The 72,089-nt window shown below is 40.2% G+C and overlaps 2 protein-coding genes across 4 annotated transcripts in view; one reads left to right on the top strand and one right to left on the bottom strand.

Moving 5' to 3' along the window:
• The first annotated feature begins 12,634 nt into the window (after positions 1-12,634).
• Positions 12,635-66,146, top strand: TASOR2 (transcription activation suppressor family member 2). Its single transcript, XM_007465841.1, is given in 24 exon segments — positions 12,635-12,654; positions 14,634-14,767; positions 18,864-19,009; positions 19,306-19,401; positions 20,471-20,543; positions 23,565-23,656; positions 24,882-25,019; positions 25,153-25,283; positions 25,367-25,386; positions 25,487-25,586; positions 27,431-27,531; positions 31,126-31,229; positions 34,360-34,432; positions 34,530-34,592; positions 38,383-39,087; positions 42,628-42,870; positions 46,870-47,743; positions 49,333-49,762; positions 52,942-56,760; positions 59,879-60,004; positions 60,810-60,963; positions 61,921-62,026; positions 65,430-65,611; positions 66,028-66,146. Coding segments are annotated over 24 exon segments (8,049 nt in total).
• A 2,910-nt stretch (positions 66,147-69,056) lies between these two features.
• GDI2 (GDP dissociation inhibitor 2) overlaps positions 69,057-72,089 on the bottom strand; it is a 50,729-nt gene continuing 47,696 nt past the window's right edge. For 2 of the 3 annotated variants that reach the window (XM_007465822.1, XM_007465823.1), the window contains 4 exons: positions 71,993-72,089; positions 70,339-70,483; positions 70,100-70,154; positions 69,060-70,011 (listed from right to left, as the gene is read on the bottom strand). The exon at positions 71,993-72,089 is cut by the window's right edge and continues 75 nt beyond it. In XM_007465822.1, coding sequence (XP_007465884.1) covers positions 69,865-70,011; positions 70,100-70,154; positions 70,339-70,483; positions 71,993-72,089 — 444 coding nt within the window. In that variant the 3' untranslated portion in view covers positions 69,060-69,864. Of the gene's footprint in view, positions 70,012-70,099; positions 70,155-70,338; positions 70,484-71,992 lie in introns of all 3 variants that reach the window. The other variant, XM_007465821.1, reaches the window with a different exon arrangement.

Raw genomic sequence — 72,089 nt, 5'->3', positions numbered from 1 at the left:
TACCCTTCCCCCTCCCCATATCCTCAAGTCTGTTCTCCAGTAGGTCTGTGTCTTTATTCCTGTCTTACCCCTAGGTTCTTCATGACATATTTTTTCTTAAATTCCATATATATGTGTCAGCATACAGTATTTGTCTTTGTCTTTCTGACTTACTTCACTCTGTATGTCAGACTCTTGGTCTATCCACCTCATTACAAATAGTTCGATTTCGTTTCTTTTTATGGCTGAGTAATATTCCATTGTATATATGTGCCACATCTTCTTTATCCATTCATCCGATGGTGGACACTTAGGTTGTTTCCATCTCCTGGCTATTGTAAATAGAGCTGCAATGAACATTTTGGTACATGATTCTTTTTGAATTATGGTTTGCTCATGGTGTACACCTAGTAGTGGGATTGCTGGGTCATATGGTAGTTCTATTTGTAGTTTTTTAAGGAACCTCCATACTGTTCTCCATAGTGGCTGAACCAATTCACATTCCCACCAGCAGTGCAAGAGTGTTCCCTTTTCTCCACACCCTCTCCAGCATTTATTGTTTCTAGATTTTTTGATGATGGCCATTCTGACTGGTGTGAGATGATATCTCATTGTAGTTTTGATTTGCATTTCTCTAATGATTAATGATGTTGAGCATTCTTTCATGTGTTTGTTGGCAGTCTGTATATCTTCTTTGGAGAAATGTCTATTTAGGTCTTCTGCCCATTTTTGGATTGGGTTGTTTATTTTTTTGTTATTGAGCTGCATGAGCTGCCTGTAAATTTTAGAGATTAATCCTTTGTCAGTTGATTCATTTGCAAATATTTTCTCCCATTCTGAGGGCTGTCTTTTGGTCTTGTTTATGGTTTCCTTTGCTGTGCAAAAGCTTTGAAGTTTCATTAGGTCCCATTTGTTTATTTTTGTTTTTATCTCCATTACTCTAGGAGATGGGTCAAGAAGGATCTTGCTGTGATTTATGTCATAGAGTGTTCTGCCTATGTTTTCCTCTAAGAGTTTGATAGTTTCTGGCCTTACATTTAGGTCTTTAATCCATTTTGAGCTTATTTTTGTGTATGGTGTTAGGGAGTGATCTAATCTCATACTTTTACATGTACCTATCCAATTTTCCCAGCACCACTTATTGAAGAGGCTGTCCTTTCTCCACTGTATATTCCTGCCACCTTTATCAAAGATAAGGTGACCATATGTGCATGGGTTTATCTCTGGGCTTTCTATCCTATTCCATTGATCTATCTTTCTGTTTTTGTGCCAGTACCATACTGTCTTGATTACTGTAGCTTTCTAGTATAGTCTGAAGTCAGGAAGCCTGATTCCTCCAGCTCTGTTTTTCGTTCTCAAGATTGCCTTGGCTATTCAGGGTCTTTTGTGTTTCCATACAAATTGTGAAATTTTTTGTTCTAGTTCTGTGGAAAATGCCAGTGGTAGTTTGATAGGGATTGTGTTGAATCTGTAGATTGCTTTGGGTAGTAGAGTCATTTTCACAATGTTGATTCTTCCAATCCAAGAACATGGTATATCTCTCCATCTATTTGTATCATCTTTAATTTATTTCATCAGTGTCTTATCATTTTCTGCATACAGGTCTTTTGTCTCCCTAGGTAGGTTTATTCCTAGATATTTTATTCTTTTGGTTGCAATGGTAAATGGGAGTGTTTTCTTGATTTCACTTTCAGATTTTTCATCCTTAGTGTATAGGAATTCCAGAGATTTCTGTGCATTAATTTTGTATCCTGCTACTTAACTAAATTCATTGATTAGCTCTAGTAGTTTTCTGGTAGAGTATTTAGTATTCTCTATGTATAGAGAATCATGTCTCTATGTATATCATGTCATCTGCAAACAGTGACAGCTTAACTTTTTCTTTTCCAGTTTGGAATCCTTTTATTTCCTTTTCTTCTCTGATTGCTGTGGCTAAAACTTCCAAAACTATTTGGAATAAGAGTGGTGAGAGTGGGCAGCCTTGTCTTGTTCCTGATCTTAGTGGAAATGCTTTCAGTTTCTCACCATTGAGGACGATGTTGGCTGTGGGTTTGTCATATATGGCCCTTATTATGTTGAGGAAAGTTCCCTCTATGCCTACTTTCTTCAGGGTTTTTATCATAAATGGGTGTTGAATTTTGTCAAAAGCTTTCTCTGCATCTGTTGAGATGATCATATGGTTTTTCTCCTTCAATTTGTTAATATGGTGTATCACGTTGATTGATTTGCGTATATTGAAGAATCCTTGCATTCCTGGAATAAACCCCACTTGATCATGGTGTATGATCCGTTTAATGTGCTCTTCGATTCTGTTTGCTAGTATTTTGTTGAGGATTTTTGCATCTATGTTCATCAGTGATATTGGCCTGTAGTTTTCTTTCTTTGTGACATCCTTGTCTGGTTTTGGAATCAGGGTGATGGTGGCCTCGCAGAATGAGTTTGGGAGTGTTCCTCCCTCTGCTATATTTTGGAAGAGTTTGAGAAGGATAAGTGTTAGCTCTTCTCTAAATGTTTGATAGAATTCGCCTGTGAAGCCATCTGGTCCTGGCCTTTTGTTTGTTGGAAGATTTTAAATCACAGTTTCAATTTCAGTGTTTGTGATTGGTCTGTTCATATTTTCTGTTTCTTCCTGATTCAGTCTTGGTAGTTTGTGCATTTCTAAGAATTTGTCCATTTCTTCCAGATTGTCCATTTTATTGGCATAGAGTTGCTTGTAGTAATCTCTCATGATCTTTTGTATTTCTGCAGTGTCAGTTGTTACTTCTCCTTTTTCATTTCTAATTCTATTGATTTGAGTCTTCTCCCTTTTTTTCTTAATGAGTCTGGCTAATGGTTTTTCTATTTTGTTTATCTTCTCAAAGAACCAGCTTTTAGTTTGATTGATCTTTGCTATTGTTTCCTTCATTTCTTTTTCATTTATTTCTGATCTGATTTTTATGATTTCTTTCCTTCTGCTAACTTTGGGTTTTTTTTGTTCTTTTTTCTCTAATTGCTTTAGGTGCAAGTTTAGGTTGTTTATTGGAGATGTTTCCTGTTTCTTAAGGTATGATTGTATTGCTATAAACTTCCCTCTTAGAACTGCTTTTGCTGCATGCCACAGATTTTGAGTCGTCATGTCTCCATTGTCATTTGTTTCTAGGTATTTTTTTATTTCCTCCTTGATTTCTTCACTGATCACTTCGTTATTAAGTAGTGTAATTTTTAGCCTCCATGTGTTTGTACTATTTACAGATCTTTTCCTGTAATTGATATCTAGTCTCATGGCGTTGTGGTCGGAAAAGATACTTGATACAATTTCAATTTTCGTAAATTTGCCAAGGCTTGATTTGTGACCCAAGATATGATCTATCCTAGAGAATGTTCCATCAGCACTAGAGACAAATGTGTATTCTGTTGTTTTTGGATGGAATGTCCTATAAATATCAATTAAGTCCATCTTGTTTAACGTATCATTTAAAGCTTGGGTTTCCTTATTTATCTTCATTTTGGATGATCTGTCCATTCGTGAAAGTGGGGTGTTAGAGTCCCCTACTATGAATGTGTTACTGTCGATTTCCCCTTTTATGGCTGTTAGTATTTGCCTTATGTATTGAGGTGCTCCTATGTTGGGTGCATAAATATTTACAATTGTTATATCTTCCTCTTGGATTGATCCCTTGATCGTTATGTAGTGTCCTTCTTTCTCTCTTGTAACAGTCTTTGTTTTAAAGTCTGTTTTGTCTGATATGAGTATTGCTACTCCAGCTTTCTTTTGGTTTCCATTTGCATGAAATACCTTTTTCCATCACCTTACTTTCAGTCTGTATGTGTCTCTAGGTCTGAAGTGGGTCTCTTGTAGACAGCATATATATGGGTCTTGTTTTTGTATCCATTCAGCCAATCTGTGTCTTTTGGTGGGAGCATTTAGTCCATTTACATTTAAGGTAATTATCGATATGTATGTTCCTATTCCCATTTTCTAAATTGTTTTGGGTTCGTTATTATAGGACTTTTCCTTCTCTTGTGTTTTTGTCTAGAGAAGTTCCTTTAGCATTTGTTGTAAAGCTGGTTTGGTGGTGCTGAACTCTCTCAGCTTTTGCTTGTCTGTAAAGGTTTTAATTTCTCCATCAAATCTGAATGAGATCCTTGCTGGGTAGAGTAATCTTGGTTGCAGGTTTTTCTCCTTCATCACTTTCAGTATGTCCTGCCACTCCCTTCTGGCTTGCAGAGTTTCTGCTGAAAGATCAGCTGTTAACCTTATGGGGATTCCCTTGTGTGTTATTTGTTGTTTTTCCCTTGCTGCTTTTAATATGTTTTCTTTGTATTTAATTTTTGACAGTTTGATTAATATGTGTCTTGGCGTATTTCTCCTTGGATTTATCCTGTATGGGACTCTCTGTGCTTCCTGGACTTCATTAACTATTTCCTTTCCCATATTAGGGAAGTTTTCCACTATAATCTCTTCAAATATTTTCTCAGTCCCTTTCTTTTTCTCTTCTTCTTCTGGAACCCCTATAATTCGAATGTTGGTGCCGTTAATGTTGTCCCAGAGGTCTCTAAGACTGTACTCAGTTCTCTTCATTCTTTTCTCTTTATTCTGCTCTGCAGTAGTTATTTCCACTATTTTATCTTCCAGGTCACTTATCCGTTCTTCTGCCTCAGTTATTCTGCTATTGATCCCATCTAGAGTCTTTTTCATTTCATTTATTGTGTTGTTCATCATTGTCTGTTTCATCTTTATTTCTTCTAGGTCCTTGTTAACTGTTTCTTGCATTTTGTCCATTCTATTTCCAAGATTTTGGATCATCTTTACTATCATTATTCTGAATTCTTTTTCAGGTAGACTGCCTATTTCCTCTTCATTTGTTAAGTCTGGTGGGTTTTTATCTTGCTACTTCATCTGCTCTGTGGTTTTCTGTCTTTTCATTTTGCTTATCTTACTGTGTTTGGAGTCTCCTTTTTGCAGGCTGCAGGTTCGTAGTTCCTGTTGTTTTTGGTGTCTGTCCCCAGTGGCTAAGGTTGGTTCAGTGGGTTGTGTAGGCTTCCTGGTGGAGGGGACTAGTGCCTGTGTTCTGGTGGATGATGCTGGATCTTGTCTTTCTGGTGGGCAGATCCACATCTGGTGGTGTGTTTTGGGGTGTCTGTCGACTTATTATGATTTTGGGCAGCCTCTCTGTTAATGGGTGGGGTTGTGTTCCTGTCTTGCTAGTTGTTTGGCATAGGATGTCCAGCACTGTAGCTTGCTGGTCGTTGAGTGAAGCTGAGTGCTGGTGTTGAGATGGAGATCTCTGGGAGATTTTCGCCATTTGATATTATGTGCAGCTGGGAGTTCTCTTGTGGACCAGTGTCCTGAAGTTGGCTCTCCCACCTCAGAGGCACAGCACTAAATCCTGGCTGCACCACCAAGAGCCTTTCATCCACATGGCTCAGAAGAAAAGGGAGAAAAAGTAGAAAGAAAGAATTAGTAGAAGTGGAAAGAAAGAAAGAAAGGAGGGAGGGAGGGAGCAAGGAAGGAAGGAGGGAAGGAAGAAAAATAAAGAAAGAAGATAAAGTAAAATAAAATAAAGTAAGATAAAATATAATAAAGTTATTTAAAAAAAATTATTAAGAGGAAAAAAACCCCAAGAAACAAAAAAACAGATGGATAGAACCCTGGAACAAATGGTGGAAGCAAAGCTATACATACAAAATCTCACACAGAAGCATACACATACACATTCACAAAAAGAGGAAATGAGGAAAAAAATCATACATCTTGCTCTCAAAGTCCATCTCCTCAATTTGGGATGATTCCTTGTCTAAAGGAGGAAAGGAAGGAAAGAAAGAACGAAGATAAAGTAAAATAAAGTAAGGTTATTAAAATAAAGAGTAATTATTAAGGAAAAAATTAAAAAAAAAAAAAAGACGGACAGATAGAACCCTCGGACAATTGGTGGAAGCAAATCTATACAGACAGAATCTCACACAGAAGCATACCCATACACACAAAAAAAGGAAAAGGAAAGAATAATAAACCTTGCTCTCAAAGTCCACCTCCTTAATTTGGGATGATTCGTTGTCTATTCATGTATTCCACAGATGCAGGGTACATCAAGTTGATTGTGGAGCTTTAATCCGCTGCTTCTGCGGCTGCTGGGAGAGATTTCCCTTTCTCTTCTTTGTTCACACAGCTCCCAGGGGCTCAGCTTTGGATTTGACCCAGCCTCTGCATGTAGGTCGCTGGAGGGCGTCTGTTCTTTGCTCAGACAGGACGGGGTTAAAGGAGCCGCTGATTCGGAGGCTCTGGCTCACTCAGGCCGGGGGTAGGGAGGGTCACGGAGTGCAGGGTGAGCCTGCGGCGGCAGAGGCCAGCGTGACGTTGCACCAGTCTGAGGCGCGTCGTGCTTTGTCCCGGGGGAGTTGTCCCTGGATCCCGGGACCCTGGCAGTGGCGGGTTGCACAGACTCCCCGGAAGGGGGGTGTGGATAGTGACCTGTGTTTGCACACAGGCTTCTTGGTGGCGGCAGCAGCAGCCTTAGCGTCTCATGTCTGTCTCTGGGGTCCGCGCTTTTAGCCGCGGCTCGCCTCTGGAGCTCCTTTAAGCAGCGTTCTCAATCCCCTCTCCTCGCGCACCAGGAAATAAAGAGGGAAGAAAAAGTCTTTTGCCTCTTCGGCAGGTTCAGACTTTTCCCTCCGGCAGTTATTTTCTTGTAGCAATTTGAAGATCTCATTCCTCTGTCTTTTGGTTTCCATTATTGCTATTGAAAAGTCACCTGTCAGTCTTTCAGTTCCCTGTCTCTGGATGCTTTAATATTTTTCCCTTTGTTTTTAGCTTTCTGCTGTTTCACTGTATCTGTATTTATCTTGCTTGGGTTTATTTGGCTTTTTTAAGTCTGTAAATTGGAGGTGTTTTGAAATGTGTTTATTGACTCTTCATAATTCCTAAACTGTGAATTTCCATTTTGATGTTCTGTTGATCTATTTGTCTTAATGTATAAATAAATCTTTTATAACCTTCATAGTAAATATTTTCTCCTGGTCTTTTGCTTTTCTTTTCCTTTGTTTCCCACAGTCTCCCCAACAGATGGCATTGCCAAACTCGTGGATTTTTGATAATCTGATAAGTGAAAAGTGAACCTTGACAATAAAACTCTGGAACTGGTCTTTTGAGAGGAGTAGGACTGCAACTACTCTTTCAGTTTTTTCATCGTAATTGGTTTATTCAGATGTTTCTTCCACTTAGACCAATGTTAGTAAATTATATTTTTATAATTTTCAAATTTTTTGGTACAGTGTGTGATAATATATAATTTTAGAAAATTTTCCGTGTATTTGTGGTTAGCCTCCTTTTGTTGATATTTAATTTTTTCTCTTTATTGATTATATTTGCTAAAGGTTACTTATTCCAAAAGAACCAGTTTGGGGACTTCCCTGGTGGTCCAGTGGTTAGGGCTTCACCTTCCAATGCAGGGGGTGTGGGTTCAATAGCTGGTGGGGGAGCTAAGATCCCACATGCCTCATGGCTGGCGGGGAGGAACAAAAACCATAAAACAGAAGCAATATTGTAACAAATTCAGTAAAGATTTTTTAAAGAAATGGCCCACATTAAAAAAAATATATTTTTTTTTAAAAAAGAGCTAGGTTTTGGTTTTTATTGTTTAACTCAGTTGGCCTTGTGTTTTTAAATTTGGCCTCTCTTTCTTTATTTATGAATTTTCTAACAAGTGTCTGGGGCGTACTTTCTGTTTTTTCTTAAGAATTTAGTAACACTTAATTGGATAACTAAATCCCTTGGTAATATTCTGTGTTAAAGACTCTGCCCTCCTTGGTTCTAGACCCTGTTTAGAACCTTTGGGTACACCTGCTCCCTCATTAAATATTCAAGACCCCAACTCCTGAGGCCTGTTTTGACCAGTTGAAGCACCTGCTTCACGCTGTGGTTATCCTGCACTTCTCTATGAGCCACCTTTAGTAAATAGGCCTATTCTCTGCCCAGGGCATTTGTGATGGGATATATCTAGGGGTGGTGGTGATTAAAAAAAAATCATTGTTATGGTATGGATTAGATGTCACTTTCCCTTTTGTTATATGTGATAATCAAAATAATCTAAAGCAGGTCTTAAAATGTAATTGGCCCTGAGAGAAATTCAGTCTTAGGATTTTCTTGTAAGAAGGACAAAACTACTTAACAATATCTTTGTAGTGTATAAACACAGTAATGAGTTTAATGCAGCCATTTCATTGCAGGCTGATAGTTTAATGCTGAAGCACAAATTAGTACATGTGGTTTGATGAGCCAGAACAAAGGCTGGTTCCTTTATACAGATGTCTGAAAATGGCACCATATAAACTTTGAAGTGATTCTAATAAAGAGTGCATAATCTTGAATATGGAAAGTATGTTCTCCAAAGAATCTGTTGACTTTTTACACAGCATAGCAAGAAAGAAAACAAAATATGATATAAAATTATAAGCATCTGTCTGATATACAGAAATCTTTTTTATAGTAAAAATGGATTTTGAAAATGTTAAAACAGTCTTCAGAAATTGAATATTAAGTCTAAAAGTAAGCCACAGTTAAATGAAAAAATCATAGTACAAAGGGATTTTTACCAATGGAAATATTTTTTTTTACTTTTGAATTTTCTTTGTATTTTTATACAGCAGGTTCTTATTAGTTATCCATTTTCTACATATTAGTGTATACATGTCAATCCCAATCTCCCAATTCATCACACCACTACCACCCGCAGCCAATTTTCCCCCAGCAATGGAAATAATTTTTTAAAGTTTTTAAAAAGACGGCAGTTGCTCTCCCATTGCATATATTAAATATGCAAAGTGATTTTGCTATTTTAAATAGTAATTAATCTACATGATTCTTTATGAATTTAAGTAATTTCCTTTGTGAGTTAAGGTTTTCCTGTATGTTTTCTATTTGTACAATACCATAGCGGCAGTGATTCTCTAGGAGCTCTCTGATTAGTTTTCCGCTAGCAAGTGCAGATATGGTCCAGGAAACGCATATGGATGTTTTAGATTACTTGATTAAAACATAAGTGAAAAGGAAAGACGTCCTTAGATCAGGCCAAACACCACAACACACACACACACACACACACACACACACACACACACACACACACACACACACACCGCACACACGCACACACAGACTCCAACTTTATTTTTCATGAGTTTTGTTAGGGCTGTGTGGCTTAGTGGGAGGGACAAGCACCCCATCTCAACCCTGGGTGCTGGTATCAGCATCTCCTGGGCATATATGGAGTATCCAAAACCATATTCAGCAGACCTTTTACTTTTGTAAATTACACAGCAAAGCCCCATGAAACTATAATCAGCGAGTTTACTAGACAATAATGGGAAACCTTTATAGCAGCGGTGAGTTAGAATAACTTGGGGTCACTGTGGTGAAAAGACATGGATTTCGGTTTAGGTCTAGGATTTGCAATCCAGAATGGTTACTGAATAACCTGCAGGCAAGACCTTCGAGGGAATTGAAGCTTGGAGCGATCGTTGTAAAATAACAATAAAACTGTCCACCTAGGAGTACTGGGAGACGTCAGAAACAGGGAACTGAGGACACTCTGCTTGTCCAGGCCTCGGACCAGCCTGCGGCTCCCCGACCCGGCGCACAGCCAGGTAGCCTGGCTGTGCGCGTGTGCGCGGCTCGCGGTTCGCCACCCACCGTCGTTGACGTTTAAAGGCACAGCCCGCGCCGCCGCCGCCACACTGGCTTTCGCTGGCAGGAGGGGGCCGGAGGGGCCAGCTGGGCAGAGGGACAGCCCCCTCCCCGATACAACATGAGGTGAGGAGGAGGGGCCGGCCCTCACCCCCACCCAGCCAGGGGCTCCTGGAGACACCTGCGTTTGGGGCCTCCCACCTGGCCGGTGAGCTGCCTGCCAGAGAACTGGGTGACGAGGAGACTGGGAGAAGGGACGGACTGACTGTCCCACCTTCAGGGGGCTTTAGGAAGTGAAACTTTGGTGGGGCCACCGAGGTAGGTGGTGAACAAACGGTTCTATGTACTTAAGGGTTTACAGAGCGCCTTTGCCTCCTGACTCATGGGATTCTCCGAGCGTGCAGTGAGGAAACCCTTGCCGAACTGCCAGAGAGATGGCATCACTCTTTACAAACAACTCTTCTGTGTGTGTAGACTTACAGTATTTTAGGAAACCTTTTGAATTGTAAAGCAGTGATTCCAAATGGACTTTTGCACTTCAAATAATAGCAAGGGTATCTTGGTTTTTATTCTTCCTGTGGGTGATTATCTTGACATTAGAAAACATTTAAACTTTTGTACATGGTAGACTTTTTTTAATTTAAGAAATTTTAAAAATTTAAAGTGTAAAAATTTTTAAGAACTTAAAAATTGTTATAAAAATCATACATTCCTCATTCTGTAGTATTTTCTATTTTTTAATAGAGAAGCTTTATCTTATGGGTCTCTTACTGTTTTGGCTTATGGGAAATGCTATTTCCATTCATTTACTTTGTGTTCATTTTAAAAACTAACTTGCTACTACTTAGGGCCATGGAAGATCTTTTTTCCAAAATGAAAATAGCTTTACTTCCCCAGATTATATTTATGCTTACGTAAAATTTCAGATAATACGTAAAGCTGTGAAAAGAATGAAACAGAAATTACCTGTACTTGACCTACCCAAAGACAACTTGGCAGAGCGTTGAGTACTGTGGTGCTAGGAGCTCTGCTGGGTACTGAAGGGCTTTGTGAGCAAGACAAAGAGTATCTGCCTCTGTGGACCTTACATTCTGCTGGGGAAGATGGACACACACACCCCCAAAAGTCAATTGACAAAATAGCTGTATGTTGTAATGAGTGATTTAAAGAAAATGCCTACTTTAGGTGGGGTGATCAGAGGAGGTTTATCTGAGGGAATAACTTGAGATTTCACTAAAAGAAGAGAGGGAGCTAAGCCAAGGGCAAAACAGGAGAGCAAGCGTTTCAGTCAGAAATAACAGCAAGTGCAAAGGCCTGAAAAGAGCAAAGAGCTTGAATGGAAAGACCAGGGTAGCTGGACCGTAGCAGTAAGCCAGAGGAGGGAGGATCAGGTGAGGTGGAGGAAGCAAGCAGGGGTCAGATTTTACAGGGCCATGGCAGGGAGCGTGTGTTGCATTCTGGGGGCAACGAGAAGCCACTAAGAGTTTAAGTAGAGAAGTGAAGTGATTTGGAATATGGCTTGATTCATTCAATACATGAATGTTTCTTGAAACCTTACTGTGTACCAGGCACTGTTCTGGGCACTGGGGTACAGCATGGAAAAGGATAAATTCCTGTATTCATGAAGCTAATAATCTAGTGGTGGGAGCATAATCCAAGAAACAAGAAAAACATCAGATATTGATAAGCATTATACAGATGATGACCATTGTTTAAATCATAGTATATGTTCTTAAGGCTTTGTGTGTATATATACATACTTCTCCTTTGCTATCAGCTTTTCTTTCCCCTAAACAACTTATGGTAGGATTTTTTCTGTGTTACATTAAGTGAACAGCTTTCTTTTATTTGGGAGCATCAATTTGTTTTGTAGATGAAGTATGGCCAAAATAATACTACATAAATGAAAAAACTACTGTGCAGCAACAAAAACTTAGATATCTAAGTCATCTGTTTGGAAAGAAGTATATAGTAACTTCCTTTGGACAGTCTGACATGTGGCTCTCCTACCTCATCCCATGTTCCAGCAGCCCCTCATGATAACTTTGACCTGTTAATGTGGTTAGTTAAATTTATGGATTTCCTATTTATTGAACCAATTCATACATTCCGAAAATGTACCTTAATTGACTTCTGTTATGATATTAGTGTCCTGATGGATTCTCTTTGCCAATACATATATTTTAGGATTTTAGTATCAATATTCATGAGATAGATCTATAGTTTCCTTTCTTATGTATTTGTTTTGTCAGATTTTGGTGTTAGCATTTGACTGCTTTATAAAAAAAATTGGGAAGCTCTTCCTTTTCCTGAGTTTTGGAACGGATTAACTTGCATAAGTATTATTCTTTCATTTCATTATCAAATACATATTTACTGAACATTCACTGCGTGCCAGGCATTGGGCTGATGCTGGGTAATCACAAGTAGACAAAACAGGCATGATTCCTATCCTCATAAGGCTTTGTTTATTAGGCCAATAGACATGAGTGAAATAATTATGATTATGTAATTATAAACCATGATAAATACTCTGAAAGAAATCATTGAAGATCTACTTTGACTGTTCTTTTCATGTATTTGAGTAAATGATTATCGTGTTAATACACACTAAAAATTAATTCTTTTAAAATTAATATTTGTTGAAGATTTGATCTGTAATTAGTTCTGTGATAAATAAATAAGTAAATAGAATGAGGTCTTCATAATTATAAAAGTTAAAAATAATGGTGATAGTAGCTACCATGGTAGCTGTTATATTGCACACTTTTTGATTGAAGAAATTAAGACTTACATTAAGTAGACACTTCAGTTATGTCTGTGACACCTCCAGTTGTACACTCCTCTGGAAATTCCACTAAGATTATAGTAAAAGAGTAAAGATATAAATCCACAAAGACCAAGAGACTGAGAAATGAGAAGATAAACGGAATCCGTATTTGGGAAACTACAAAAGAAGGTGGTCAATTACTAAATGATTCAGTGGATTAGAGAATGCTGAAGGCTGAAGAGAGGTAAGCCAACAAGAGAAGCAAGCTGCTTCCCTCCACAGAATCTGGAAAAGGCTCAGGATTTAGAGGTACCAAGTACTTCTCAGGGCAGGAATATGGGTGGAATAGAAATAGAAGAATCTGTAAACTGTAGTATCTTTAAAGAGAAAAGAGAAAATTCAACTTACGTAAAAGAAGAGATTCTATTTTTTAAGAAGGGAGAGAAATTATTCAGGAAGCAGGAAAGGATTAGATAATAAAGCTGAAGAACTCTCCTAAGAAATAGAATAGCCACAACAATTAGACAAAAAGAGTGAGAAAGTATGTAGAAAATAAAGGTCCAGTCAAGAAAGGTTTTCATCTAATCCAGTGGTAGGAAGAAAAATCTATAACGAAACCAGTACTATAAATATGTGGGAGAGTCTGGCACATGATACAGTGGGTACCCAATGATACCAACAGCCAGTGTCATTGGGATGGGATATGTCATGGAAGGTTTCAGAGAGGCACTGATACTTGAAATCTAAGTAAGTTCAAATGATAAGGAAGCCAAAAAAGGGCACTAGTGTATACATTTTCAGGGCAATAGAAATAGCAAATGCAGAGGTGGAAATATGATACACACGAGGAACTGCAAGCAGTTCATTATTTGAGAAATTCAGTATACTTTACAAAAAATAGCAGGTATAGTTGAATAATAGTACACCTTTTTTCAAAAAGGATTTGAGGTAGAACTGTGTGGATATATTTAAGATTCTTTAGAAAAAGTAGCATTATTGATTATATCATTCATTATGTCAAGAGGGGAGAATTAAATTGGGAGTCAGGAGCCCAGGATTCTATTGCAGACCTACCACTAACTTGTTGAGACCTTAGTGTGATAATGTTGTTGACTGCCTTCCCAGCAATCACCTCCCTTTTTCTTCCCTTCCCCCAAACCACAATTTTGTCTAGGTTTTGGGGTGATCCCATGCTTCAGGAGCAGCTTGGGCGGGTGAGAGTGGGGGGCTGTGTGACTGTTAGTTGCTCTAAGCTCATTGTGGTAATTCCACTCTCTTTGGTTAGTGATTGTTTTAGGAATAAACATGTGACTCAGTTCTGGCCAATGAGGTGAGAATGGGGTGCCTGCAGAGAGAATTCTGGGAAAGCTTTCTCACCAAGGACAAAGGAAAAGATGCAGTCTCCCTGCCTTCATCTTATTCTAGCTCTGAAGATGTGTTTGAGCCCAGTGTAGGGATGCGACAGAGCAGTTTTCAGGCTTAAGGGTTCCCTCCTCTGCTCCTGAAGCTGAGGATTGTTTTTAAAAATATGGTGCCTTTGTTGCTACTCCTTTTCTAAGTTGCAAGTGTAATCTGGTTTGGGAGGGTCTTTACTTCCAGCTCTGCTTTCCTCTTTGAGAGGGCTGTCACCAGGAGATACAGCCCTTGCTTTCCAAAGGTCACACACTCACTCTAGGAGTGAGTATTTTGTGAGCACATTCTAAGATCTCCAGGCCACCCAGACACTTTTATCATAGAGACTTTTTCTCCTTTGTCTTGATAAAATCCAGGGTATAGCATAGTACTAGATACATAATAGTCGTCACTAATAGTTTTGTTTAATGAAGGGTGAATCAAATATTACTTATTTAGGGGTGGGGAGAGGTTTTATTTGTGTTCTATTTGATTTTATTATTTCCAACCAGTAGAACATGGGTGTGGTTCTATAATGTATGCATTTTGAAAGTTTTTTTTCAATGAGGCAAAATTGATCCTGTTTATCTCTGTGAAGAAAATTTTCTTTAGAAATTAAAGAATTGGGGGAAAACCACTTCAGTTTATGTGTGTTACTACTTCTTATACAGCAAATTTAGTCTTTAGCTCTGGAGACTTGACCAAGAAGGGAAACATTACAAAATTGTACCTAATGCAAACTAGATGCTCAATAAATATTATTTATATAGTAGACATGCCCGAAATAGAACTATTCACTTTATTATTTAATTTTTTCTTTTTTCATTTTAGCATTTATGACATTAGCAGAGAACAGGACTATGTCAAGAATTCTGGGGGTATACTTGGTGAAAATGAATTAAGACCACCCTCCCAGCTACATTCCCTGTTAGAGAAGACCGAGACAAGGTTCATATCAGAGAAGAGTGGGTATTAAACTAAATGCTATAAGCTCTTACTAATGAATCCAAAGTTGCACAGTACAGTTTTTTAGATTTTAATATAGATCATGTAAAATTAAAGGACTTTTTACAAAATTATAACTTCCAGTAGCTACAGATTTCTTATTAGTCCAAAATTGATAGGTGATTAAGTTTGCAAATTGCATCAGAAAAGGTGTATGTTCAAGAGAAATTGTCACACTCCTCTATTTGTATTTCTTTGAAGTTATGATTTATTTTACTTGATTTTAAATTGAGATATTTTAAATAGTAGAAGTAATACATGCTTATGTAAGAAAAATCTAAATTGTAGTGATATATATAAGGTAAAAGTGTAAGTTCTCCTTTTTGTCCACTCCCCAATCACCATTGGTGTAAATACTGTTAACGGTTGGATTTCCCATCTTTCTACATCTTTTTCTGTATACTTCCAAACACATAATTTTTTATGTTTTTTTTTACCAAAATGACATATAATACATATTATTCACTCAGTAGTATACAACAGATATCTTTGTACGTCAGTATATACAGATTTACTTTGTTTTTATTTAGTAATTGCAAGGTGTTTCCCTGTTGATGGCAATTTAGGTTGTCTCCCGTGGTTTCGCTGTTATAGGTGTTGGTGCATGGAACACCCTTGTACATACAAGCCCTGCACTTATGCTAATATTTCTGAGGAATAGATTCCCAGAAATGGAATGGTTATTTGGTATGCCCATTTAAGTTTTTGTTACTTTCTGCCAAATTGTGTTCTAAAAAAGTTGTGTATATCTAACTGGCAGTCCTTTGATATCTTAAAAGTAAGGGTAATACATTTTAGGATTAGGTGATTAAAGTACGGGCTGTTCCTTCAACAACTATCAAATGACCTACTTAGAGGAGATAAAGTATATAGGCATGGAGAGTATTAAAAGGTGTAGGTTGCATTCTACTAATAAGGGCCTTTAATGGCACATATTGTTGGGTTCTGAGTGTTTCTGTCTTTGATAAATGCTATTGCTTCATTCACAAACAGGAGTTGTGGTCATGTAAGTCTGGGGGAAATGCAGAAGTGGCTAGATTCTGTTAGATTACTGTGACATCTAAGTTGTTGACGTTTGTTCGTCTCATTATTTGCTTTCAGACCAGATGCTTATAGAATGGAAAATAGATACCTGTGGTATAGCATCAGAAACTGGTTTATGATTTTCTTATCTGTCTTATTAGAAGTTATAAAAAGAGAAAGAAGTGTCCCGAAATCAGACACTCAGTATCCCTGTCATGGATTTTGAGATGGGGGAGAGATGCAGGGCACTTTGAGCAGAATCCAACTTGCTGTGTCCACCTTGACCTAAATTTTTTTTTTTTTTTCGGTACGCAGGCCTCTCACTGCTGTGGCCTCTCCCATTGCGGAGCACAGGCTCCGGACGCGCAGGCTCAGCGGCCATGGCTCATGGGCCCAGCCGCTCCTTGGCACGTGGGATCTTCCCAAACTGGGGCAGGAACCCGTGTCCCCTGCATCGGCAGGCGGACTCTCAACCACTGTGCCATCAGGGAAGCCCAATCTTGACCTAACTTTTAAGATCAAATCCATAAATGGCAGAGAAACATGCCCAAAGCCAGGTGCTACAGGAAAGAATATTAACTCAGTTTTCAGAGCCCTTTTGATTGAACTTCAATTTTTTCCGTGCGCTCTCTGTTGGTCACTTAAACCGTAAGGGATACTCTTTATGCTTTACAGACAGGTACTTTTCAAGTTACCTTCTTAGATGTTGCTTTAGATTTCTTTGTGGAATAGCTCCCTCTTCTTTCTCTTAATATTCTGATCATCTTGAATGTTTAACTAGAGCATGAGCATTGCTCAGCAAAAAATGAAACTATCCATTTATTTAGTGCTCCTCGTTTTGTACACTTGTTTTAGGTGGTTAAATGAAAGCGCATTGTGTGGGAAGAGACAATGTCAAATGATTGCTCAATAAAATTCTCATTATCTCCTTAATTATAGAGCAGGAAACTTGTGCTTTCTTGAGAGTATAACTGAGGTCATTTATTATGAAGTCATGAAAGATTCAGGATTTACTGTGGTTTTCCATTAACTTCTCTTTGGATATGCTTTTCCTTCTGCCAACTGTAAAATTATTACTTTTCTAACTTATGGCTCTTTGGAGAGTGCTGACATTAAAAGGAAGCCTCTTTAACCATAAATAAATAGTTTTAGAAATTGCAATATAAAAGTACAAAATAAGTCATTTCTTACTTGTTCCTCCTTGTTTATTTTAAATCATTACCATTAGTCCTAGCTTTATTGGGAGCAGTACTCCCCACATTGTATTAGATAGGGTTTTATAAATTGCATGATTTCTCACAGTTTTCAGTTTATTATTGTGCGTTGACACTTAAAATTGGGGATATATGTAGTATTCAGTACTTCTGAAACTTAAAATCTATGAACATCTTGCAGAATTTAGGGAAGTTGATTATTATAGATTGGTCATTTCCAAAGCTATGACAACTTTTGTTTCTTTCACTTGTAAGCAACATCTTTCACAAATATTGAGCCTCATAGTATAATTAGATTCTTTAAATATTATATTGCCTTTGAAAAAAATTAATACTAGTTTTCCAAAATTATAATTTTTAAAGGAATCCTGATTTGCATTTGAGCTAGCTGTACAGATTATTTGTAAAAGGAATTGGCAAGTGCATAGGCTTCCCAGTTTGTTTTGAGTAAGTAGCTAAAGAAAGCCATAATTTTTGAATTGTTATCACTGGTGTTTTGCTATTTGAATCTCTTTAGAATATCCATATTTTTCACAGCACTGGTATACTGATATTGAAAGAGAGAAGGTGAAACTGAGGAAAAATAAAAGTAAGATACAATCGATATAGATCAGATGTGCCAACTTCAGAATATTCTTCTTAAGTGTTTCATCCTCTTTTCTTTCTTTCCTTGCTATTTATAATCTTTTATTTTTGATACTAGGAAGTATTGTTATCAAAATCATTTTTAAATTACCTTGGGAACGGAAGCATTAGGACAGTTTAGTCCAAGTCAATGTTACTGAAATGTTTGTTTTGATTTCTGTAATGGTCTAGGGTTTTTTAATCTGTTGTTCATAAATTAATTTTAATTAAAAAGCTTATGTTTTCTTTAACTTTTGAACTTTAGTGTAATTGGCAGAGTCCTGGTATAAGTAGGAAGCCATATTAATGTACTTATTTATACTGTAAGGCCCAAACTTGCAGTGTTACATAAATTATTCTCTCTATTATTTACAAATAATCAGTGTGTATCCTCCCCCGAACCTTGTTAAAGAGAATAGAGAGGATGTCAATAGAAAGGATTAAACAAATCGAATAGTTAAATGTTATGAGAACTCATTAGGCTCAGTTCTTGCTAAGTGAGGACTGGTAAAATCAAAAGACACAAGGGCTCAATCAAGAGAATGACTGGATTGATATGGTTTGAAAAAAGCACTTTCCAAAAAAGTAATAAAGTTTTCTTTTTGTAAAATAATGATTTTATAATACAGCCCATAAGAAGTAAATTTTAATAGACATGTACAGGCTGGCGAGGAAGCCCCAAAGAAACATGATTTCTAATGTGTTTGCTGAGTGTGCAGTAGTAGGCTCCTTCCAAGGAACCTAACAGACTTCCTTGGGGATTTGGTGAGAAGACAGGAAGGGTAAGTTTCTCAAAATGTGGCTTAGGTTTAAAAAAATTTAAGAATGAGAAGCATTGGTCTAAGCAGTTGCTGACCACCAGCTTGACACTACATTTGCATCTGCTTTTACCCAGTATGGTTACAGTACCCAACTTTAAACCAAAAGGGATTTATTCTTGCATTAAAAGTAATTCACCCTCAGTTATAATCCATTTCGGTTATTTTCACATGTGAGATCTTTTAAGATAGTCCAGATATGGTAGCCAAAACACATTGTAAATGTCTTAATTATACAGGAAGGAAGTAGATAATTATTTCCTATTATCATAGATGATATATTTCCTGTATCAGTATTCAGTGATATTTAGTGTGCCACTTTTCCCCATCCTTTGGTTATCTTAAACAGTTGCATTATTTTTGTTTGTGTTTTACAGTTTTTGAGACAGTGTCCTTGAGTTCAGACTCTCTCTTCCAGAGGGCAGTTTCAATTCTCCATACTTCTTACTTGGACTCTGCATCTGAGCATGGTTTTCAGTACAGTCAAGTGACTTTGGTGAAAAATGACATTTTCTTAAATGAGGTGAGGTGCTTGGTACACACTGTGTCTGTGTGTTCGTTTTATTTTAGTGTTAAAGAAATAGACCCATTATTTTTGATATATAAGCCTAGTTCTTTTCAACTATCACATTTCAGCTGAAATAAAAGATCCTTGGAAATAGTCACTTGAAAGGTAATTATAATATATTCTAGGGAATAGAAAAATAATAAATTTCATTAGTCTTTTAGCAGGAGGAATTCAGATGATGCATTTTTAAAAATTAATTTTCAAGGCAAAACAACATGTTTATAACATTTGATTATTCTCTCCTTATACAGTACAAAACTTTTTACCAAGAAAAAAAAGCAAGTAACTATACTCACGAAGAACTTCAAGAAACTTACGGGTTTCTTCTGTTTGAAACTGAAAATCAGGTAAGGGAATTCGGTCGTAGAAAAGTAATTTTGTGATGTAAATGTACAAAATTAATTATATCATTAAAATTAAATATTGGTATTTTAGGTCTACCAAAATTACCAGTTCATCAGTCTTTTTTGTTAGTTTGGTGGCAATGTAAATGACAGTGAAAGCTTGTCATGAAAGAGATTGGATTTCTACAAATTTCCATAGGTTTTCTTTAGTTTTATCTTGAACACATTTGTAAGCTCGTGGTGAGATTTTGATTAATACAGATTTCTTAAGTATTAATAATGACTTTTAATGGAGTGAATGGATATGTTCTATTCTCGATCATTGTTTAGATAGATATTTTCTATTTCTTGGGGAGGTTTTTCAAGTTTAAATTACATGATTTTGGGGACAAGATGAACACGTTCAGCATTCTAGTTACTTGGAATTGTTTCATGCCTTATTTTGAAAATTGAACATCCATATTGTTGGTTGTACCTAAATTGTGGAGAATGAAACTACTGTGTGCAGGTATGTCTCCAGAGATGTGTGTGGCTTCTAGATGCAGTTCAACAATGCTAGAGATCTATAATCCAACTTAAAGTAATTCAAAGGTAGTATTTCGGTTCGGGTCATGATTTTTAAAGAACAGGGATAGATTTGCTAAAGAATAATTAACATTACCATATAACTTATGGATTATATAGTAATACTAGAGAGTTTATTTAACTTCCAAATAAGATATGTTATGGATTCATACTAAAAAAATAAGGCATTTGCAGATAAGACATTTTCAAATTTAGTGATTCCCAAGCTGTAATTGAAAAAGAAATCTTCAAGAGAGGAATTATCTGTGAGCTTGTTTAATTTGGTTTTGCTGCTGACATTTTTGTTAACAGAAATAATAAAATTTCACGAAAACGTTTGAACTGTTAATATTAACTAAAACACAGTTGCCTTACATAAGCTTACTTTGTGCCATGAATGCATACAATGTACAGATTCTGTATTGAAAGTTTGTATATAGATTATCGAGCTATTTCATTGACCCTCCCAAGAATGATATGATAAGCAAAGTACAATCTTTTGTTTAAGGCAAAGTTGGTATGTCAGCGTGGACTCTGTGTTGGCAGCAGTGCTATCACCACTCTGGGTGACCCAGGGAAAGGTACGTCTGTAAGGAAAAGGAATCTCTTTTACAAGGTGAAGTGGGGTTTAGTTAGTTACATAAGATACCTATGTTAAATGCTAGTCTCATGGATGATAAATAGTAATCTTTGGAAGCAGACCTTTAAACATATAAATGAGCTTTGAGTCTAAGACTTAAGATTTTCTAATAGGAGTTATCTTTTTTCAAAGGATGGTTGGACTAGAAAAGGTACTGAAGGTATCTTTCAGTGCCAAGGGTTTAGCGCAGTCATCTGGGGCTAATGAGGATTTCTTCTGAATTATCATAATGGCAGTAGGAACACAGAATAGATGGAAGTGACGCACCTTGGCAGCTGTGGAATGTGAGGAGTAACAGAAAGCAAAGAATCAAATGTAAGGTAACTTACACTGCATTGATATTGTCAGTAAAAGAGAGACAAGGAGGAGAGGAAATTGTAGGGAAGCTGTTGAGTTAAAAGAGAAAGGTAATCTTATTGTCAAGAATGTGGATTAGCACTAATTTCTTTAAGCTTCACTTTCCTCATCTGTAAAGTAGATAAAACTGTCATCTAGATTTGCTGTGAGGATTACATGAGACTGTGTCAGGTGCTTAGCTTGGAGCTTACACCTAAATGAACACTACTGCTTCCGTGAGCTAAATTTGAGAAATAATGAGGTGGTCATAAGTGTTTCTAAAAGCTGTCCTGATGGTGGTAAAAATAGTTGGAAAAGGGATTAGAACTGGAGGTTGGGGTTCAAGGTGGCAGCGGGTGGGTGTTAGTTGAAGCCAAAAACATTGTTTAATGGGGCAGCAAAGATGGCAAGAACAGAACTTTCAGGTGGTTATGGGAGTAAGGGATGGGGCCGTGGGGCAAGGCTAGGAAGAGGGAGTTGAGAGCAGTCCAGGGGATGAAGAATCAGGAGGTGGAGTTACACAGAGAACAGAAGGCTGTAAGGAGGGGTGTTAGCAGTGTCAGATGCTACAGAAGTTGGAGGTCAGCACTGAGAAGGATTACTGGGCTTCATGGCCTGCTGACCATTTCTTTTAAATAACAGCTTTATTGAGATAACATTCATGTACCATTCATTTCACCTGTTTAAAGTATACAGTTTTTTTAGCATATTCACTAAAATGAATATGCAGCCATCAGCACAATCAATTTTAGACCATTTTCATCAGTCACTCCCCACTCCCGCCAGCCTAAGCAACCAGTACTCTACTTTTTGCCCCTATGGATTGGCCTATTCCAGACATTCCATGTAGATGGAATCATATATGACCTTTTGTGACTAACTTTTTTACTTAGCTTAGTGTTTTTGAGATTCATCCATGTTGTAGCATGTACTTCATTCCCTTTCTGACTGAATAATATTCCACTGTACCACATTTTCTTTATCCGTTCAGCCCTTGATGGACATTTGGCTGTGTCTACTTTTTGGCTATTTTAAAAAATGCTACTATGTACAGTCTGGTACAGGTCTTTATGTGGACATGTTTTTTCATTTCTGTTGGGTTTATACCTAGGAGTGGAATTGCTGGCTCATATGGTAACTCTGTGTAAAACAAATGTTTTTTTAAACATATATTCAGCTCTTCTAAAGGACATGAAAGGGGATAAGTTCATAACCCCAATAACAGTTTACCTAAAACCTTTTTTTCCATCTCCCCTACTCTTTTTAACCCCCGCTTCTTTTCATTATGAAAAATGCTAACGTAGAAAAAGTAGAGAGCATAGTATAATACACCTATCACCTACGTTTAACAGATAATGTTTTGCATTATTCTCTTCATTTGCTTAAAAAAATTTTTTTTTCTGAAAATTGTGAAAGTGAATTACAAGCAAACACCTCAGCTTACATCTCTAAACATTAAGGCCATTTTTGTGCTTTACTGCAATCGCATGAGTTTATTGTTGATGTTTGAGAGGCTGGCTTCAGTAGGGTGGTGGAGTAGATAGAGGCTGGATTGCTCCTATAAATACACAGTCTTCTTCATCCCGTGTACTGGGGGTAATAATCAAATAGCACTACTGCCTGTGTGTGTTCTATAGTTTGGGGCTCAAATAGAAATGGATAGTTCTGTGTATGAAAGTAATCCTTTATATTACTGTAGTGTATTATAGTTTTAAAAGTTTATGGATCTTTTAAAATCTTCCTGAGAACCCTGTGATTTGTGTATCTGTGACTCATGCCCACCCTGCCCGTTTAAGTGACGTACTCCTCAGTCACATGGTTATTATTAGCAGTAAGTGAGAAACCTGGAAGTGGAACCCAATCTTCTGGCCACAAGTTTATTGCTCTGTCTGCTGTATCCATGTCCTCACCATTGTCCTTTATATTTCAAAAGAGATACTTCAGGAATATCTCTGAAATGTGTCCTTTCCTCCTTATTCTCACTGCTGCTGCCGTGTGGGGATCCTCTTCTCCTGTGGTAACTTAAAGGAGTCTCTCCCCTCTTGACACTCACTTCTCTATTAAGCTGCAGTGGGCTGTGATGTGGCTACAGTGGTGAACAAAACAAATATAACCCCCGCCTCCCTGGAATTCACAGCCCAGCAGAATAAGCTGCTTGAAGGCAGGACCTCGTTGTATGTGCCTTTGTGGCACTGCTGTCTGGCACACAGCTGCAGTGTAGTAGACCTCAGCACACATTCTTAAATATGAATACTTACTGAGATTTTTTATATAATTATATTCTATATAACTTGAGAATCAGATTACTATAGGCCTTTTCACTGAATGATTGCATGGAGAGAAAACAGACTCACGAAGGCTTTTCCAACAATGTGATACTCTTATCCTTTTACACTTAACATACCCAAATAGAAAGTTGGTTGTCGAACAGATATATTGTATCTCAGCTCTAATGTTTCCATACCTTTAGAATATCTCAAATAGTTTTTAAAAGGTAAGAAGCTTCAAAATAGTTTTTTAATGTTAGCATTTATTTATCTTTTGTGTTGTCTTGTTCAGTTAAAGGTAACCCATGTGTAAATAATCTTTTTAAAGTGTAAATCAATCTATTTTTATACTTTTATAGGTGTATACATTTCCAAATACTCAGACTATCTTCATGCAAGACCTTGGTATCATGGGAAGTCTGGTTATGTTGTAATTTTTAATCTAATTAAGGTAAAGACTAAATATGCTTCTATGTAATTTTTCTTTTAAAAATGAACGATTATCAGTCTGTGATAATGTTCTTTGCAGATCATTTGCTACACATAGTCCTTGCCAAAGACAGCTATCTAAAGTCAGAAAAAATAACAGCTTTTTGCTTTCCTTTACGGACAAAGCTGTTTTGAAATTCATTTTATAGATGATCTATGAATATGTTTTTTAAAAAAAGCTTCAAAATAATACAACAGATATTCAGTGAAAAGCTTTCCTCTCACCCTGTCCCACAATGCCACTTTTTAAATAGTAACTAACAGAAAACAAGTAGCTGCTTATAAAGCAATGTGATTTCAGTTATAAGAGATGAATTTAGAAAGCACCATTCATTGATTTAAATTCTCAAAATGAGAAACCTTTATATATATTTTTAATCCCTAAAACATTGAGACCTTGTTCACAGTTTCATGGGGCACCTGCAGCTGATGATCTCAGACATTTTTAAATGCCCTTAAATAGTCCAGTATAAATGAATCACGCAATTAGAATTTTCACTCAAATAGTAGGATAACTCTAATTTTAGAGGTTGGGGGGCTTTTTGAGGACATATTCTGTGGTCTTGTTTTGTTTTTGCTTTTGTTTTAGCTTTCCTACTATCTTAAGTTCTTTGGTTATAAACCTAACACTACTGATTTTTTTAAGAGTGTGAACTCTTCATATTCCAAAACTTGTCCCCAAGAACTGGAGGGAAAGTAGCATTGCATTGGCTCATAGTCACTGCTTACCTCCCTTACTCTTCCCTCTCCTGCTCTGTTATAAGTGCTGTAGTTCTGCCGCAGACAACGTGCCTGTCAGCTCAGATAACAAACATTTTTTTGCTTATGTCAGATTGTGCCTCGCCATTGGTTTCATGCCCCCGTATCCCACCCTGTCTGGTGGATACTGCTTTTTCGTTTCTGCCTATATGCTCTCAGTCTTCCTTACTTTACTGCTGAGAAGCCAGCCCTGCCCAACCTCATGAGCCGTTGGGTGGGGAGAGGATACAGGGTTTGATTGCTCACTGAAGTACCATTTATATTATTTGTCTTCTTAGTATTGCCTTTGGTGGTCCTATTGATGAAGAGGCGGGACCTTAACAGCAAACATGTGTATATGTTCTTTATTAGGCTACTTTTAAATAAATCCTAGAGTAAGGTTATTGCTGTTTGAAAACATTTGATTAGTCTTAATATTTTCATTCTAGGGAAGAGTCAAGTTTGTGTCTGAGAATTATACAACTAACTATACCAGCCCATCTTCTGGCTATGATTGCCACGTGGCTGTAAATACTAACAAGGTTTCTCACAAGACAAGTCATTTTCGCACCTTTGAACTGAGTCAGGTATAGTCACCTGGGAATAAATCATTTCTCAATCTAATGAGTTAAATTTTGGGGTTGCGTAGGGTTGAAATAAACTTGATGCATGTGGAATTCTGTAGTATTACCCTGATAATACTTATTTTGCTTCTTTCAGTACTACATCTATGAACTTTCAGGCAGCACTGTTATTGAGCGACCCAGACAGATCTGTCCTTATGTGATTGTAGCTTTTCAGTACAGGGAACCTAAAAAGATGGCAGCATCAGCTCATAATCATAAAAGCATGTAAGTAACTATGTACATACTTTGATTTACTGGATTTCTTTCCTTTGCTCTTCTAAAATATGCTTCTTTTTCTTTCCCCATAGACTTGAATTCAAAGAAAATGGTAAGAAATTATTTAATTGGTTCTTTTAGCTGTTTCTTTAAGTAAATGTTTTGTTCACAAATAAAATAATCAGTTTCTTTCTTACCCTCATTTCTTACAGTTCTCATCTCTCCATGGAAAGGGAAATTAATTATTCAAGGCTGTGTGATGTGTGATATAACTCTTTGGTCCTCTTACGGTGCATTGGTTCCAAAACAACTGTAAGTATTGAATGAGTGCCTTTACTGATGCTTGTATAATTTTTTGATTCTCATTTTGAGGTGTTGCTTGTTGGCGCTGGTGTGAAATACAGCAACTGTACTTGGTTTTAGATTACTCTTGGGGAGATGTATAGAGCACAGGGCCATGACACAGGAGACCTAAATTCAGATCTAAATCTGACCGTTGACTTGAAATAAGTTAGTTTTATAATCTTTGACAAATCACTTTTTATATTTTAGTATCTTAATCCATTTATGGGAAAATGATCTCTCAGGCTAAATTAATTTACTTGATGCTAGAAGTTTGACTTTCCCCAAGAGACAAATTGGACTTGCCTGGATAACAGATGCAACAGATTCTAGCCACTGAATTCTATTAGAATCTTTAGAAGGTTTGCAGCATCTAGTTTTTGAATGTTCACATGATTTTCCTAGACTAGTATTAGAGTAGCTTTTACATGTATTTACATTATGATGAATTACAATATTTGCTTCCACAGAGAGAACTGTGAAAGGCATCTTGTGATATCTTTTTGTTGAATCTATTCTTAGTTTGCACCCAAAACTGTTGAAAGTTAGACATGCTTTAATTGAAAAATAAAATGAAAACTGGTGTGCTGTTAGAAATCACTTACTTTCTACTGGCCTTTTTTAAGAAGAGAGAGGGAATTTATAGCCCACAGAATAAATTAAGGATTCTGTGAATAAATAAATGGGAGAGAAGGGAAAGTTCTTTCTCACTATAGAGTGCAACTAATAGGTATAGAAAGAGTGATGGAATTTGGAAATCACATTTTGGCAACATCATAATAATCCATGGAGGCTTGATAGAGTAGGTGAAAGTTTGATGGTATTTACATATCTCGCAAAGGAAAAAATAAAGTCTTTACAATGGAAGAAGCTACAGATACCATCTTAACTAAGTGGTTAAGTTAATGTCACCAGGAGAGGAATAAACATCATGTGCTTCCTGATACGATGCCCAGAGAATAACACGATATCAGTCTGTGGTGCTCCTGCCAATCTAATCAGGAAGAAATGTTAGACATGCCCAGATTGAGGGACATTCTGCAAAATAAATGGTCTATATTATTCAGAAATATCAAGGTCACTGAAGATAAAGACTAAGAGAATGTTGCAGACTGAAGGAGACTAAAGAGACATATGTAAATGCAATGTGGCATCCTGGATTGGATCTTGAACCAGAAAAAAGTACCTTCTTTTGTTACAAGGGACCTTAGTGAGACAGTTGGCAGCATTTGAATGAGGTCTGTAGGTGAAAAAATTGTCCTGTATCATTGTTAATTCCTTGATTTTTGCTAATTGTTTTGTGGTCATATAAGGAAATATTTTTCTTAAGGGTACACATTAAGAAGTATTTGGGGGGAAAGGAGGTATCTGTAAGTCTACAAGTATTTAAAAATGAGTTTTAAAGAAGGAAAAGGTAGGGGAAATGATGCAAGTCTGGCTGCCGTTCATCCTGTGGCACTGCATGGTCGGCAGTCCCATATTGTCAAAAGTTTTCAACTCTTACGTAGTGTAATTTCTCGAAGATTCTCATTGCAGTATGCATAATTCATCCACATGTCTCGATATTTTGGTTATAACAGAAATGCATGCATTCAGAAAATGTGAACACATTTGCAGACCATGGTTTATGAGGTCGCATACTCAAAAATCTCTAACGTTTATGAATATGTACATTATTTGATCTGGCGTTTATAGATTTAAGAATTTTTTGTGGTTATAATATTTTTGTTTGCTTTATATTAGAAAACCAAAACTTATGAAGCTGTAGTTTCAGTGTTTATTACATTACATGATATTGTTATTTTGTTTTTTAGACCACATGAACTAGATTTTAAGTACGTAATGAAAGTGTCATCTTTGAAAAAGAGACTACCAGAAGCTGCTTTTAGAAAACAGAATTACGTGGAGCACAAAGGTCTGTTCAGATGTCATGGTACACTGCATGTCCTGAGCTTTGTTCCAGTTATTTTCCAGCCTCTCTTTCGTACACACATGAACGCGTGCATATGCACTCTCTCTCTCGCCGTCTTACTTCTGTTTTCCCTTAAGTAAGTCTTAAAAGGGTCTTCTGTGAAAGGTGTAGAGTAGCTCTGTGATTCAGTTCCTGGGAGGTTCCCTCTCTACCTACTTTCTGGAGAGTTTATATCGTAAATGGGTGTTGAATTTTCTCAAAAGCTTTTTCTGCATCCATTGAGGTTACCATATGGTTTTTATCCTCCAATTTGTTAATATGGTGTATCACATTGATTGATTTGCGTATATTGAAGAATGCTTGCATTCCTGGGATAAACCCCACTTGATCATGGTGTATGATCCTTTTAATGAGCTGTTGGATTCTGTTTGCTAGTATTTTGTTGAGGATTTTTGCATCGATGTTCGTTAGTGATATTGGCCTGTAGTTTTCTTTCTTTGTGACATCTTTGTGTGGTTTTGGTATCAGGATGATGGTGGCCTCATAGAATCAGTTTGGCAGTGTTCCTCCCTCTGCTATATTTTGTAAGAGTTTGAGAAGGATAGGTGTTAGCTCTTCTCTAAATGTTTGATAGAATTTGCCCGTGAAGCCATCTGGTCCTGGCCTTTTGTTTGTTGGAAGAATTTTAATCACAGTCTCAATTTCAGTGCTTGTGATTGGTCTGTTTATATTTTCTGTTTCTTCCTGGTTCAGTCTCGGAAGGTTGTGCTTTTCTGAGAACTTGTCCATTTCTTCCAGGTTGTCCATTTTATTGGCATATAGTTGCTTGCAGTAGTCTCTTATGATCCTTTGTATTTCTGCAGTGTCAGTTGTTACGTCTCCTTTTTTCATTTCTAATTCTGTTGATTTGAGTCTTCTCCCTTTTTTTTCTTGATGAGTCTGGCTAATGGTTTATCAATTTTGTTTATCTTCTCAAAGAACCAGCTTTTAGTTTGATTGATCTTTGCTATTGTTTCCTTCATTTCTTTTTCATTTATTTCTGCTCTGATCTTTATGATTTCTTTCCATCTGCTAAATTTGAGGGGTTTTTTTTTGTTCTTCTTTCTCTAATTGCTTTAGGTGTAAGGTTAGGTTGTTTATTTGAGATTTGTCTTGTTTCTTGAGGTAAGATTGTATTGCTGTAAACTTCCCTCTTAGAACTTTTGCTGCATCCCATAGGTTTTGGGTCATGTTTTCATTGTCATTTGTCTCTAGGTATTTTTTTATTTCCTCTTTGATATCGTCAGTGATTTCTTGGTTATTTAGTAGCATGTTGTTTAGCCTCCATGTGTTTGTATTTTTTACAGTATTTTTTCCTGTCATTGATATGTAGTCTCATAAAGTTGTGATTGGAAAAGATACTGGATACGATTTCAATTTTCTTAAATTTCCCAAGGCTTGATTTGTGACCCAAGACATGATGTATCCTGGGGAATGTTCCATGAGCACTTGAGAAGAAAGTGTATTCTGTTGTTGTTGGATGGAATGTCCTATAAATATCAGTGAAGTCCATCTTATTTAATGTGTTATTTAAAGCTTGTGTTTCCTTATTTATTTTCATTTTGGATGATTTGTCTGTTCGTGAAAGTGGAGTGTTAAAGTCCCCTACTATGATTGTGTTACTGTTCATTCCCCGTTTTATGGTTGTTAGCATTTGTCTTTTGTATTGAGGTGCTCCTATGTCAGATGCATAATATTTACAATTGTTATATCTTCTTGGATCCATCCCTTGATCATTATGTAGTGTCCTTCTTTGTCTCTTGTAATAGTCTTTATTTTAAAGTTTATTTTGTCTGATAGGAGAATTGCTACTGCAGCTTTCTTTCAATTTCCATTTGCATGGAATATCTTTTTCCATCCCCTCACTTTCAGTCTGTATGTGTCCCTGGGTCTGAAGTGGGTCTCTTGTAGACAGCATATATACAGGTCTTGTTTTTGTATCCCTTCAGCCAGTCTATGTCTTTTTGATGGAGCATTTAATCCATTTACATTTCAGGTAATTATCAATATGTATGTTGCTAGTACCATTTTCTGAATGGTTTTAGGTTTGTTTTTGTAGGTGTTTTCCTTCTCTTGTGTTTCCTGCCTAGAGAAGTTCCTTTAGGATTTGTTGTAAAGCTGGTTTGGTGGTGCTGAGTTCTCTTAGCTTTTGCTTGTCTGTAAAGGTTTTAATTTCTCCATCGAACCTGAATGAGATCCTTGCTGGTAGAGTAATCTTGGTTGTAGGTTTTTACCTTTTATCACTTTAAATATGTCCTGCCACTCCCCTCTGGCCTGCAGAGTTTCTGCTGAATGATCAGCTGTGAACCTTATGGGGATTCCCTTGTGTGTTATTTGCTGCTTTTCCCTTGCTGCTTTTAGGTTTTTTTTCTTTGTATTTAATATTTGACAGTTTGATTAATATGTGTCTTGGCATGCTTCTCCTTGGATTTATCCTGTATGGGACTCTCTGCACTTCCTGGACTTGACTGACTATTTCTTTTCCCATGTTAGGGAAGTTTTCAACTATAATCTCCTCAAATATTTTCTCAGACCCTTTCTTTCTCTCTTCTTCTTCTGGGATCCTTATAATTCAAACATTGGAGCCTTTAATGTTGTGCCAGAGGTCTCTGAGACTGTCCTCAGTTCTTTTCATTCTTTTTTCTCTATTTTGCTCTGCGGTAGTTACTTCCACTGTTTTATCTTGCAGGTCACTTATCCATTCTTCTGCCTCAGTTATTCTGCTATTGCTTCCTTCCTGAGAAGTTTTATTGTTATTTATTGTGTTATTTATCACTGTTTGTTTGCTCTTTAGTTGTTCTAGGTCCTGGTTAAACGTTTCTTGTATTTTCTCCATCCTACTTCCAAGATTTTGGATCATCTTTCCTATCATTACTGTGAATTCTTTTTCAGGTAGACTGCCTATTTCCTCTTCGTTTGGTCTGATGGTTTTTTACCTTGCTCCTTCATCTGCTACATATTTCTCTGTTTTCCCAGTGTGCTTAACTTACTGTGTTTGGGGTCTCCTTTTCGCAGGCTGCAGGTTCGTAGTTCCCTTTGTTGTTGTTGTCTGGCCCCAGGGGGTAAGGTTGGTTCAGTGGCTTGTGTAGCCTTCCTGGTGGAGGGGACTGGTGCCTGTGTTCTGGTGGGTGGGGCTGGATCTTGTCTTTCTGGTGGGCAGGGCTGCGTCCAGTGGTGTGTTTTGGGGCGTCTCTGAATTTAGTATGATTTTCGGTAGCCTCTCTGCTAATGGGTGGGGTTGTGTTCCCGTCTTGCTAGTTGTTTGGCGTGGGGCGTCCCGCCCTGGAGTTTGCTGGCCATTGGGTGGAGCTGGATCTTAGCGTTGAGACGGAGATCTCCGGGAGAGCGCTTGCCGGTTGATATTACATGGAGCCGGGTGGTCTCTGGTGGTCCAGTGTCCTGAACTCGGCTCTCCCACCTCAGAGGCTCAGGCCTGACAGCAGGCCGGAGCACCAAGACCCACCGTGTCAGCCACACGGTGGGTCTAGGGAGAAACGGAATTTTTCACAGTAGCATTTTAAAATAAGAAATGTTCTGTGTTTCTGATTTTCTCCGCAGTCTGTTGCCAAGATATGTGCTTCAATATGTATGAGATGGAACTGTCCAACAAACACGGGGAAAAAGTAGATAAACTAACAGAGTACATTAAAAGGGAGCAATTGGTAAGAATCATCGATTCAAAATATTATTATTATGTTTTCCTTAAATTGAGAAATTGATATCTATTTATTAGTTGCCTCTGCCTAGATTGAATTGTTTTAGCTTGCTTAAAAGGATTTTTTTTTTTTTTTTGGTCACATCACACAGCTAGTGGGATCTTAGTTCCCTGACCAGGGGTCAAACCCGGGCCCACAACAATGAAAGTGCCAAGTCCTAACCACTGGACCGCCAGGAAATTCCCTTAAGAAGATATTTTTCATTTAATATTTATTGACATGATACTTATTGGCTAACATGTTCTTCCCCTTTGTATCTTGGTTTACTTTTTTTGTGTCTCACTAGTCAGTTCATACTCCTGGTTTTAAGTATAGGAGGACAGTTTTTCTCAAATCCTATTCTGTTGTTGTTTTTGTTTTGTGATGGAAGAATTGAGTAGATCCCTAGTATTTCTGCAGTAATCAAAGGAGATTGATTTGTGGGATAGTCTTTAAAAGTGACCCTTGTCAACACATAGGTATATAAAGAAAGAAAAGTTGCTGCTTCTATTGTTTTCATAGCGTAGAAAAGCACGATTCTACTGAGAAACATGGAACATCCAAAGACCTCTCCACTGTGTTAGGCAGGGCTCCTCGGTCTGAGGATAGGAGTAGATGCTGACCTTATAGTGAGTGATTGCCAAACATCCCAAAGGAAACGGTGTGCGTGATGGAAGTGACCAAACGAGTCTGCTCAGCCCTTTAGTGGCACAACGGACTTATCCCCATAGTAGACAGTGTGAAACCAGTAAATTAACAGAATAGATAGGTGAGCTGCCTTGGGGGTAGTGTCAGGTAAGATGCTTGAGTTGCATGTAACAGAAATTCAAACTGGCTTAAACAATAAAGAGTTTTGATAGGCTTCCTTTTCAGTTTTAGATGGTAAAGCAAGTTCAAGTGCTGTTTGCTCAGGACTCTTTTTCTTTCAGCTTCTCCCTCCTCTGTGCAATAGTTCTGTCCTAGGCTGCCAGTCAGGGCTACGTGCTTCCTTTTGCATCCAGAGAGAACCCGTCCTCCAAACCATGGCTTATGTCCTTAGACCAGTTCCATCATCTGCATGTCTCTCAGCAGTAACTAGAAAGGGAGTGGCCCACACTGATTAGTTCAGGCCACTCAGAGCCCACCTTCCAGAAGTGGGTGCGAGGTCAGTGCCCCCCATTCTGCAGTAAGGAGGTGCAGTGGGTGACACAAGATGCTGAGCAGATAACCACTGAATATCAACTGGGCTTATAGGCTGTGTGTTTTTGAAGTAGTGTAGTTCAATTTATATTTGGAAATTCAAAGGAAGAAAGTTCAGAGATACTTTGAGAAAATGCATTAGTAAAGGGTCTACTTGTGAGCACTTCTGGTATTGAACTCTGGAGGCTCAGTGCCCAGCTTTCCTTCGCAGTTTGTGTGTTAATTACTTAACAGAAATTACTTATCACATAAGGTCCTTCGCTCTCAGTGCTCCAGGCTGCTTTTCCTGCCTCATTTTATAATGAATAATCTTTACATATCGGTCTCCCTACCTAGACATTGAGCTCCTTGAGGGTAGGTATCATGTCTTAAGCATCTTTGACATCTTGGTGCCTGGTGTATAGTGGACGAGCAGTAAATGTCCCTTGTACCTACAACACTGGACTTCGAGAACAGTACTGAGGAAGGTCTCTTCTTTAAAAGGTGGTAAAGACATATACGGCTGGATTTTTCTGTGTGTAAATGGGAAAGGCTAGAAGTAGATATTTCAAAGATTCTATGATTTTTTTTCCCCACAAAGGTTAAAATAGGAATTTTATATAGCCCATTCAGCATATAATTTGAGAGACTAATAAGATACACTACATATTTGTTTTATTTGCACATATTTTGGAATAAAGAAATGTACCGTTTTAAGCAGATATCGGATTTTACTTTCATATGTATTACAAAACTAAAATTCAGAATAATGTAGCTAATTATTGTCACTTTTACTCTACACCGATAAAAAAGTAAAACAAGAATTACATCTGTTTGCTGATAAATACCAAAGATATGGGTATATATAACTGTTGATACCTTTATTCAGTAATTCTTGAGTGCTTAATGTGTGCCAGAAGCAAAAAGACAAACAATTCCTGCCATCAAGGAACTTACAAGACTGTAGGAGGCAAAAATGTAAACCAACCAATGCACAGGGGCTGCGATAGAAATGTTTGGAGACTCACAATAGTGATTGTTCCTGTGGGTGAAGTTTCAGTCTTAAAATTAGTTCCAATAAATAATTAGAAAAGAAGTCTTTTTTTCATACTTGAGTTGTTGTTGAATAATTTATTGATTTATCATATTTGTAGGCTTATGACCTGTCAATTTTTGAAGTATGTTTGATCACTTTATAAAGTGGTGTATTTTATTCTGTGTTTTTAACTGACAAATTCTTGTATGACATTGAATTTTATCTTTGTTAAGGGTATATAGGCTTTTGAAATGGTGACTAATGGGGAAGAAGAGCTGTTATCTCTGTGATTTAGAATGACAGAAGATGCCACTGAAGACTGTGGTAGAGGGAAAACAGAAGTATTTATTTTCATCTGTATTTCTTATAACCGGGGGACCTAATGATGTTATTTCCTTTTATTACTCATCTCTTAGGAAGCTGTAGAAAGGATTCTTTGAATGGATGGTATCTTCCAGTTTTTCTAGTCCCAGGATTCTGTGATATGTTTTGTATTAAAATGAGCTTAACATGTTAATCATAGGTCTGATTGACCTTGAATTTGTAGTGGCTGAATGGGAAGAGAGCGGCTACTTAGCAGTATGAAATGTCCAACATGTCACTGAAAAAAATGAAAGACGTTGTTTCTGATGGATTTGTTATGTAGTTGAACACTATCCTAAAACTAACCCATGATGTTCTAGTTATTTATGATATGTAGCCATAACAAGGCCAAGATTACTTGAATGCTAAGGAACTTGCAGTTTCTGATACTGGGGACAAAATTGTCCTGATTCCCATAAATACTGACATTTCAAGAATTTTTTTCTTTAACTTTTCATGAGCTTAAAAATCGCTGAAGAATATGGTAGAGGGAGAAGGAGAGAGGAATTGAATCTTCTTTCTTGCTATTTTATGTTTAAGGCAATCGTCAAGTGCTTAGAAGATCGAGAATTTTTCATTTTACTTCCGTCGTCAGCCTTAATGTCAGAAACAAGTAAGAAGAACTTTTTGAATAAATGTTTTTCAGTATGTTTACTTTTATTGTATAAGATCAGCAACCTCACTTTTCTTCTGATTCTCATTCTGTGTAGGTTTTGGAGAGGAGCAGATGGGTCTTCACGGGTTGCATTTATTCCATTCATCCCCGTCAGCAGGTAAGGACCAGGGCTGGCAGTTCACTGCACCTGTGGGCCATTTTTCAGTCCTCGTCTTAAACTCTCAGCAGCATATGACCCTGGTAACTCTTTTCTTCTCTTAAATAACTTTCTTCCTTTACTCTCCCTGGTTAATCCTTCATCTCGTTTCTTTGTAGGCTTATCCTTTCCTGTCTGCTCCATGCTCAGACATCCACCTGCCTATGGACATTTCTTTCTACTTAAATGTCTCAGATGGTCCTCACATTCAGCATGTGCAAAACTGGATTCATTTGTTATTGAACAACAAGAGCTAAGAGTTGGTTTTATCATAGTCTCCCAGTCAGTAGGACTTAAGGTCCTCACAGAAGCACTTCCCTCTGTCTGGACTACTTGTCTCCTTCCCCTTGATTGGATGATGTTGACCACCCCCCGAGCCAGGACCAGGAATTGCCTGTTAGGGGCAAAAAATATTGCTCCTGCAGTATGTAAACAGATATACAGTATATCTGTGGTATTAGAATTTCAGAGGGCAGTTAGGAAACAATGTCTAGGAAGGCTCTCTCTGGTGGGGGTAGATAATGAATAAAATGGCAGGAGAAGTGCTGGTCTAGCCTCTTACCCATAGCTGTCAGGTGTCAGTTTAAATATCACTTTATTTATTCCCATCACCACTCTTCCTTCAGTGAGGACCCCTAGGCTTTTCACCAATATAATTTAAATATTTATTTTTATAATTATTTAATGCCTGCCTTTCTTGTATTCTACTGCATCCCTACTGCTTAGCAATGTCAGGCACCTAAAAAATAATAAATGCTTCCTGAGCAAATAAATAAATGAAAGTAAATGAGTCATTTCTTTTTGTCATATGAAGAAATTTTCCTCATTGTTTTATAATCACACTGCGTATGTTTTTTTTTTTTAATTAATTTTATTTATTTATTTATGGCTGTGTTGGGTCTTCGTTTCTGTGCGACGGCTTTCTCTAGTTGTGGCAAGCGGGGGCCAGTCTTCATCTCAGTGCGTGGTCCTCTCACGCAGCCTCTCTTGTCACGGAGCACAGGCTCCAGACGCGCAGGCTCAGTAATTGTGGCTCACAGGCCCAGTTGCTCTGTGGCATGTGAGATCTTCCCAGACCAGGGCTTGAACCCCTGTCCCCTGCATCGGCAGGCAGATTCTCAACCACTGCGCCACCAGGGAAGCCCCACACTGTGTATGTTTAAACATCATTTGTATATAGTATATAGTATTTATAAAGCTACAGCCAATCCAAAAAAATTTTTTTAATTGATGTTTTTAAATTGTATTCAGCTACTCAAAGCAGAGAACTACTGGCATCACCTCTGGAATAAGCAAAATATTACCAATTATAATAACATAATGGCAATAGCTAATTGCATTTCTCAGGCATTTACTACATTGGTATTCTGCTAGGCACAATTGACTTCACAGCCCTTAATAGGTATTTTTATTATGACTGTTTCAAAGATGAGGAAACTGAAACTTAAACTTGCCCAAGGTCAAACAGCTGAGTCTGAGCTGGCTTCCAGCTCTGTTCCCACACTGCCTCCCTCCGTATGCAGGAGCTCTGCCTTGATTCTTATTTTTAGGTGTACACTGCCACCTGAATAAGAAACATTCGTTCCTGTACCATTTGGTGTTGTACAGCACAGGATTTCTTTTTGAGTAAACATTGGAGTGTTGTGTTCAATGTTCACAGCCTCCTCTAGTTCATTAAGACACTTTTCTATTTCTGGTCACTCAGAAATGTTCAGTGCTGTGGTTATTTGTTTTGAATTGAGTGGCTCTTTGCTTAGCAGACTTAAAAAGTTCTTTTACTTAGATTTCATAATAGCCTGTTACAAATCGTTCTGACTTCTGCCTTTCCAAATTCTTGAAATAGTGAAGTTGTCTAGAAAGCTACTGCTTTCTTGTGAACTGTTAGTAGTACATAAGAACTTTGTTATGTTTTATTTTTCCTTGTTACTATCTAAATGAACTGCAGAGAAAGGAATTTTTATTTTAATGGCTAGCATCATTTTCCTATTTATTTTTATTTGCCATTCTTTCCTGATACCTGCTCAAGTATAAATGTACTCAGCTAGGTGTTTCTTAATTTTGCAGTTACTTTTTCGTTAAAAAAAAAATGGTATAATTCGTACTTCAGTTTAGTAGGCACCAAAGGGCTTTATTATCTGTGGGTTTTTTATTACTGATAAATTACATTTTCTAGGATTTTATTACCAATTTCTCAGTGACCTGACCTTTTCTCTTTTCTCCCTGTACTATTTTCCTTTAGGTTATTGATTTGCTTAAAAAATTAGCATTTCAGTCAGAGAGTGAACCAGGGAGAGGAAGTAAAATACAGACTAGTCAGTCTAGTTACATAATCTTAAAAAATTGCATTTGATAGAGAAGGTGAGGAAATACATACCAGTAGTTACTATGAGACTTGGGGGTTACTTAGGGTTTCCTTTCTTTTAGTTCAACTGGTTTGTGTTGTAACTCTAGTTTCTTCCAGTTTTATTGAGATATTATATAATTGACATACAGCACTCTGTAAGTTTAGTGTTGACCAGCATAAAGATTTGACTTACATACATCATGAAACAACTACCACAGTAATTCTAGTGAACATCCATCATATCATATAGATCCAAAATTAAAGAAAAAAGAAAACAAACTTTTTTTCCCCTTCTGATGAGAACTCTTAGTATTTCCTTTCTTTTTCCTTGTTTGGCTGCGTCGGGTCCTCGTTGCTGCAGGCTTTCTCTAGTTGCGGCTAGCGGGGGCTACTGTTCATTGCAGTGCATGTGCTTCTCATTGTGGTGGCTTCTCTTGTTGCAGAGCACTGGCTCTAGGCACGCGGGCTTCGGGAGTTGTGGCATGCAAGCTCAGTAGTTGTGGCGCACGGGCTTAGTTGCTCCATGGCATGTGGGATCTTCCCAGACCAGGGCTCGAAGCCGTGTACCCTGCAAAGGCAGGCGGATTCTCAACCACTGCGCCACCAGGGAAGTCCCAGTATTTACTTTCTTACCTTTCATATGTAACGTCAGCAGTGTTAATTATTTTTTATTATTATTTACATTTATTATTTTTTATTATGTTGTACATTACATCTTTAGTACTTATTTATCTTATAACTGAAAGTTTGTACCTGTGACTACCTTCTTAAGAGAATTTGAAGTAGGTCATATAAGGTACAGATTAGATATATTTTCAAAGCAGAAAATGAGAATAGAAGCCCAGCCGCTCCGTGGCATGTGGGATCTTCCCAGACCGGGGCACGAACCCGTGTCCCCTGCATCGGCAGGCGGACTCTCAACCACTGTGCCACCAGGGAAGCCCAGTACTTATTTATCTTATAACTGAAAGTTTGCACCTGTGACTACCTTCTTAAGAGAATTTGAAGTAGGTCATATAAGGTACAAATTAGATATATTTTAAAAGCAGAAAATGAGAATAGAAAAGTAATTCTGCGAACTCTAAATGCCGGTGCATTGAGCCCTCGCTGGGCTCCTGGTCAGATGAGATGGAGCTGCAGGCAGGCCTGCCTTCTTCCTTCTCAGCTGGTGATCCCATCTGAGTGACTCTTTTTTGGTTCTGTGTGTGTGTGTTTTCATATATATGGAGATAATATATGTTCATTAAGTGCATCCATAAGTCTTCTATTAATTGCTATTTAGATTACCATTTGAAACACTGTATCATATTTAACCATCGTGTAATTTTGTAATCTAAAGCGTTTTTTCCTGCATGCTTTTGAAAAACAAAGAACTTTGGGTTTTTAATACATGTGTATATATTTTAGGGCTGAAAGACTTGAAAGTTGAAGATGACCTCTCAATGAAGGTGGTACCTATTTTACCTGCCCTTAATTGTGCCCTGCTGGAAGCAAAGAAATCATTTTCTGAAAAAGGAATCTGTCTAAACACATTAGTCAAGCATAATTTCCAAGAACTGTACAAGGTGGACAAAAGTCCTTCACTGACTGCTGCTTCTCAGGATGGAATTAAAGAGACTGCATTCTTTGGCATAGTGTCCAGTGGTTTTGACTTGACTCCTCCAGCTGAAAAGTGCCCTTTAGAGTCTTTAACTCAGTTGAGGTCTTATTTCTCATATCCTAATGGGTACCTTTTGGAAGTATCTACTGCACTAGACTTATTGGCAGAGTGTCCTCAGTCTCCTTGTATTTCAGATGGAATTTGTGATGCTGGATTTTCTTTAGTTATGACTCCAGATCCTGAATTTCACGACTCAGAGGCAGAAGAAAGAAAAGAAACAGAAACACAAAAGAATTCTGAAGAGATGTTTAAAGCAAGGCAGGGAGCTGTGGTCCCATTAAGTCCAACATCAAATCTGAGAGTTCAGCCTAAGAGAAAAGCAGGCACGCTGCCCGTGGTACGGAGTAATAGGGTGAAGTTGTGCCGTCCCTTTCCTAGAAGAACTCCTGCTGGAGCAAAGAAGGGTCCGGACTCTCCCACAACTCTCAAGTTTCCTCAGAAAAGAAAAAACGGTAAGCATGGTCTGTATGGATTTTCAGATGAGCGATTAGTAATAACTGTTGTGTGTTAACCCTGTTCCTGTGTGACCATCCTGGACTGTAGCTTGACAGTGTCCGTTAGCTCTCTCCAGGTGATCTGTGTGCATGCTAAAGTTGGAGAAGCACTAATCTAGATAACATGAAAATCAAGAAATAGGACTAAAGCCCACCCACCAAAAGCTTGTATTTCACTTGTAAAACTGCTCAAATCATCACTCAGTTATTTACTTACTTTTCTAAGAAATAAGGTATTTCAGATGGAATTTGTGATGCTGGATTTTCTTTAGTTATGACTCCAGATCCTGAATTTCACGACTCAGAGGCAGAAGGAAGAAGAGAAACAGATACACAAAAGAATTCTGAAGAGATGTTTAAAGCAAGGCAGGGAGCTCTGGTCCCATTAAGTGCAGCATCAAGTCTGAGAGTTCAGTGTAAGAGAAAAGCAGGCACGCTGCCCGTGGTACGGAGTAAAAGGGTGAAGTTGTGCCGTCCCTTTCCCAGAAGAACTCCTACTGGAGCAAAGAAGGGTCCAGACTCTCCCACAACTCTCAAGTTTCCTCAGAAAAGTAAAAACGGTAAGCATGGTCTGTATGGATTTTCAGATGAGCAATTAGTAATAACTGTTGTGTGTTAACCCTGTTCCTGTGTGACCATCCTGGACTGTAGCTTGACAGTGTCCGTTAGCTCCCTCCAGGTGATCTGTGTGCATGCTAAAGTTGGAGAAGCACTAATCTAGATAACATGAAAATCAAGAAATAGGACAAAAGCCCACCTGCCAAAAGCTTGTATTTCACTTGTAAAACTGCTCAAATCATCACTCAGTTATTTACTTACCTGTCTAAGAAATAGTGTCATTCGGTTTCTGAACTGTCCTCGGACAAATTCGAGTGGAAGAAGAGCATCTCCTAAAATCAGGCACACTAAGAGCAGATGGCAAGAACTGATAAGTGATAGCCTGAGCATGTTTGAAGAGGGGGGAAAGTGCCTGGACTCTCCCAGAACTAGAGCATCCTGGGGCAGAATCTCTAATCCTTTGTGTGTTTTAAAAGTGGTCATCTGGATCCTACTACAGACCTACTGAAAGAAGGTCCAGTGGCCTCGAGACATATATATTGAAACAGTTCCTCAAGTGGTTTTGTTGCCCCCTGAAAACTGAGGGAGAATCAGCGTCCAGAGCCATTTAACTTTAGTCAAATGCACTTCGGTGAACAGAGCTCAACAAATAACACAATTTTGGCTTAGAGTCATCTCAGATTACGTGTGGTGTATTTTGTTTAAAACTAGGGAACTTATGCTCTATGACCCCTTAGAGAAGAGGTGAGCGGACTTGGGCCAGAGGGCCCCTCAGGCATTACCTGTTGTCTCTGTACTTCCCTGCGCTGGCACAGGTGGGCGGCTGTGACTGAGGTCTGGCCCTTCACAGAAAACATTTGCCAACCCTATCTATAGTATTTTGAATTAAAAAATTTTGATGCCTAAAGAAGAAACATTGGAGGTGTGTGGATCCCCAGGATCCTAGATAATTAAGATTTTACCCTGTGGTTTAACAAGTAGTTATTTCTGGCCAATTATAGTTTGAGAAATTGTGTGTGTATGTGTGTGTTTAGGAGGGTGGTAGAAAGAACGGCAGTATGAAGCAGCGACTCACACTCTACATTTCCTCACAAATTCCAGGCCAACCATATTGGGTTTCTCTCTATATGAACCATTTTAAAGGTATTAAATACATTACCTATAATTCAACATATATGTTGTCACTGTTTCTCAAGTGTCCTAATTTCATCCACTATAAGAAACATGTTTTAGGGATGTCCCTGGCAGTACAGTGGTTACACCTCCACACTTCCAGTGCACAGGGCATGGGTTTGATCCCTGGTCAGGGAACTAAGACAACACGCCACGCAGCGTGGCCAAAAAGTGAACAACAACGATGTGATTAAACCAGCCTAGATGACTAAATATAATACCACAAAAGCTCAAAAAAAAAAAATAAGAAAAGAAAAGAAATATGTTGTATATTGTAGTCCAGTACACACAAATTCATACATACTGAAACAGAAATTTCAGGAAACATTTACCCTAACTATGTGTAATACAATCTGATATCTTCTTTTTCATTTAATAAAGAATTCTGGTTGCAGCCCATTAAGTTTATTTTATAATACACCCATGGATTATTGCATGCAGTTTGAGAAACATGTCATTGAGTGATGCAAACAAGCAGGGCAGTCCCTGCAGGATCACCTGTTTCGTGTTTCTCCTTTTCCTCGCAGGACCTAGGTTGTGAGAGATGTTCCCCTCCTGCCCGTGCAGACGTTACGCTTCCCCTAGTCTTGATGATCTCATCTTATTTTCTTTCTCTTCTTAATTTAGTCTTAACAGTTTTCCTGCTTGCCTTATATTTTGCCTTTCTTTATGCTAAAAATTTTAGAAATTGTAACCGGTATAAAATCAGAAGTCTTACTCTAAAAACAAATAAAACTGCTGCTTTATTGCCTTTAATAGTTGAGTAGGGAAGAAAATAATTAGACCCAGGGAAATGTACAACATTAAGAGAGTCTAAAAGCTCTTTTAAAAGACCATTTATTTTTCTAACCTTCAAAAGAATAAAATGAAATTGGTCTCTTTTCTACATTTCACTAATAACCATGACATTCTGAAAGTGTTTAATATGTTTTCTGTTCTCAATCAAGTAGAAGCAGTATTTTCCATATAATGTGATTTTAAAATATTTGCAAACATTCACATGTGTGATTATTTTATATAGTCAATGGGGAAAACGTTTTCACAGGGAACATTTATTAACATTTTTGTTTAACTCTTAAAGGATTGAAACAGTTTCTGCATGTGATACAAGCAGGTTGTTAATAGTTTTTTCTCCTCATGTGCCTCCACCTTTAGTTCCTTCCTTCCTTCCCTGTGAAAAGGAAAGCTGAGCATTTTGTAAGAGAAATGAGCAATTATAATAGATTTACAGGAAGTTAAATCAGAAGAGGACTTTCTTCAGTGGACCTTCCTCTGTCTTCTCTTAAGAGATGATTTTTCAGGCAGTGTTAAAGCTTTGATATTTAGGTGTAGTGAAGGAAAATATGTAAGATGGCTCTTTGTGAACCTACAGTCTCTTCTCTACAGTGTGATCATGGTTTTAACCACATGGCTTTATGGGAGCTGTGCCGCTTTTGTGTAAATTGAATTATCCGTCACCCTGTGCTGTGAACTAGCGTGTTCAGCCTTACCTGCCACATCAGTCAGCAAAGATTATGGAATCTTTTTAAAAAAATTAAGTCATGCCTTGTTTTTATAAAGTTATTACTCTGATATTTTTCTCCTAATCCTAATTAGGGATATAGACCAGCACTTAGCAAGTTCAAAAATCTTTTAATGAAATACCCCAACTTTTATATTTTATTCCCCATTATTAAAGTTTCCCCCCCAAAACAAATCAAAGGAAAGCTATGCTGATAAATATGTGAGCCCCGTACCCCTTAAAAAACAGTGTCTTTTCTGCATAAGGTGCTGAAGTGCTGACTGCACAGTTTGTACAGACAACCAAATTGGATTGGAAAAACCAAGAAGCTCCTATTTCTAAAGATGTTCCAGTGTCAACGAATGCTAAAAGGGCAAGGAAACGAGAGACATCTCCAGTCAAAACTGTTCCAAGGGCTGAGCCACCTGTGAAGAAATCTCCACAAAAACAGAGGGAAAATAGAGTAAAAGGCAGTCAGAATCCCAGAATCAGAAAGCAGCCACAACCTGGTAAGAAGTCCTCTTCCTGTCAATTTCAGCACCGTAATACAGACTAATCGAGGTTATAAAATAGCATATTGAAACAGTATAAGATCAGTTGAAATCTGTCACGTTCTTATGGTCTTCTTTAGTTCAGACACTGACAGGACAAGTAACTTGGTTTCCCATTGTGAATAAATTAGAAAGTGCAAAGATCCATACCTTCCCTAAATAGACCCTACTTTTCATTTTGCAGAAAGCCTGAACATGAACTGTTTAGCAGAGTTAAAGTATAAATGGCCTTTTTTTATGACTAAATTCACAAGCAAGTAGCATCTGGCAGTAGTTTTCTGGACCGTAATCAGTTATAAAAAGGATATTATAAGTTTGTCCAGAGGGAACTGTAAAGACATGGTTCAAAGCAGTCAGTAATCCCGAATCCTGTATTTCGTTTGTTTTTTTTCTTGTTTTTTTTGTTTGTTTGTTTGTTTTTTCCCCGTACGCGGGCCTCTCACTGCTGTGGCGTCTCCCATTGCGGAGCACAGGCTCCGGACGCACAGGCTCAGCGGCCATGGCTCACGGGCCCAGCCGCTCCACGGCATGTGGGATCTTCCCGGACCGGGGCACGAATCCGTGTCCCCTGCATCGGCAGGCGGACTCTCAACCACTGCGCCACCAGGGAAGCCCCTGTATTTGGTTTTAAAAGGCATTAAATTAATTTTAAAAGCAGTTGTACTTTTCTACTTCTACTTGTGCAGGAGGGAATAACCCAGTCTCCTTATGTGAGCCAGCAGCTGACTGCTAGTTCCCTGTTCCACCTGCTGGAACCTCCTCGTTGCTGGCAGGTTCCCTCATCACCGCGGACCTCACTCTTCTCCCAGCTCCATGTCCCTCTTCACACCCGTCTCTCTGAGTAGAGTGCAGCTCCACCAAGCTGCAAACTCTATACATTTTACGTTATCTTCGGTATTGAGTCCTACTGTGTTGTATGTGTGGTGGTGTTTTTTGTTTAGAAAAAGCTTCATTTCCTCATATCTCTGTATTTCCATCAGTTTTCTGTCTAATCTCATGATTCTACTTTCTCTCATCTACCTTTAGGTTTTTTGAAAGCCTCAAATTTAGTGGAATTCCGGGAAAGAAACTCTTGTTTTGTTGGGGTGATGGGATTATGGATGAGCTTGGTTTTTTCTTTCCTCATTTTGTCAAAAAATTTTTTCGGCCACACCTTGCAGCATGTGGGATCTCAGTTCCCTGGCCAGGGTTCGAACCCACACTGCCTGCATTGGAAGCGCAGAGTCTTAACCACTGGAGCACAGGGAAGTCCCTTTCCTCAGTTTCGTTAATGTTGTTTATGGCTGAAGATTCTTCAGAAAGCTCCTCAGTCATATCACCGTACAACCTGTAGAGAGTCATACCCAACGCGGACTCTCTGCTTGTCTCCCCAGGCAGTTACGAGGTGGTCTTACCCACGGGTCCACATTTCTCTCCTGCTGTTTCCCAATGCGTGCCTTCCCTGCCAGGCACGTGGTGCCACCCATACGAACCACGCCTGTTGTCACTCCTGTGCAGTCCCCTCTGCTCAGCTAAGTCCACACGGGGCCATTTCCTGATGCTCTGATCTGCACTCATTTCTCCTTTTTCTTTCATTTCTTTTTTGGGTTTTTGAGAACATGAAAGAGTTAATTCATACTATTTTCCAATCATCTGGTGTGTCTTGGTCCTGTCTTTCCAATTAGTTTGGAAACAGGATGAGTATAGATACATACATAATGCATTGTATTCCCAGCCTTGTCATTAGAATTCCTTGTGCTGAATTGGCTTCTATATACTTGTAGGCTAATCGATTAGTGGGAGGAGGTATGCAACTGGGCATTGGCAGAAAAGTGAGCCCAGGAAATGAAAAGTTTCCAGAATGGGTATTCAGAAATAGGCCGATTTGTATTGCAAGTGTCTGTATATATTGTGCAGCCACATTCCAAGTTAAAATTTTAAGATTACCACCTTTTAAATAATGTGTTGATTTTTCTTTTATTTCTTAATCACCCATGCTGATCCACTTCATTTCTTTTACTTGAAATATCAGAGTTTAAGAAGGCTCAGTCATTTTGTTACTGAAACTAATGGTTTTCTGTCCTTTTTAAAGTTTTCAATATAGTTTTAATTTACTGAACTCTTTAATTTTTTATAATTTATTTGGCATCATTTGTGTGTGTGTGTGTGTGTGTGTGTACGCGGGCCTCTCACTGCCGCGGCCTCTCCCGCTGCAGAGCACAGGTTCCGGACGCGCAGGCCCAGCAGCCACGGCCCACGGGCCCAGCCGCTCCATGGCACGCGGCATCCCCCTGGAGCGGGGCACGAACCCGCGTCCCCTAGCATCGGCAGGCAGACTCCCGACTACCGTGCCACCAGCGAAGCCCTATTTAGCATCATTTTATCTATATTTCTTAAAAGAGATAGATTATCAGTATTGTATTTTTAATTAATTGAAAACCTCTAACAAGTCAGTTATTAAATGATTTACCTGAAATGACACATATTTATTAAAATGAACCCTTTTTCTTGACTCAATACAGTGTTCTCTATATTCGACCTTCCTCATAGTGATACTCAGTGTAAGAACCATAGTATTTAAGGATAGAATGAACTTAGTGTCAGTAAACACATCAGATCCTAAAATGAATGTGTTTCCAGTACACCCGGGGGGTTCACGAGACAGCCCTCTTTGGGCCACTTTCTCATACGTCACCCCGTTGGGCTTTGCTATTTTAAATAAAAACTGGGCAGTGGTTGATAATTTTACCCTCCTCACCATACACACACTCTTGTCATTCTGTTTGATGACCTCATAGGCCAGAGTTTTCTCTGTAAATGTACTGTCATTGGGCTTTGCAGACAGGTCAGTAATTTATTTCAGACCTGCTACTGCTAATTATAAAGCGGAGCACAGTTGGCTTTTCTGTCCATCCAGCCACCTGCTACAGGGACTCACTGCCCAGTATTGTTGAGAACTTTGTCCTTCATGATAACCACATTTTAAAAGGCTGAATCAAAGTCCTGCGAAGGCAAGTAAACCACCTGAGAATGTTAGTTTTCTGACTGAACACCAGTGGGTAGATTTGAGTACCTGCTGTAAGGAGAATTATCAGTAGATGAGGAGATTTGCTTTTTTGCAGATAGAATAGAGAGGGAATGTTTTTAATGCAGAAACTGAAGTTTTAAAACTTGAAATTAATTGGCGATTCTGAATATTCTTATTTTTTATTCGTATCGTAATGTATTATAATTGAACATCAATATGGTTAAAAATCATCTCTATTTTGAACTTAGGTGATTTCTCTAATAACTTGCCAAGGGAAATGATTTCTAAGAAAGTACATTAACCTCCTATAATATACACTATAAACTTAGAAATTCTTAGATTCCCACTAGGTTGTAAGCTCTCTGAGGGCAGGAGTCTTGATTTCTTTTCTTGCTTTTGTTTTTTTCTCTTTGTATATTTCTTTAGCTGAGCAGTATGCCTTGTGTGTTGATCAGTACATGCAGTTTTTTTTTTTTTTTTTTGCGGTGCGGGAGCCTCTCACTGTTGTGGCCTTTCCCATTGCGGAGCACAGGCTCAGGACACGCTGGCTCAGGGGCCATAGCTCACGGACCCAGCTGCTCTGCGGCATGTGGGATCTTCCCAAACCGGGGCATGAACCCATGTCCCCGACATCGGCAGGCGGACCCTCAATCCCTGCACCACCAGGGAAGCCCGAGTACATGCAGTTTTGAAGGGTGATTTCTTTATAAATTAATATGCACATTCCTTAAGACTTGTTCCTCTGGTAAATACATTATAATACATCAGAAAGTTGGACAAGACCTCACTCTGGTAATAAAAATTTAATATATAATTTATTCAACATATCAAGAGGTTTTTCTTGAATATGTTGACTTAACTGTTGATTTTCACTGAACCATAGTAATATGACAAAGAATTAATTGTATGGAAATCAAGTGTTATTTGTCTTTTTTTCTTTTATGCTGAAGGCAAAGGAGAAACTTCCTCACAGCTTCAAGCAGAAATTTCAGATGGTCAAGAAGATGTTATTAGCATAAGTACAGCTCAACCGGAAAATATCACAGTGGCTCCAAAAGACCCACCTGAAAACTCCATTGTCAACTGTGACTCCCAGGCCCTAAATATGTTAGCTGATCTTGCATTAAGCGCTGCTACCTCTACCACACCACCTTCTGAACCCAGAAACTTTCCCTGCTCCTCTGAATTGCCACAAAACGATGTTTTCCTTTCTAAAGAACATTCTTTGCGCGGTACATCGGACCATGAATATCATAGAGGAGTTAAAAGTCAAAAAGGTGGACCGTTATTGAAGCCCTCCTCTGATAAGAGTAATCTGACATCAGACCCCACGGTCAGCCAGGAGGAAGAGAGCTTGGTTGCTGGCATTCAGGCCCCTGCAGAAGCCCAGTCGGCACTGCCCGAGGAAACCCTAGAAAGTTCTGACGCAAGCCAAAGCTCTTTTGTTGCTGTGGAGCATTCCTATGCCCTGCTCCTTGCAGAATATTCAAAGAAGCATCTACAGCAGAGAGGGGCCCCGAGCCCTGCGTTTGCCAAGAGTGGCACAAAAGGCCCTGAAGCGGGAACCCCAGTGGGGAAAGTGATGCCGTTTCGGCATCAGCAGGTCACCTCCCCACTGCAGAAGCTTTCCGAGGCCCCAGCGCTCAGGCGCAGGAGCAGGGTGCTGCCCTCCAGCCTGCAGGACTTCTGCCGCTCTCGTACCATATTCAGCTGTGACGGCTCCTTTAAGGTCACTTTCAAATGGGAAGCAGATTATGTGTTCAGCTTAGACAGCAAGTATACCAACAATCCCCTGGAGAAGACTGTAATCAGAGCACTACACGGGTGAGTAGGAGTGACACCAGATAAAAATGGATGCACTTTTTTGTTGAGATAAATGTAGCGAGAAGGGATACTTGTGCTAAACTCTGGGGAGGGAGAAGGAAGTGTGTAAAATCCAGTAACTTGGGAATAATACCAAGCAGTTAATCGCTGACAATTAAGAAAACCTTAGTCTTCTGCATGGCTTTCCATCTTGAGATGCTCCTTCATAAGTCTTTCTGGTCTTTGAATGATAATATGTAAATGAGATGTTAGTGTAAAATAGTGAGGTAAAGAGATAATGCTCTACAGACTGAATTCCAGAAGAAACATTTAAAGAATTACTTCTAGCTTGTCAAGTTGGTCAGATTGCTACGAGTGAGCAGGTTTCACGGGGTCGTTCTATAAATCTTCCTTAAGGGGTCAACGCAAAAGAACAGAGAGCTGAAAGCACGGGCTTTGGAGGGTAGACTGACCTCGGTGTTGAGCCTGGGCTCTCCTGAGTGCCAGCGTGTGTGCGTCGCGACAGCGCTGCTCACTCTTCACTGAGACTCATCTGGGGTCTCATTGAACTGCAGTGTCTGACTCAGTCCATTTGGGATGGCGCCTGAGAGTCTACATTTCTAACCAGTGTCCAGGTGATTCCAAGGAAGGGTGACAGTATGCGAGCAACACTTTTAAGCATGCGTTTAGTAATAGCCACTAAAGTTAGAGAGTTATGAGGGAGTTATGTACATTAGGGTTTGCATGGTGATGGGCACATACTAATAAATGGTAAGTATCGCTATTAGCAGGAAGCGTTAGCCTGTGAAACAACACTGAGCTCCTGGTAGGGGGATACTGCACGTGTGAGGGACTGAATTCCGTGAGACTTCTTTCCTTGCTCCAGGCACGAGCTCACGCTTTCGTCCCCACCTGCTCGTGAGGGTCACTTCCTTAGCCTTAACCCTGTTTCACTGAAGCCTAGTTCTGTAGCCCCTCTGACTTGTTCCACTCAGCTCTGCTGTCCTTTGGCCTGGCAGATGGCCAGAAATGTTTTGTGTCTCCCCTTCCGGTTTCAGGAGCGTCTCCAGAGCTGTACTCTGAAAATAGTATAGTTTTGCTGAATTGCCCAACTCCTTTAATCTTCAAACTTCCCAACTATTAGAAGAGGCATATAAAAATAGAAAAGAAATGAGTTGGCCAGACTTAACAGAAGCAAGGAGATGAGGATTTGGGAAGTTGCTGAAACCATTATTCACATAATGTGTCTATCGTGTCCCAGGAGGGCTTGCACTGAATAAGAGAAAAATCCTAGGCTAGGAGCGTGAAGGCCTATATTCTGATCGTGGTCCTACCACTCACAGATTTTGTGATTTGAAAGAAGCCACTTAAAGCTCTGATTTTCAGTTCCCTTCTCTGTCTCTGTTAAAAGAGTGAATTAGATTCACTGTAATTATTTGTTAAATCAACTTCATTTTTATTTTCCTCATTGTTTCATGTTCATGTAATTTTTAAAATAAAAATGAACACAAAAACTAAGGTTAATAATTAAGGCACTTACTTATGATAAGATAATCAAGTAAAATAGTCATTTTCAATGATTTTGGTTTCCTCTTTCTTTAAAATCTCAGGCCTTGGAATACTGATTTACCAGATAACATGGAAGAAGTGAAGCTTTTACTTCATATGTGGGTAGCTCTGTTTTACAGCAATCAAAACAAAGTCATACAATCATCCCGAAAAGTAGTAGAACACAGCAACCCAGCAAAATACGTGTGCATAAATAGCACGTTAGAATCGTTTGAATTCAGTGAAATTGAGGAGTCCCCCGGTGTGGAAAGGTGCTCCGTACACCCTCTGTTGGAGACTAACGAGGCTCCCAGAGGTCCTACTGCCGAACTGTCCTTCCCAGACACTGACCCACTGCTTCCTTTCATGAAACCACCGCCTGTGAGAGGCTTGGAGCTTTGGGTGCAGAATGAACAGAAAGAAATGTTTGCAACAGCAGGTCATCCAGAGACCCCAGAAAGCCAGAATTTCATCTATTCTTGTAATAATGAGGTAGGTAAAGCTGAATATTGTAAATGCTGGTATTATTTTTGAAGAAATTTTTTTTTTACGTAAAATCACATTCATAAGAAGGCATTGGTTTCTTTTAGGAAAGTGGATTCTCTAGCTATATAAAGGATTAGAATGCCAGAAACAGTTTACAAAGTCTGGGTTGTCTGCAGGTGGAGCTTATCTACCATCCTGATTAAAGAAACAAAAGTAGGAAAAAAAATCGTAGGCCTCAGATGATCTGGGAGCCAACCATAATTATGTAATTTTTTAGTTGTATGATTTGGGGCAAATGACTTGTTCTCTGAGCTTATTATCTTTTAAAAGAGGTGAATAATACTTATTCTGTTTACCTATAATAGTGTTTATGGATCAAATGCAGTAATAATAAATATAAAAAATCTTTGATAAACCTTAAACTAAAATTGAATATATTTAAAAAATCAAATCCTGAGGGCTTCCTTGGTGGCTCAGTGGTTGAGAGACAGCCTGCCGATGCAGGGGACACGGGTTCATGCCCCGGTCCGGGAAGATTCCCCCATGCCGCGGAGCGGCTGGGCCCGTGGGCCATGGCCGCTGAGCCTGCGCGTCCGGAGCCTGTGCTCCGCAACGGGAGAGGCCACAACAGTGACAGGCCCGCGTAGCACCAATAAAAAAAAAAAAAAAAATCCTGAGACAGTAAATAAAATGCCAGACCTCTCATAGGTCTGCAGATAACTGTTTGTAAATATGGAAAATACACTTTGTTTCATTTCACTGTTCTCAACTGATAGGATAGATAATCGATTTTTTGTTGTTGTTGTTGTTGTTTTTCGGTACGCGGGCCTCTCACTGTTGTGGCCTCTTCCGTTGCGGAGCACAGACTCCAGAGGCGCAGGTTCAGCGGCCACGGCTCACGGGCCCAGCCGCTCCGCAGCATGTGGGATCTTCCCGGACCGGGGCACGAACCGGTGTCCCCTGCATCGGCAGGCGGACTCTCAAGCCCTGCGCCATCAGGAAAGCCCAATAATCGAATTTTAATTGGAGCAAATTAAAAAGTTGTATCAAGATTCTAAGTAAATGGATTGACAAAATACCTGCCTTTTTAAGCTTTCAGAGCAGATTTATTACAGAATAATTTTATATGGGTTTGGGCACCTTCAGTGCCTGTGTTAACATTGAGTTTCTGTACCTGGGCTTCCGTGGGGATTAGCAGGTCCAGGGGTGAGCCTCAGAGGGTCTGTGAGTGTCTACAGATGCTCATCTTCATCAGAATGAAGACTGGTGGAACGCTGTGGGCCAGAGACTGGTCTGAGCCCTTCACTCGCATTAACTCAGTTAATTCTCACACGGCCGGGTGAGGTAAGGACTGTGTCACCCATCTTATAGGTGAGAAGACTGAGGAAGGAGAAGTACAGAATGGCCTGGAGGCACATAGTAAATTGTCCGTCCAAGACTCAGATCTGGACACTCTAGATGTTTCTCAATGTCTAATTCTGTGGATGTATTTATGTATATATATGCACATGTGTGTGTGTTTATATGTGTACACATAAAATATATGTTAGGTGTGTATGCGTTTTTTTTCTGAGGATGGGGTTCAAAAATTTCATCTTATTTTCAAAGAGATATATAAAATCACTACCTTAGAATAAGTATTTATGTTTAGTCAGGCAGATTTCAATTATTATATTTATATTTATACACACACTATTTTCTTATAAAGTATTTTTGGTTGTGGTAATATATATTAACTGTTACTTTAGTAATGTCCAAGTAGGAATGATTTTTTTGCAAACATGAAAGAGTATTAAGTAGAAAGTAGAATGTTAAAATTAATGATTCCTAACACTTTCTATAGCATATTCTTAGAAATATGTTTCCGTCATCTTGAATACTGTACCCAGACTTTAAAGGTGCACACACGTCCTGTACCACTCCCTATTCTAGGGCAAACTAGGATTATCAAAGTTTCCATTTCACTAAGAGCAAAGCCATGGTGAGATTCACGACTGTGGCCCAACATTATCAGCCATAGTATGATCGGTGGGTCATAGAAGTGTTCTCAGAATGAGGGTACCATCAAGAGTTTTCTATGCTTTGTATCTGGCCAGTCGTGTCCTCTTAAAACCAAGTCTCAGCTCCCCCCTGCCAGTTACTCAGGTCAGTGTCTTTCTTTGACTAAGGCAGAAATGTTTTTAACAAGAGATTTGAAACACAGGTCCTGACTTACAACACGATTGCTTCAAAATATGGCAGGGAATCTGTAACCGTAGTGTTCCAGAACTACAGGTGTAGGTCAACTGTATAATCAATCCACTTTACCATATTCTGAACAAGACCATTCTTCAGCCTTTAACAAAAAAAAAGAAAAGAAACAGCCTTTTCATGAGGTTATCAAAATTGTCCGGAGGTATTTCTGTTACTGTTTATCCTAAATCCTTTCTGGTACTCTTTAAATCAGTCCTTTTAGTTTAGTTTATTAATGCAAGCTGCACTGTGTTTTCTACTGCTTTGTTGAATAGGGAGGTATTAAAATGAGAGAGAGATTATGTCCAGTTATAAGCTAAGAAGACAGCTAAGGGGTAAGGGACCTTTATTTAACAGGATAGAGATTGATACCTTAGGAAAGCTGCTTATCAGTGTATTCTGAGTACAAGAGATAATAATTAGTGTTTCTATGGGAACATTCCAGATGACAGTGCATTTATAGTCTAATTGAAAGCTAGTGGTTAAAATAAGTTATTCTTTGCTTTAAGATTATCTTTTAATCTTACTAAAAGTAATTTAAATTAATTGAGCACTTTTTCCTCTACTGCTGCATTTCTGAATTAAGTGATGCTATTTAGCAAACAGGCTTAATTTTCAAGTCTTTAAATTGCCAGTGGTCTAGCCACTTTTCTTCCCAAAAGTCCATTAAAAAAAAAAAAAAACACAAAGGCTGTGCAACTAAGAAAGTTCTGGAGTTCTCGTGTGTGTGTGTGTATTTAGATAAAAGAAATTCCTATTTGGGGGGTATTTTAAGCCTATCTAAGAAGAGAGGGATTTGCTTGATCTCTACCCTATGAAGATTGAAAAGAACAGAGCAAACTAAAATTGATCTTTGTCTATTCTGTTCTTCACATATGTAAATGCTTGAATAAAAGATCTATTTGGGTCTTGATTTTTTAAATTAATTATTTCTTTTGCTTTTATCATTTCAGATAATTGGGGGGAAAGCCGGACAAGAGTCATCAGATTAACTAGAGACCTGTAATCTGGCGCTTTCTAGCATTGGAAGCACCCAAACTAAAGGATCTTCTATTACTGCTGAAGATACAACTTTTCAGCCACTTGATAGCACACAGGTGACTTCTTATAATGAAACTGTCACACAGTCCACATTCTCCAGGACCTACGATGGGATCAGCAATCCGTCAGTGATTTGTCAAAAGTCTGTGTACAGCACCCTTGAAAGCAAAGTTGATGTTTTTCATGCAAAAATGCAAACAAAAACAGGTGCTTTGCAGGGCCTTATTCAGCATAGCAGCTCCATAACCAAAGAATGTCAGTCATCGTTGGAAGGGGAGGATGATACGGGGTATGTAGTGATTAATCTGGAACCAGTTACATTCACTTTTGAAGAAAATGCCTATGCACCAATACAGACAGAAGTTGTAAATAGAGCTGATAAACCTACAGCCTTTAATGTGGAGTTGGTTAAACAAGTATCACCTGCTACAAGCCTTCGACATCCTGTGTCCGCATTTGAAAAGGCACAGACACAGGGTCTTACGGACGTTCCCTCTCTGGCAATGTCAGGACAACAAGGCGCTAAGTACCTTTGTGCCTCCTCAGTGAGTAGAGAGACACTTGCTAAAGAAATGTGTTCATTACAGAAAGGACAGGCTGTTGCAGGCTCACCATCGCCATCTGATCATTCCCTTGTAACAGAGGCATTATCACTAGTTAAAAATTCTAGCTATTTGTTACCCAGAGAAGAAACGAAGCTCTCTCGAGAATGTTTTCTGTCGACTCAGAGTCTCTTTAGCGTCTCTTCGGAAGAGACTGTAGGGTCGTCCCAGCTTGAAGAAGTCGTCTCATCATCAGCCTCTGACGCCTTGGAAGAAAAGGATTCACTTGACTGCATCCCATCACTGAGGAGTGCTTCGGATGGCTCTTCAGAACTAAAGAATGACAAGAGTGGTCTAAACAGTGAAAATATGAGCTTTGAAACATTTAATTCTGCATTTACCAAACAAACCAGCCTATCTGTGAATAGAGAGGAAGTCAGCCTCGAGTTATCAGAGGAGGATTCTGACCTTGACCTCACTCAAACCCTATCACCGCCCACGAGTCCCTGGGAAGAAGCATCCGCTGGTGAAATGGAGCAGCAGCAGGAGGCCCCGTTACCCTGCTTAGAGTTTCAGGAGACAGCGGAAGAAATCATTGAGCCTGAAGAGGTGCCTGATGTGAACTCTGCTGATCACACGTCAGTGAAACCACGAGAAAGTGAGAGAAAAGGTGCTAACTTACAGACAGTGGCTTTCATACTTTCAAAAGAAACCTGTGCCCTTGAGGTTGCGGAGGACGTTCGTGTTGGCTCAGACTTCTCCTTCAGTTCTTTCATTGGAGAACTGGCACCAGCTTCTAGCCCTGACTGCCAGGTACCAGGTGAGGAAGCACAACCGGCTTGGGCTGTACCTGCAAGTAGTTTTCAACTCTGTGATGCACGCTGTGAGGAAACTGACAGATCCTCCCAGGTTGAAACGGGAGATTTGGCCATAACAGAAAAAGACAATTCTTTTGTTGGTCCCACCCATCCAGTGGGACAAGATAACTTAACTCAGATACAGCAAATGCAGCTTTCTGCTGAAATGCCTCTCATACTAAAAAATCACCCAGGAAGGAAAGATAGATTTTTCACCCTTCCTGATGACGTCACTGAGGAAATTGTCCCAAGTGAGTGTGGTGAGGGTTACTCTTTCTCAGAAAAGGTGCCACACCATGATGCAGAGTTAAACCAGCCTGCCTCAGTTGCCACATGCAGAGATTCTCTAGAAAACCTGGTAACGTCAAGAAATCCACTGCAACCAATGAGTGTAGAGAACAGAAATCCCCACCTAAGTCATCTTGTCGTGGAGACCAGTGAGCCTCCGTTTAGCCCTCAGAAGATCCTTGAAAATAAGTCTTCTGCTGACACGTTGGTTTCTACAACCACACCAAGTGGTGTGAATGTGTCATTAAAACAGCAGACCGGCCCTAAGAGCTGTAAGGAAAATGTCTCGAGCGGTGATTTGAAAACAAATGAACTCTGTTACATCCTGGTTAAGTCCTTGCGCCTTGACCCAGTTGCTGGAGCTGAGGCTGTGCAAGCCCGCGGGTACCTGGAGCTCTCCAAGCCCACCCTCTTCTCGGGAGTGGCCACCCTAACCCACAGGGCAGGACCCAGCGATGCAGGGATGGAGTTTCAAACACAGGAAATGATTGTCAGAATGGCCAGTCTGCTCAAGAATAATGAAACTGGAGCTGAGTTACATGAAACAGCTATAGATCTAGGAGGTGTCGGCTCTCAGCTGCACATCACCTCTTCAGAAGGCAGACACAAACCGGCCCACATGCTGCAAGATGGGTCACCGTGTGCAGCAAGAGCTCTGCTGAACGGCGGGCTTCTCCCCGTCTCTTTACATGCTGATTCTTACCAGAATACAGCAGCAACCGGTGAAACTATCGAAACAGAGCCTTCTTCCTTTGTTCCCAAATCTTGTGCCCCTCTTGTTTGTGGCGTCTTTGAAGAGCAGGTGGAAGACAAGAGTGCTGTTGAGGGGCTGAGGGCTGAGTGGGGCTCTGTGACCCGAGGTGGAGGTGTGGCTATCAGTGTGAACTCTGACATCCATTATGAACCACCTTCTGGAGACTCGGATCAAGACTCTTTTGGTGAGTGTGGAAACGCCAGATTAGATACGGAAGAGTCCTGTACTTTGCGACATAGTCACAGTGAGAAAAAACAACGTACTTCCAAAGATGCTTTTGACTCTTTCCTGAACCTAAACAATAGTGATTATGATGACTGGGGCTACTCGAGCCAGGTTCCAGGGCTGGAGATGGGCATTCCTCCCAGAAGCTGGCCCGTGGGATTAAAGAAGGAAGATAAGTGTGTGCCCTCTTACGTCCAAATCCGAGATCTCCGTGGGATCCCCAGGACCTACGCTAACTTCACTGTCACTAAAGAGCTGAGAGACACCACGAGAACCCTGCATAGTCTGTGGAGACACCCCGGCGTCACGGCCAAGGGCAGCTTGCTCAGCTCCTGGACAGACACTTGGCAGGTGGCAGACGACCTCACCCAGAACACTTTAGATCTGGAATATCTGCGTTTTGCACATAAATTAAAACAAATTGTCAAGACGGGAGTTGCTCCGTGTTCCGCCCCTTCCACCGCCGTCTTTCCTAAGGAGCCCCCTCTCCAGGGCGCCATGGGGGCTTTCCCTGCGACAAAAGTGCCCGAGTCCCCGGGGCTGCCTCCTTCCTCCTGTATCAGGAGTCCCCTCATGGTGACAGTCGTGCACTCAGACCCCAGACACCAGGGTCAGCAGGCGAGAAGGCAGACACCCAGCTGTGTGGACCGTTCCTCCAGCTCCTGGAAGGAGAGCTGTGGCCATGATAGAAATCATCTCACAGACTCTGAACGAAATTCGACTGTTTCATACCACCTCAACAAACTGAAACATAACAGTGCATTGAAAGAGTCCCGGAATGACATTTCCCTCATTCTCAACGAATACGCCGAATTCAACAAGGTGATGATGAACAGCCACCCAGTCATCTTGCAGGAGAAAGAGCCACATGCTGCTTCTGGAGAAGCCGAACCCCGAGAGCTGTGTCCCTCCATCCCTCGGCCAGCCTCCTACGATGACATGGTTGCAGACCTGTGTACCAGTCTGCACGTCAAACTGGAGAGGGTCGTGAAGGAGGCTTGTACCAGGACCTTCCTCTTCCACCTCGTGGAGACAGAGGACAAGTCATTCTTTGTAAGAGCAAAGGTAAAGTGCCAGATTTTTCTTAAGAGTTTATATTATTTTGATTGCTGTCTAAGTTTTCTGTAAGTAATACAGGATTCTCAGCTTCAGGAAGAAGCCATTGATATGAAGTGGTGTTTCAGCTTCTCAGCTCAGTCTTTCCCTGCAGACTAAAGGTTTGGCCACAGGGATCTGCCGTTTGTACTATATTTGAAGATTTGTATGATTACCCAGAATTAGTGCAGTTGAGTTCTTGTCATAAAACAGTACCAGTGGAGGCATATTCGATTGTACACACAAACACAGGCCAAAGGTACAATTCAGCTTTAAAAAAAACATACCTGTGTACCTCCACTAGTGTGGAGAGTGAGGGGGATCCAGGGTCCTTCTCAGGTGTGCGTGTTGGAGCCCCGCGTGCGCAGGTGAGGGGAACGTTGCCTCTCCTGATCCTCACGGTCTAACGGGACGTGAGAAACATGGTAAAGATAGCTGGTCAGCTGTGGCAGGTGTGGCGGGGCAGGTGCGAAGATGTCATTCTGAGGGAGGCAGACGTGGTCAGGGGCCCAGGGACGTTCTCCTTCAGGAGAGGACGCCGGCCTCTCACCAGGTGTGGACGGGTAGACCAGTAAGAGTTCGGGTCCCGATGCCCGATGAGATTTGTTTCAGGTCCACGCGTGTCAGCCCTCGTGCTAAGTCCTGGGTTAAGTCAGGGTGGCTGCCCCGGGATGACGTGTCCCAGGAGACCCCTGCCAGCGCCAAGCTGCTGAGGAGCACAGAGCGCCTGCAGATGTTTGCAACGTCTGGGCTGAGTGACGAGCGTGACGGTCGCCATGACGGGTGCGCGGCGTGTAGATGCCAGGGCCGCTGCGGAGGAGCGAAAGGCCCCAGACCGCGCCTTGCGCCTCCTGGCAGGTCCTGCCCCACATCGGTCAGTGTGGACGTCGCAGTCATCAGGCACCTGCGGGCCGAGGCTCAGCGCTGCCCCAGGGGGAAGCACGGGGCCTGAGGAGGCTTCTTGAAGGGTGGGCGGGGGGCGGGGGGGTGCGGTCGGAGGCAGGGCGATCACCGTCAGGGGTAAAAGGGCCACGTGGACGTCATGCGGGGGCACTTGGACTCTCCTGAGGTCCCTGCAGGCCACCGAGAAATGTTTCTGAAAGACGAGGAGTAGCACGTTTGCACTTGACAGAGTGGCCCCTCCACCAGAGCACGGAGAGTGGATTAGAAAAGCGAGGCAACCGGCTTCAACGCGAGGCTTCCCCGTGTCGCCTGAGTCAGCAGTACGTTCTCCTGTGAGGCGGCTGATGGCTCCTGTTTTGTATCATTTAATATGAGTTTTAAATAATTTTTTCCAAATTTGTCAATCAAGGATCCTTTTGTTGTCCAACGTTCTTCACAAATGGCTGCCATATCTGGTCTGCCCCCCCCCACCCCATTGTCTTTGTTGCAATTTCTGTGCCATTTGGTAAGATTTTAGTTGAAAAAATAAAGCATTAAGTGGCCTTCAGTCTTTGGAACGTGCTTAGCCTCCAAAAGTAACCCGGAAATTATTTATTTTAACCTTGAATTAAAGTTGATTTTCTCTGGCTGAGTAGATACGCCACACCCTGACCTGCGCTGAAATATGAAATAAGTCAGGGATCGACTGAGTTAGCACCATGGCCATGTCCTTGTTCTACCACATTGAGTAAAATACTTGATTTCTTTTTGCTTCCATCTCGAAAGCAACAATGCACTATCTTAGTTCTCATGTCTTTTACAGAGCACAGGTGACGCTGGTTTTCATACGGGAGCAGTCACAGTGATGTTTATCGAAGTAACACTTCTAGATAACATGCTTGTTTCGGTAGTGACTGTATCATTTCCTGGTAATATTTTATCACGTGGCCACTATTTACAACAGAAAACAACAAATTGTGTGCACCTTTAAAACAACTTCAAGTGAGAAAGTGGACATAGTAAAAAGTACATTTGAGAATAAAGTGTGATCAAGAGCAAAGTGTTTTTAAAAAGCTCAGAAAGCTATGGTGGAGAATCCGTCTGTCCTGGGGCATTCACCCGTGATGGGGTATCAGGCCCTGTTTACTCATAAGGTGATTCAGGGTGTGACAGGATGGCCCAGAATTCCCCAGGAGCTGATGAAAATGTTGAACCTATCAGAAAATGTATTAATTCAAATCGTTCATTAGTAAAATAAGTGAGGATTTATAAGGATTTATATTTAGATATTTTAAGGAGCTCTTTGTTAAAAGATATCTTGTCTGTAGGAATGTCTCTGAAAATACATCACCATACTTTTTTTCTCATTTTAGTTTTAAGTTTTTATGGGAGTATAGTTGATTCACTGTGTTGTGTTAGCATTGCCATACATCTTGAGTGAAAACGTGAAGTCAAAATTTGAGTTGTCTTGAGATCTGGGGGGGAGACTGACCAAAGTAACACCTTATTTTAGAAAGGAAATAACAAGTGATGGTCAGTGTTTTTGGTAAACCTCCAGAATCCTTCAGACAGAAACAATGTCAAAATCACAAAGGAGGACAAGGTTAAGGAACTTCTTTAACGACACGAACTTATGCTCCCAATGATGCTTATTGCAGAACTGCTCTGTGGAACACAGCCGCGCCCCATAACCAGGCACAGTGTGACACCCGGCTCCCGCCACTCTTCAGAGCCTGGGTCCAAGCCACTGCCAGCTTCCAGAATCCGTCCTTGTTATCGATACTCAAAGTAATGCATAGGCATCATGGGTATTGTCAAAAGTCGTAGAAACCTTTTGACTGGAGACGGCATTTTTAAAGTAAATATCTGCCTTCCCAAGGTAACTCCCTTGAAGAGGGTGAGGTTCATGTATGTATATGAGTCTGATGTTTCAGAAGAATCCACCTTTGATACTTTATGAACATGAAAGACTCATTGTAAAGTGCTTTGCCTTTGAAATAAACTTCTAAATCCAGTTGTCAGTGATACCCAGGAGTCATTTTCTATGTGAAAGCTCATCTAGTCATAAGATAAACTGCCATTTATGTTGCCTTATTAGAACGTAATTTAGTAAACAGGATGTGGTCTTTGATATTTTTAGTAAACTGTAAAAGTAGCTCTGTGCAAGTATCCTTTTAAAAATCATGTCTATTTGTAAATCTTTCAGCATATTCTAAGGAAAGGAGGCTACGCAGAAATTGAACCTCAGCATTTCTGTCAAGGATTTTACAGGGAGAAAGATATGCTCATAGTCATCATCAGAAATGAAGATATGTCATCACATTTGCATCAGGTAGGTTTGCAAGTAACTTTCTTATAGAGAAATGTATTCTGGGCATTTGATGTTATTCTATAATTATCAGGCTCATCACTGCCTTTTTATTTAGGGAAGAAGTTAAAGCACAATACCATTGAATCTAAGTGGGAAGATAATGGGGTTGAGATACTGCACTACTGATACTAATGTTGTAATTTACCAAGGTATTTATAAGGCAAATTATGTCTCAGAGTTAAGAACATTTTCATAGTAACTAAGGGAGAACTTCGATGAAGCGAGACTGGTCAAATTTTCTCACCTGAAATATAAATCTACATTTGTTGATGTCTAACAGTAATAAATCTTGCTTTCAAAGGACTTTTGAAAATTTTCTTAACTCTTTGTTACCATATTTACCTATCAGTTAAATAAAAGTAAGTGCTTGTCCCCAAAAGCTCGGACATCGAGGCTCAGCCTGGGCTTACGGTCCTGCGTCAGGAGGCAGGAACTGAACCGACGGCACGGACGCCACATGAAGCGGGAGACTAGGGTGGCGTTGAGCTTGCCACCTGCCTGATTACAGGTCCCAAACCTCAGGTGTTCTCCCCTCATTCTATCTTCCACCTTTGGAGTTGAGAGACCACTTTGTAATTAACTAATCTTAATGAGTTTGCAGCATTGCTGATGGAGTTAAAATTCCTTATTAACTGACAGAATTACCAGTCAGTCATCAAGGTTAAAGGTATTTCCAGCTGTTCCTGAGTTTGGACACCCTTGGGTAGAAGTGACAAAAGTGACCCAATGAACCTGTCTTGACCGGGGGTTCCTTTTTATGTTTCAGATTCCTTCTCTGCTGAAGCTGAAGCACTTTCCCAGTGTCATCTTTGCCGGAATCGACAGCCCTGAAGACGTCCTCAGTTACACCTACCAAGAGCTGTTCCAGACAGGAGGCTTTGTGGTGTCAGATGACAGAATACTAGAAACTTTAACATTAGGTTTGTCTCTCATTTTCCTTTCATATCTAGTCAAATCAGTTTTCTCCTTGCCCAGTGATTCAGATATTATTTCATCAAAAAGAAATCAGTATCAACTCAAAATAATGTCACCATCTGTTGAGGGCTTAATTTCTGTCATATGCTGTGCTAAATAAGCACTTTGCTCTTGACCTCTTTGGTATTAACTGGTTACCTTCACCACCAAACCTCTCAGTAATGTGGCTAAACTACTCATACACATTTCAGAGTTTGTTATCGTCAATTCTTCCCTTTGCCAAATCAAGTCAGCTACATATTTGTTTAGAATCAGCCCTCTATCCTCCATTTCTGCTGCCATCACCCCTACCATTTTGTCGGTATCGTGGAAATCTTAAAAATGGCTACTGGAAGTCTTCTCAGTTATCTGCTTAAACACTCATATATAAATAGTTTCTCTCGGGGCAATGAATTTGACATCAAAGAATGTTAGAGCACAGGGCAGACACTTTATGTACAATCAAAACCTGCCCAGCTCTGATAGCACATTAGAAGTAAATATGGATACCACTTCTCCATTGAAGCGGACAAGGACGTACCTTAACAAGCATGAATGTTGCATAGAAAGTGGAGTTGAAAATATTTGTAGATTCTGTATTTAGAAGCCTAGACCTATCTTATCTCTGTTGCAACAGGACCCCACTTTCGTTCCATCCATAGATTTATATACACTCAGAGCTTTTAACTGCTAATGACTGCAGTGCTCTTCTCTCCTGCTAGCGTGAGAAGGTGGGGCTGGGTTGAGGGACCACGGGTTAAAGTGCGGCACAGCATCCTTCCTGCCCAGCTACAGGAGTGGCAGTGATGGTCAACACTCAAACATGGGGACTTATTCTCACAAATAATCATCCCTGGGCCTTGACTAGACAAGCCAAAAATCCTAAAATACATCTTCTCTTGTCAAACTTGTTCATTCTGTAGTACAACTGAAGGAAATTGTCAAAATCCTGGAGAAACTAAATGGAAATGGAAGATGGAAGTGGTTGCTTCACTACAGGGAAACTAAAAAGCTAAAAGAAGATGTGAGGTGAGACCTTTATGGAATTTGAGGCCTGGGTGTGGGGGAGGGTGGAGACACCTGGGTTCACCCAGAAAGGCTCCCTGAGCTCTGGACCAGTGTCATCCAAGTGTTGCCACAAGGTCCGTTTGCAAGAACATAAATCGTCTATGTCACTGAAGGCAGTGTTTAGGTCTGTGGACTGTTTTTCGGGTTTTGTTTTGATAGCAAGGCTTTCAGTGCAGGAAGCTGTATTGTGACCATAATCCAGGGTCTGAGTTGCCTTCTCCAGACCAACAGTGACCAAGTCAGACACACACAGGAATCCTAAAATGTAAAAAAAAAATAACTTCACCTATGGGTTTTTGGACATTTATTCATAAATTAGGTTGCTCCAGTTATAAGGACAGAAAAATTGAGACCAGCATGTAGCCTTAATTTAACTCTTAAATAATAGACTAGAAACAGGCAGACCCCCTTAAATGAAGAGACTCGGGGCCTGCGGGAGGCCCTTCCGTATCAAAGATGGGCCTGCAGGTTGTAATGAGACGGGAAAAGGAGTGTGGGAACGCAGAGGTGGACTGGGGGAGTCTATAGATGGGACAGGTCATCTGTCACAGGACTGTCCTAATAAGTTGACACGTAGGAAGTAGACAGTACAAACCCACTTTAATGATGTGGAAGTTGAGGCACAGAGGATGCCAGAGCTGACCCAGGCAGACAAGGAGGAAGTCAGGAAGCTGGGCTTTGACCCGGAATGTTCGTCTCCGGCCTGACAGTTACCTTCTGTTTGCCCGCACTGCTTTCTCCAGAGGAAGACAACTGAAATCGTGGATGTGCACGGGATCTCGAAAGATGGCCGAGAATAGCAGTTGGGGAAAGGCTTGCACTTAGGAGAGGAACTTGAACAGGAGGAAAAGAGGGAACGGAACCGAGAGCTGAGACTGTCAGGGAGGAAGGGGCACCAAGGGGCCCTCACAGGGCTTAGTTAACACAGAACTTCAGAGGGAAGGTTCAACTTCAGGAGTAAGTACAGAAGCAGATGAAAGCTGAGGTGGCAGAGCACACCTGTTAAAATCGGTCAGTGTAAATTAATTCAGCTTGCATAGGACTCTGCATACACAGAGACACTTATGTCACTGGAATCTCTTCACATCAGGCCAGTCTCGAATACTGAGAACTTTTCAGAAAACTTATCATATCCTTTTGCCCTTGGAGGCGGGGAGAATTTGTCCAAAACTAAAACAAAACAGAACAGAAACCACGCGTGGTTATCAATAGCTACAAAACCATCCTCTAATTCATCTCTAGGCAGGTACAGGACTAAATAGATACATAACTTTTTAAATATGCAAAATAATGCCACACATAGCATAAAATAGTAACTAGAAGCATATAAAAAATTTCTATTCACAGTGATAAACTATGTACAGTATGATGCCAGGCATATAAATTTACACGTAGGAAGGATAAAACCTAGAAGGAAATTCATCGTGATGCAGTTCATGGTGTGACTAGAGCTATGGGTATACGCAGGCTTTGGGTTTTCTCCAGCAAGCAGGAGCGACATTTATTCATAAATTAGGTTGCTCCAGTTATAAGGACAGAAAAATTGAGACCAGCATGTAGCCTTAATTTAACTCTTAAATAATAGACTAGAAACAGGCAGACCCCCTTAAATGAAGAGACTCGGGGCCTGCGGGAGGCCCTTCCGTATCAAAGATGGGCCTGCAGGTTGTAATGAGACGGGAAAAGGAGTGTGGGAACGCAGAGGTGGACTGGGGGAGTCTATAGACGGGACAGGTCATCTGTCACAGGACTGTCCTAATAAGTTGACACGTAGGAAGTAGACAGTACAAACCCACTTTAATGATGTGGAAGTTGAGGCACAGAGGATGCCAGAGCTGACCCAGGCAGACAAGGAGGAAGTCAGGAAGCTGGGCTTTGACCCGGAATGTTCGTCTCCGACCTGTCAGTTACCTTCTGTTTGACCGCACTGCTTTCTCCAGAGGAAGACAACTGAAATCGTGGATGTGCACGGGATCTCGAAAGATGGCCGAGAATAGCAGTTGGGGAAAGGCTTGCACTTAGGAGAGGAACTTGTACAGGAGGAAAAGAGGGAACGGAACCGAGAGCTGAGACTGTCAGGGAGGAAGGGGCTCCAAGGGGCCCTCACAGGGCTTAGTTAACACAGCACTTCAGAGGGAAGGTTCAACTTCAGGAGTAAGTACAGAAGCAGATGAAAGCTGAGGTGGCAGAGCACACCTGTTAAAATCTGTCAGTGTAAATTAATTCAGCATGCATAGGACTTTGCGTAAACAGAGACACTTATGTCACTGGAATCTCTTCACATCAGGCCAGTCTCGAATACTGAGAACTTTTCAGAAAACTTATCATATCCTTTTGCCCTTGGAGGCGGGGAGAATTTGTCCAAAACTAAAACAAAACAGAACAAAAACGACGCGTGGTTATCAATAGCTACAAAACCATCCTCTAATTCATCTCTAGGCAGATACAGGACTAAATAGATACATAACTTTTTAAATATGCAAAATAATGCCACACATAGCATAAAATAGTAACTAGAAGCATATAAAAAATTTCTATTCACAGTGATAAACTATGTACAGTATGATGCCAGGCATATAAATTTACACGTATGAAGGATAAAACCTAGAAGGAAATTCATCGTGATGCAGTTCATGATGTGACTAGAGCTATGGGTATACGCAGGCTTTGGGTTTTCTCCAGCAAGCAGGAGCGAGGGTGTGAGTACTGGAGGGGCTGCAGGATGGAACATTTTCCTCTAAAAGGAAGAATAAAAGGTAGAAACAAGATTTAAAGTGAGGTGAGAAAATTCTAGCTGTTAGATGATCTTAACGAAGTTGGTGACTAGCTAACCAAAAAGTAGTAGAGTGGTTTTGGAGAGCCAAAGCGCGGGAAGCACTGCTGTATGAAACAGGATGCAGGAGGGGGCCCGCTGGGAATGAGTGGGAGGCTTGCCAGCCACATGGCTGGAAGCAGTGTTCGATGGCCATGTGCTGTCCTTCCTGACGGGACAGTAGAGTGGTTTTGGAGAGCCAAAGCGCGGGAAGCACTGCTATATGAAACAGGATGCAGGAAGGGGCCTGCTGGGAATGAGTGGGAGGCTTGCCAGCCACATGGCTGGAAGCAGTGTTCGATGGCCATGTGCTGTCCTTCCTGACGGGACGAGGAGTAAGTACACTCGGAATGTTTTGAGGGAACTCGACAGGACGGTGACGTCTGGGAAGCCAAGTGTGTCGTACAGAAGAACACAGAAGGGAAAAGGAGTTTGACTAAGTATAGTGAAGGCCAGAAAAAGTCTAGGAATAAAGCAACTGAAAATTAAGATACAGAAAATCTTTCACAAACTTAGACTTATCTAAATTTAACATTTTTGTGTATTTTTCAGAGTGGATTCAATTGCATATAAAAAGAACTTAATACTGAAATCCTATCAGAGTGCAAATATCTTTGAGCTGCTTCATTATCACCAGTGTGACTCCCGATCATCAACAAAAGCTGAGCACCTGAAATGTCTGCTAAACCTGCAAATTCAGCATGTCCACGCGAGGTTTGCCGTCTTCCTTACAGGTAAATTCATAGCCTTAGTTCTAATTTTCATCAACCACTTAACGCCCGGTAGGTCCACTCTAGAAACGTCCTTCCATCCAAGTAGAGTCACTGGCAGCCAGGAATAAACGCACACGAGGCTGGGGCAGCAGGTATTGTGGGTTTTGTCCTGGTAATAGAAAAAAAACCTGTACTAGATCTGTTAAGTGTAACCATCTAAGCTTTTAAAGTGCCCATCAGTGGTTTCAGCTCCCTCCCTCCCACCACCGCCCATGGAGGCGGCTGCTCCCAGAGCTCCAGCCTCATTCCTCACTCGAAACAGGCTCGCTTTTTCCTTCACATGTATGAGTCTTTTTTCTTCAATAAAAGCGATTTTGCTACTTTTAAAAAATATTAATGAACTTTTTCACCAAAAAAGGTTCTTTCTCTTTTTACAGAAAAGCCTGTTGTCTCCAGAGAAGTCTTTGAAAACAGTGGCATCCTTGTTACAGATGTAAATGACTTTATTGAAAATATACAGAAAGTAGCAGCTCCGTTCAGGAGTAGCTACTGGTAAGAACACTCGTGACTCTCTCCCACGTGAGCTGGAACTGGCGGCAGATGCTGACATCTGTGTCTGCGGGAAACCGGTTGCTCAAAAACTTTCGTATGTTATACGTCATGCTGTAAATTTAAAGTTTTGTTTATTTAGGGGTGCTGCTGGTTTGGCATAAATGGGACTTTCTCAAGTATCATTAATGAAATAACTAACCTCCGTTCTATATGAGTGTTTTCGCCTGCAGTCCATCTGCTGCCAGGACAGAAGACAATGTAGCCTACATGCATAGACATTTTCGCCAGTAGGTAGCATCCTGTTTATGGAATAGTTCTTGGTTATTTTATTTTAAAGACGAAATTATCAATTTTGTATTTATCCAGGTGATTTAACTGCAGCTTACCTAGACATCGGTGATGCCAAGAACAAATTAGTATTTTCCCTTTTCTTTGAAAACCTTTGATTTATATGAGAAGACTGTTCTGTGTATCTCAGTGTTCTACAACTTGGGGGAACATTTTCAATCATGTTTTACACGTTGCCAGAATGTCTGACTTTGTTGTCTGACTTTGTTCACAGCAGCACTGTAGTTTTCCATTAGTTTGGGGCTACAGTGTTCAATATTACTGTTTTAAATTATTCTCATTTTGAGCAGAATAGCTTCAAAGCTATTAATTTAAATTAATGATAAAAATAAGAATTTTACAAGTGTACTCAGTTGTAGCAAAAATAAGTCTTTCAACCAGTAGCTTTGTTTTTGCACGTTAAGGTCAGAAATGCACATGTAATGCATGTTGTAGTGTGTTTTAAAGGTTTTACCACCTGTGTAAAAGCTAAACTCTTCAATGGTTTTATCTGCTGTTAGTCATGCTACACTACATCAACATTTTTTCCCTAAATGGTACAAATTTATAAACTGTCATTTTCACTTACTCAGTTTTCGTAAACAGCGTACTACAAAAATCAACCCTCTGAGCAAGAAATAATCATTTATTTATATTAGAAATCATTTCTACAACAATCTTTAAAACTCAATGCCAAGCAAAAACATTGGTAAGATACATAGTACCTATTTGGAACAAAGGTTTTTGTACCTAATTTGTTTCACTTTAATAAAGACAACTAAAAATCGTTCAACTGCTTCTGCAATGATTTTTATAGCAAATATTAAATTTGTAAGAGAATGTTTTACAGCACTTTAAACTTTTTAGGCCATTTAGCAGAATAAGTAGCTTCCAAAAGAATCCTACCACTTACCTCACTTTGGCCTCCATCTGTCAAGCCTCATCCCCGCAGGCCTGCCCGGTGCTTTCCCCTCCCTCGTGCGGTGCTGAGCAGCAGGCTCCAGCAAGAGGACACTTCACAACTCTCCAATCGGCCCTTCCAGGGGGTCATGTCAGCCTGCACAGGAACTTCCCTCAAAAGCCATTTATCTGCCTTTATACTCCTCCTACAGAACCGAAAGTGTTCCTTTCCCCTCGGTATGTTCTTAGGAGGAGGAAGAATGACTGAGTTTTAATTATTCTTACCCTAGCTCTTGCTTAGAGACCCACTCAGCTGAGTTTTACCCCAGGGATAAGAATCTAATAGGACCATAACTGTATTTGGTACACTGAATTAATCTGAAATTACTACGGAAAAGGAATAACATTTACAGCGCACCTGCCGGCCGTGCTCCTCCCCTGAAGAGCCTTCCAGCACCCACGAGGCCGCCCGTTCTGTAACTGAAGGTTTAGCCAGGCCACAGAGGAGCAGGCGCCTCCAGACTGAGCGTCTGCAGAGACTCTACCCTCATCACCTTTGTGCCCCGTTGGCCTGGCACAGAAATGTTAGTTGTTCCAATAAATATGCCAAATGCAGAATATGAAGACATCCTGGTGCTTCCTTCGTACTACTAACCCAGCTTGTGCCACCACCTGCGTTAATCGTTCACAATGTGAAATATCGCAGGAAAAGAGGGGAAAGGCCTGCTGGAATTTTAGATAATCTTAGGAAAAGGAAGCAGTTGTTTTCAGCCGGGGTGATCTGGGGTTGTCACGCCAGAGAGGTGCATACAATGTGCAGGACAGCCCACCTACAACAAAAAATTCTTCAGCCAAAAATGGATAGTATGAGATTGAGAAAGCTAAAGTAATCACTTGGATAATCGAAGTTAGTATTACTCTAAATCCTTTAACAGATCGCCTACCTTAGTCTATGTCCTTCAGACTCAACTTTAAAAGAGAATACAGTGTCCTCGATGTAAATGACAACACAAACAGTGAGGCTTGTAACAATCAAGGGGAAAGGAGGTACCACTAAAAACTATGTCTGTCTACAATCTGAACTAAATGAAAATACCGGGACTTCCCTCGTGGCACAGTGCTTAAGAATCCACCTGCCAATGCAGGGGACACGGGTTCGATCCCTGGTCCGGGAAGATCCCACATGCCACAGAGCAACTAAGCCCGTGTGCCACAATTACTGAGCCCACGTGCCACCACTACTGAAGCCCGCGCGCCTAGAGTCCGTGCTCCGCAACAAGAAGCCCAGACACCACAACGAAGAGTAGCCCCCGCTCACCACAGCTAGAGAAAGCCCGTGAACAGCAAGGAAGACCCAACACAGCCAAAAATACAATTCATTAACTTATTAAATAAATAAATATATTAACGCACCCATTCCACCGGATGTTACTTACTCTCCGAGGGGAACGAATCTTTGTTCTAAGGATATCTAAGAGAGTCTAATAATTATATTGTACCAAGAAGTCAGTCGGGGTCTACTCACAGTGAAGCCAGATGGCAGCACTCCACCATCCATTAGCATCTTCAGCACTCTTCCCCAGCATCCGTTTTCAGCTCTAGTGAAGGAAATGAGCAGCTGTGTCAAGGCCAGTACAATACTTAAGAGCTCTGAATTGTCAGGACACAAAAGACCAACAAGAGGGAGCTGGTTTCCAGAGTTTGGCTTTATTTTGCAGTACAGAAATCATTTGGAGCCATTGTGAGACAGACATCATTGAAGCAGAGGCTCTGTCAAATCAATACTGCATTGCAGCAGCTTGGTCCATCGAAGAAGCCACACCTGGGATACAAAAGAAGCTTCTACGTTTACCTGCTTTATGATAGTTTCTTTCCCCTCTGCTCTCATCAAATGTATTAGATTCAAACACCGCACACAGGCTTCCTCCAAAATGACTCTCCAAGTCTGGAGTTTGGTTAGAATTGGAGGCCCACATAAACCCAGCTTGTGGCTATGCTGCCTGGGCACTGTTCTAACACCTGATGTAAATGTAAAGGGGTGGGGAGGAGTGAGGGATGCTGTCCCCAACGATGGAACATTCGATTCCGTATCTCCTTAACGTCAAGAGGACAGATGGCACGCAAACTGTACTGACGCAGCTCTTGAGCAGCAGAAGCTCATAACTGCAAAGGCTACACTGATTAAAAGATACAAATACTGTATCAAGTTCTCTGTATCAGTATCACAATGTTTTAAAACTGATCCTTCACTAGAAAAAACAAGCCAGTACTGGTTAAATTGAACAGAATGTGGGAACCTGCCAATTCTGAAGAGCCACTCCATGAAAACAAGTTAATACATGAAATTAGACAGGGGAAGAATATTTACTGGTACAGTGCTCTGCAATCTCTCAGCTTTGATTACAAAGCAGGCCCTTACAATATTGATTTCATACAATATGCATCATTTGCCAAATTTTAAGTTTGTCCTAATTAGATGATAACATGTACTGCTGTTAGTCTTCCCCATAGATGTCATTTTTCTGGCGCTTCATTTCCTCAAAGTCAAACTCGGATGCCATCATCCTCTTATAGATGACCTTAATGTCATCACAGGTTGTCTCAAAGTGAGTTGTCGCATCGTATGTACGGGATATAAAGATCTGGAAATGAAAGTCACAAAGACTTAAGACTATTTAGTGATGTCTCCCAATAAAGCCTAGTAATTACCCTTTTCAGACTGCCACTCACCTGGCTTTCTGTTCCCAAATCTTTTGGTACAAGGAGGTCACTGATGCTTACGAATCTGGAGGGGAAAAAGAATTAAGTAAGCAGGGAAGGTGACACGCCCACTCACTGCTCTGCCTGAAATTCAAAACCCAGGCTGGTAAGAGATGATGGCTGCTCTCACTGTTCTCATGGGGTTCTGTTCACCATGGAGCCAAAGGCAATCCTGGGTTTGAGCTGCTATAAATGAACGCATCACTTACTTCTGCTCAATTGGTTCCAAGAGCTCCAGAGCCGGTCTGATTTCTTTCTCGGGCTCCTTGGTCTCCACAGTTGTGCTGGCGATGGCAATGTACTTGCCCTGTGCAGCCACATTGTGTGCAGAGGAGATCATGCAGACATAGATATCTGCAAGCAAGCAAAGCCACCTCACTGCCAGCGTCTTTAAACCTTGGGCCTGTGTGTGCACTCAGTTTCACCCACACTTCACTGAGGTGTGAGTTAAAATTACTTGAAACAGACTGGATATTGTCTATATGGAGACAAACAAGGTCATACATAAAATATACAAATATTCAGCAACTCTTAGCCTACTGGAGATGAAGGATTTATGTGGCAGTGAACAGTGGACGGGGAGATGACATTCTCTACCCAGATGTCACAGCTCACTGTGGAAACCTGTCTTCCTCTCTGAAGCCTGCATTTAGAAAGGTTTTGAATAGCTAAGATAGGATTTATTTAACTACTGATTTCTCATTTTTTAAGCAATATAAAATTGCAAACACAATAAGCTATTCTTGAGTTGGCATAAGCTCATAATAATTCCATAGATTCTACTTGTCTGTATACTACTAATTAACTACATAATTTCCAATATAAGAGATAATTACTGGGTTCCCTTTACTCTTTTTACACTCTCCCTGACCCTGAGATCTACTTGGCAACCCTTGAAAGATTACTTTCGTCTGTGTCTCTTAGTTCTCATAATAATCTTCTGTGATTTCGTTTCTTACATGGAAAAAAAAATTAAAAGCTTTAGGGCTTCTAAGTGAAAGGAAGATGGGAAAAGCTAGTGGATGAAAGAAAACTGGTTAAAGCAAACAGATTAGGAATTACGATTTCAGAGCTAAGTCCTGATCTTTCTTTTTAAATTTATTTATGTCTGCGTTGGGGCTTCGTTGCTGCACGTGGGCTTTCTCTATTTGTGGCGAGCAGGGGCTACTCTTCGTTGCAGTTCACAGGCTTCTCATTGTGGTGGCTTCTCTCATTGCAGAGCACAGGCTCTAGGTGCGTGGGCTTCAGTAGTTGCGGAGCATAGGCTCAGCAGTTGCGGCTCACGGGCTCTAGAGTGCAGACTCAGTAATTGTGGCGCATGGGCTTAGTTGCTCCGTGGCATGTGGGATCTTCCCAGACCAGGGATCAAACCCGTGTCCCCCGCATTGGCAGGCGGATTGTTAACCACTGCGCCACCAGGGAAGTCCTGCTAAGTCCTGATCTCAATCAGAGAAATCAAAGTTGTTTTCTAGCACACTGCTAAAATCAAATACAAGTGCTAAGTTGACAAATCATGACACAAAAGCAGTGCTGTCATCAGCTCAAAGTAACAGTGAAATCAGGTCAACTAATAAGCATAAACCTCCACAAGGCACACAATGTTCAAACCAGGCAAGACTGCCTGCTTATCCAGTCCAGCCTCTCAGTTCTACAGAAGAAATGGAGGCCCAAAGAGGGGGGTACAAGTCCAAGGCGGGGCTCCTAGGCAAACGTTTCCATTGCAAAGTGATGACTTAGGATCTCTATGAGCTAAAAGGGATACATCACATTTGATTTTCCATATGTAAACTAAAGTCTCTTCACTATAATAGAGCAGATAAAATTTGGAATTTCTACACACATCTGCTTATCTTCAAAACTGACCTGACTTCCGATTGACTTGGTTCTGTGGAATAATGATCTGGCAGGAGTTGGCATCATTGGTGTTCTTGATGGGGTGGCTGAGGACACAGATGACTCT

The sequence above is a fragment of the Lipotes vexillifer genome, unplaced genomic scaffold (assembly GCF_000442215.2).
Source record: "Lipotes vexillifer unplaced genomic scaffold, Lipotes_vexillifer_v1.1 scaffold7, whole genome shotgun sequence".
Lineage (NCBI taxonomy): Eukaryota > Metazoa > Chordata > Mammalia > Artiodactyla > Lipotidae > Lipotes > Lipotes vexillifer.
The sequence above is the reverse complement of the archived record's forward strand: the minus strand, read 5'-3'. Positions and strand labels throughout refer to the sequence as shown.